At 32.1% G+C, this 72,089-nt stretch overlaps 2 protein-coding genes across 2 annotated transcripts; one reads left to right on the forward strand and one right to left on the reverse strand.

Moving 5' to 3' along the window:
• Positions 1-11,328: 11,328 nt before the first annotated feature.
• Positions 11,329-27,723, forward strand: LOC143058693 (myeloperoxidase-like). The gene is made up of 12 exons (XM_076232152.1): positions 11,329-11,480; positions 16,578-16,715; positions 17,401-17,580; positions 18,775-18,817; positions 19,514-19,617; positions 20,158-20,256; positions 20,727-20,819; positions 22,171-22,672; positions 23,427-23,627; positions 24,013-24,179; positions 25,714-25,822; positions 26,820-27,723. The coding sequence occupies exons 1-12, from the start codon at positions 11,417-11,419 to the stop codon at positions 26,884-26,886; spliced, it is 1,767 nt and encodes a 588-aa protein (XP_076088267.1). The 5' UTR covers positions 11,329-11,416; the 3' UTR covers positions 26,887-27,723.
• Positions 27,724-33,530: 5,807 nt separating this feature from the next.
• LOC143059368 (uncharacterized) lies at positions 33,531-40,961 on the reverse strand. The gene is made up of 8 exons (XM_076232854.1): positions 39,563-40,961; positions 38,881-39,044; positions 38,196-38,641; positions 37,580-37,895; positions 36,511-36,909; positions 35,770-36,276; positions 34,539-34,707; positions 33,531-33,917 (listed from the first exon to the last, which is right to left on the reverse strand). Exons 1-8 carry the CDS (start codon positions 40,820-40,822, stop codon positions 33,783-33,785), a joined length of 3,396 nt encoding a protein of 1,131 aa, XP_076088969.1. The 5' UTR covers positions 40,823-40,961; the 3' UTR covers positions 33,531-33,782.
• Between the last annotated feature and the right edge of the window lie 31,128 nt (positions 40,962-72,089).

Below are 72,089 nucleotides of genomic sequence, written 5' to 3' on the forward strand. Positions count from 1 at the left end.
GTCATTACAGCAAAGAAAGTAAGTGCGAAAAAGGTATTATTTCAAAAAAAAAAATATTGTTCGACAAACATAAGACTTATATTCTTACCATCAGCGTAGTCAATAGCATTGTTTTCATTTTCATCAGGTAATCTCTTAAAGAAAGTATTGGACGCTTCTTTTCCGTTCTTTAGGTTGTTACAGGATCCGTCAATTATTCTGTACTTAGCATCAACATCACACACTGCGAATAAAAAAAGGAAATGCATTTTTTTGTACATCTAAACTATGGTCTAGCTTGTCTTTTGCAAATTGAGATCTGTCCTTTGTAATATTTGAAATTTGAAACAGCGAATTTTTTTATTGGATTAAAATAAATCCTTACTCGTGTATGAGTAAATTAATAAGCACAATGGTATTTGATGTCAACGTCAACATTAATTTATATAAACAAATGATTAAAAATCGAGTGTAATTTATACAATAGTATATCATAATGATTCATTAAACTGTCAAGATTGCTTCCCAAAACTAATTCACGAGACATTAGTCAAAGGCAAGAGGGGCACTGGGATCAAGGAGACTTATAAGTCGAAAACGAATTGACAATTCGGTAAATTCAGTTAAGTACAAACTATTCGTTTGAAGTCAATATAGACCTGTTCAGTCTATGTTTATACTAGTGTGCCGTTTGTACTCACATGCACACTTAAGCGATAAATTGAATTGTCTGACAGTCTGCTGAACAGTTATGAGACTGTTACAAGCGATTGATACAGACAAGTTTCAAAAATTACTGCAAGACTAAACATGGCTTAACATTTATTGTTCCGTCTTTTAGGTGTTGTTGAGAAATAAAGGACCGTTTCAGACTGAATTTCAATTACTTATTAAGCTTAAACGTAAATATCTTGATGTCGATCGAACCTCTTATAAACTGGCATTATGCAAAAACATGAACAAGACTAAACTCCATTAATTTGATAGTTAACACATTTCACAAGTAAACATATTGTGTTTAACATGTTATATTAATTCTCTAAACTGATATTTTCCTATAGCATGTAAAATTAACTGGTCAAATGGTTTATAGCTACTAAGGAAATGAGGATTATCATTATGTTGGAAAAATCATGCATGAAAAAAAAGTCAAGAAAACAACGACGTTACATAAAAAACCTTAGAAATGAAGAAATTAAATTCAATGTTAGGTTTTCCAAACATTTTTACGAAAGAAATACATACATATACATTGGAAGATACTGAGGGACCTTCAAATTCTCAGGTGAAAAACAAACTGACAAGGCCATGCCTCAGAGAGGACAAGCAAACATTAGTACACAAGACACAAAATAGACAACTAAAGACTTAGCAAAATGAAGAGCATCAATATCTGGGAGTGATCTCAGATGTTCCGGAAAGGTACGCAGATTCTACTCAACATGTGGCACCCGACGTGACACTCGTGTTATCACAAACCTAGTACATTGTCTACATTGGGAGGTCACATTCGTGGAAACGGGACTGGATTGAAGTAACGACATAAGGAACATATCCGATATCATCTGTGAAACAAAAATACGGAATTACGTAACGGTCAACCAATTTGTCATGGCGTCCGTAAAATTTACGAAGTGGTGATTTCAATTTCTCCATTTGGAATTCTTAGTTTAAAACATTCTTAAAAGCAATGCAAGCCTCTGTCAAGAATATCATAATTGTAAATACAAGTACGGAACATTGTTTCAATTTTGTATGCAGGTGCTTTTGGTATGTTGCTACATACAATTGGGAAGCTGAAATCATCTTTTTTTGTCGTATAATTTTTGTTTTCAACCCTCATTAATTTTTTGTAGATGTAAATCAAGATATTAGGCATATATTAGATATAAAACATAAATTATTATCGAGGAAAATTGTATAAGGTACTTACCGATATCATCAGCACCGACACAAGCAAGGGCAACAAGTATTAGAAGTTTTAATATCGCCATTTCTAATAAAAACTGTTCCCGATATAGGCGAATTCTTGCTTTTATATCAACATCATAGGGGTACTTTTGGGAAATCTAGTTGATGTTTTCATTTATTATATTAAAAGTATGCATTTCACTTTTCAATTGTTTTTCAATTTCAACGGCTCTTTAAAGGACATCGGGAATATACTTCACTATCGGTCTAATATTTTAGTAATATATAATATTTACCTTCCGAAAACCTCTAACGCACTCCAATGCAAACGCAGCGAAAATGCCGTGAAAACAAATCTTTTGTTGCAATGTTGTATGCCATTCTAATACAGCGTGCAGCTTTCGCTTTTTAAACAATAGCGGATTAAATCAGTGATTTATCTAATTTAGCCTAGATTAATTGATGCATATTTATAGGTATGACATATTTCAAGTTGACCTTCGAAGTTAAGACTTTTTCTAGAAGTTATTGAAAACAAATCATAAAGGTGATAACAAGGGATCATAAAAAAGAACATTACACAATGCAATGGGATTGCCTAGTGTCAATGGAATCAGTGAAGCTTTTTCCAACTGCATTTCGTAGTTCATTCCTATTCTAAGCTTTTCCCGACTACCTTTCAATACATATTTTAAGGTTAACATATAATACCACCGTACACGGTATTGTGACTGGTTGAACCCTCGCACACCTGCTGAACCCGACCAGTCAATACTCATGATTTTCAAAAGGCTGTTTTTGGTTTGTTAATCTGACGTAATTGGTCCTTGTTTCTACGTAAAGGCCGTTTATTATTTTAAACTTTCTAGTAACAGTCTGTTGTGTCGTAGTTCTTTTATATTTGATACGTTTCCCTCAGGTTTAGTTTGTAACCCTGATTTGTTTTTTTTTTCTATATCTATCTATGAATTTCGAACAGCGGTATACTGCTGTTGCCTTTGTTTGTTATACTGGTGCCCTTGAAAGAGACTCCAAATCATTTTTTTTTATCATTATCGAAGACCATATATTACCAAACACATTTCTTAATTATCATCTTTGGTGGATAATGTTGTCATTGGCAATTACAAAAATGATCTTTCTTGTTCTAAAAATGTCATGATACAGATATTGTAATAGTATGCATATCTATTACTCAAAACAGGCAAATAAACATAAAGTGTCATCACACAACTAGTGATCATTTTGCGATTTTAACTTGTTACATGTTCATGGTTTATGATAAATCCTTTCAAACATGTACATACATGTTTTTTGCCGTGAAAGTAAACAATCTGAACTCCTGTGTCCATTTATTAATGAATAAAGCCATCTTGCATAACAAATTTATTTATGTTGTAGAAATATCTCCATATTCCACGTAGTCTTTACAACAAAATTATTTTTACCTGTGTACGCTATTTTTAACGGCATTCTGTCCAATGTCATAGTTGTCTTTCTGATTTTGTTGTAAATATTTCCCCCTTTGAATTGATTTATGTTTTCTTGTTTTTTGTTTATCAAGTTAAACCATTTCAATTGATATTGTATACCACAAATCTCAATGTGAAATTATATATTTTTTAATACACATTGAACAACAAAATGTCTTCCTATGTGACGTTTACATTTTCTGACGCCAAACACACGAAGCAGTGAAATTATTTTTTTTAATTTGATAGATGCTTTTTGTGCTATTTTGTAAATGTTTGTTTGTTTTGAGATTGCAACACAGTGATGACTGTTGTAACGATAATACTATGTCTGTTTTGTTCACGCACCGTTGTAAATATAACGGAATTTGATTCGACTACCATGCAAGCAATAGGTTTAGCGATATACAACCAGGTTCAATCCACCATTTTCTACATTTGAAAATGTCTGTACCAAACAGGAATATGACATTTTTTTTTTGTCAATTCGTTTGAAATGTTTTGTTATTTAATTTTGCCATTTGATTAGGAACTTTCCGTTTTGAATTTTACTCGGAGTTATGTACTTTTGTGATTTTCCTTTTTGGATGTCGTACTTTGACTTATAATGAATTAAATTAACAACTTGTGACTTGGACGGAGATTTTTCTCATTGGCACTCATATCACGTCTTCTTATACATGTTGTATCTAGATATCTTAAACCTGAATGATACATTCTTCAATAGATATTTAGTAGACAAATATCAATCAATCAATCAATCAATCAAATAATCATTAATGACTCATCGTTAAAAATAAAAAGAAGATTTGGTGTGATTGCAAATGAGACAACTCCCCACAAAAGACCAAATGATACAGAAACTAACAGCTATAAGTCACCGCACGGCCTTCAACAACGAAAAATTCCATTAGCCAACCAATACACGTAATCAAATTTAATAGATGAATGACTACATTTTCACATGAATTTCAAATTTAACAAATGAACACTTCCTTGGAGATGTAGAATAGTTCTTTTAAAAATAGCTGCAGCAGATGTGAATTTTAATCATAAGATCATAACGGAGCAATACATATTATTGCTAGTAATGTAAGTTCATATTAAATAAATCTATAATTTTCATTAAAAGCATCTAAATTTAACTTAAACTTAAAGGTTCATATCAATGTAGGATCAATTGAGAAAAAAACATTTATGCTTCAGATAAAATGTTACAAAATTTTCTCCTGTATCAGTTTCATTCGCAGAGTAATATCAGAGAATTAACAATAATGGTATTTTGAGAACAAAAGTCATCAGATATGATCCGAGACCACAATTATTTCGTAGTGCATTTCTTTTAGAACATAAATGAAAATTAAAAAAATAAAACCTGCGCTTTCTCAATGAAAGTTTACAGTATGTTGTACTACTTTTGGGACAAATTATATCAAAATTTCAGAAAACTTCATCGGCTCTAACTCAAAATATGGACAATTTTATGTTTAGGGCGTCTTGAAATCTTTTGACAGCTTCCGAAGTGCTATTTTTTCGTCTTTTTCAGCTTGACCAAATCACTACTTTCCTTTAAAATTATGTACTCAATTTTTTTACAGTGTAATTTCACCCCATTACTTGCAATTTGAGGCATTATACATGGAGAAATAAATTTGGAACAGGTATAAAAATTAATGGCACGTTACCCACTGTCAACACTAGGGACTATATTTGTGGACAACGAAAATCAAGGGACGACAATTGTGGTCTCGGACCATATGGTTAAAATTTGTATATACTGTTTACTTTCAATTTCAGTGTAAAACTATTCTAATGTCACATGAATACGTAGAATATACGGTGCTTACAGTAGCAAGTCCCTAAGCAAATAACAAAATTAAAAGCTTAATCACATCAAATGAATGAAAAACAACTATTATATTTCTTGCTTGGTACATTTATTTTCTTAAGTAAAAAATGATGGATCAAATCTGGAATTATAGCTAGATAAACATCTCTTACTTGTATGATAGTCGCATAAAATTCCATTCATTTATATTGACAACTATGTGTTATTAAACAAACAGACATAATAGGTTAAAATATCAAAAGTATGGTACAACAGTCAACACTGTATAATCTTAATCACTATAAAAACAAGCAAATATGTCAAAAAAAAAAAAAAAAAAAAAAAAAAAATGCACATGCGTAAAACATGTATGAATAAAAAGTAAATAATGCAAACATTATCATAGCACAATAACACAATGACGGGATTTACAGGTACAAGGCTACGTCCAATGAATGTTACCAAACGGGCGTAACAGTAAAAAAGGTAAGTTATAAAGATAATTAAAAGTATACTATAACACGTTATTAAGAAATTAAACAACGTCAGGGCATAAAATATATACTTCACTACAATCGTGCATTATTTGTGAAGTTGATACGGAATATTTATCAACAAGTTTATGTTATCTTCCGATGACCTGTTTTTTTTTTTTTTAGAAAAAGGATAAGACGTTCTTTGAGATACCCCTGGCTCATCCATTTTCTGCTCAGACACTGGTAATGTTTCAAAAAGTCTAAGAAGCAAAAGATGCAAGCTATTGAATACCAAATAAATTTAGAAATTTTTAATCCCATATGTATATTGTAACTACGATGGTTGAAACTGTTAATTTCAAAATTAAAATCGTCTCGTTTGTCATAGATTATTAAACTGAGATGACCGCTTATGCTAAAAAATTTCTACTCCTTTTTGTGACGATTTAACGAAATTTCGAATCGTTTACATTCCAGTCATTTGATGTGTTTGAGCTTTTGATTTTGTCATTTAAATAGGGACTTTCCGTATAGAATTTTCCTCGGAGTTCAGTATTTTGTGATTTTACTTTGTACAGTTATAAGTTGACTTACATTATAAATTCATAGCACAATATTAATTTATCTGGAGCAACTTTGAATTTGAATATAGTTAAAGACACAGTATAAATCTTTAAATAAAAGGCACATGTATTTTAATTTAGGGTTTAAACAATAAATGTTATTCGATATGTTGTGTTTTTGTTGTTAATGTTTTTTTTTATATTTCGTGATGCCGAACGCGACCTTTGATTGATTTGGTAATTATTGCTTGGTCCTTTTTTTGCCGATAAGTTCTTCATTTATGTTTGTTCGAGTACATCCTTGGCTTTCAAATTGTTAATAATGAAGTTGAAACAAGGAAAGTGCGACACATGCAATTAATTAGGTCTTTCCACTTTTCTGTGGAAAGAACTATTGTTTTTCTTCTGATTATTTTTTTTTCTTCCGCCAAATTTTGTTCTTGCGATAAACATTTGTTTCGCAATATGTCGCTTAGATATTTGGTATATGATATCGAACAGTTTATGCGCTTTTGAAATTTACCCTGCGTAACCGAATACTTTTCTTTGTAGGAGTTATCTCCCCAAACACTGTTTTCCTTGTGATCACAACTCCTTCGCAACCGTAAAAGATTACGACAAATTTATTTTATAAAATTGCTCGTTATATCCTTCGCCTGATTTATCCAATTTCGACCGAAGCAATATGAACGTTCCATATGAGAGTTATTTCCCTTTTTGTATTTGAAATTTTGAAATGTATTTTCAACTGGAACACCATAAGTGATAGAGACCTAGGATCTTTTGATTTGAGGTCCTTGGTCCCAAAAAATGAAAATTAGGTCAAGGTCAAAGGTCAAGGTCGTATTTTAGATTTTTATTTGTTTTTGATTTCCCTATAACTTTGGAATGGTTATAGATACAGAAAATTTAAGTAGTGAAAAATGCTTGGTACTTCAAAGGGCAACTTTGTTACGTTATGACTGTATTGGTTTTACCAATATGTAAGGGACATAACCCCCATTTATGGTTTATAAAAAGCCATTATTGGGCAAAACTCTTAAACAAAAGGTCCTTGACCCATAGGGTCTTTTGCAATGACATTGTGGAGCAATGACATTGTGGAGCAATGACCTTGACGAGGGTCGAAAGGTCAAAGTCATGTACTAAGAGGCAAATTATTTGATTTTGGCACTATTTAAAGAGTTTTATGTGTGTTTGAATTCCAACCAACCAACCAACCAACCAACCAACCAACCAATCAATCAATCAATCAATCAATCAGTGCATGTTTCCGTCTCATGTGTTTAATATGGAGTCCAAGATCTCATTTGCTTCTTTTTCCTTCTTGTTTAACCAACCAACCAACCAACCAACATGTTTAATCAACCAATCAACGTGTTTAACCAACCAACCAACCAACCAACCAACCAATCAATCAATCAATCAGTGCATGAATGTTTCTGTCTCATGTGTTTAATCAAGATATTTTTTGTTTCTTTTTCGCTGTTTCAATTGCCCTATCTAACGTGTTTCATCAATCAATCAATCAATCAATCAACCAATCAATCAACCAACCAATCAATCAATCAATCAATCAATCAGTGCATGCAATTTTCTGTCTCATGTGTTTAATCAAGATCTTTTTTGTTTCTTTTTCGCTGTTTAATTTGACCCTATCCAACGTGTTTAATCGACCAACCAATTACCAAATCAATCAATCAATCAATCAACCAACCAACCAACCAACCAATCAATTAATCATTGTATGTATGCTTCCGTTATGCGTGTTTAATACGGGGTCCAAGTTCTCATTTGGGTTATTTCGCTTGTTTCAAGAAAAAAAATTCCACATTTTCTCTGAAACTACAAGTTCAATCGACCTGAAAATTTGCAGGCAGCAGGGCATACATGTATTAAAGGTTCATAAAAAAAACTTGGTGCAGATATCTCTCAAGACTTTTCCTAGAGAATTAAGAAATGGCAATGCTGTAAAAATCGCTTGCTAGGTCCGTAAATCTCAGTAAAAACCTACAATAAAATGTCCGCTCCGAGATTGAAATACTAATCTGTGTTACAAACAGGTGCTGAAAAATGTACATTACCAGAAAATAATCCTTAAATGTGTATTAAAGTTACACCGGATCGATTAAAACCAAAACATGCACTGCTGGTGAACTGTGATCAAAATGTCAATTTCCTACAATGACAAAAGAAATTACATTGTGTACATTCTGTCTCTATACATGTTGTCTGTTCAACGTCCCCACCTAAAGAGAAATAAAAAGACTAAGTTTTCGTTATTATAAACCCGCGTCACGTGATGTCTCCTCAATCTGGCTCGCGCGCTGTACCTAAAATAAAATAAAAACTTTCCAAACTAAACATGAAACTTCTCCGGTAAAAATGATATAGACCCCATACAGAAACAAACAAACAAACAAACAAACCCCCCCCCCCATTCAATCAATTTCAAAGGGGGAAAGACCGCCTCCAATTGCTTTTTAAAAGCAATTGATTTATATTTCTTAAAGTATTGTTTTCATATTTTACAATATTATGGATATTCATTTGATACATTTAATATACATCATAATACATTAATGCTCACAGCAAAATAACTTTACCAATCTTTTATAAAAAACATAAAAATTATTGTAAACATCCAAATGGTAATTTTATAATGAAAATAATATCAATAAATCATTGAATAGAGTAAAGTAATGGAAATATATGAAGCGTATTGGATATTCAAACCTTGATGATACAATAAAAACAAGAAATGTGTTTCTTGATTTAAAAATGAATATATATTTATATATTTTTCATCTCGTTAAATCCATTCGTCTATAAATCAATTGCAGCACAGGCTTCAAATCTTTACTTGTGACATTACCAAATATTACTTATCAACCAGTATGTGCTTGCCGTTACAAACACGACGAGTGACGTAATTGTAATAAGAGTCATAAAACTTTCAGAGCACTTGAATATAACTTTTGTTTTTGTTTGACTGGTGCTGCTAAATTTCAAGATTTCGATTTGCTTAGTCTATGATTCTCGATTATCGAACCAGAAGAGACAAAAACATCATTGTTCAGAGCATAAGTTAATACTCTCTTTTACAGGGTTAAAAGAATTATTCTATTCAATTTCAAAGATATAACATAGAGGATAACAAAGAACTGTTATCTTCCTGATTAACAACATATGTCTCCACTATCATCGCTCACTTTCGAGTATTGGTAAAAATCCGAGATATTGCTACGTTTTATATTATTTACATTCCACATTTCTTAGTATTCATTTGTTAATTTTGTTCTTTAAATATTTTTGTCTACATAATCTTGTCTAATATTTGTGTCTTATAACTGTAAATGACCTTGCAATGTCGCCCCCTTAGTTTTGACGTAACGAAATTGAGTCTTGAACTTTGAAGAGATCATAACAGTATAATTTATCTTACCCGGATTCGAATTTAAGTGATTAGTTTTTTAAATATATTTATTACCGGACGAGGTTATTTCCCATCAAAAAATATTGTTTTTATGAATAGTATTTTTTTTTTAAATCCCATACTGTAAGGTTAACATTTAACAGTTTGGAAACATTTTTTGAATATCCGAATGTCTTTGCTAAATCAGATTTGAAATGATAAAAAATCTAACATCTGAAAGCCGATGACAAAAGATAAAAAACCATGAAGAGCAATATGACTAAAATGTGTTTTTGATAAATTACAGAATTAACAAAAAGTAACTTTACCTGAAGGAGTTTGAACCCTTCGTTTCTTTATATTTAGTTAATTTTAGAACAAAGAATTGATGAAACATACTTAAAAACAGAGACTATCAAGTTGATAATATGCACGGGGACAAACATTCAATTCGAAGTGGCATCAACAAAGTATTATTTTAGTAAATTGAACGACACACTTTCAAAAAATACTTTATGTCTGTCTGAAATTTTCAATTTGTATTCCAAAATTGTTAAGCAACAGTATTGAATCTAACTAATACGTTATTGGGATACCGTTATTATATTCTTTGATAAAGACATCTTTTTTTTCAAATTTAAGAAAGTTGACCATTTACAAATGAGTTACACTTTAATATTGTGCATATAAAGTATTTTTATATGCCAACAACATTAAAATGAATATCACAATGCATAATTATTCAGACTTCGAGGAATCATCATTTATTTATTCTACCAAATTGTCGGGCTCTATGGTTTGTTTTCGATTTCGTAACTAACAAAGACACGGGTATAATTTGAGATACATATAGATTTATTAACGAAAAAAAAAATGTATAACAAAAGATTTATAATGTATGTCAGAAGAGTTATTTTCGAGAGTAAATTTTCATCAGGAACAATCACTTATAAACAATTGCAATTCAAAGATCGTCAATTTTCGAAATCATGTAGAATCTTATAACAAAATGGGGCATTCAATGAGTAGTCTATTTAACGCTATTTAAATAATAATATACAAGAATGGTACAACTGAAAAAATGTAATGCATAATATTTTATGGTGTTTTGTTTGATATACAAACAATAAAAATGTAATTATTTTTGCAACACCGTGTAATGTTTTGTTAGAAGTAATAAAATTCCCTTTTCGATCTGCAATTATACCTTAATATCAAAATGAGATTTTAATTGGACCTACAGATCGTATATGGGTTTTCATTTATATATAACCGTATATTATTATTGTATCCGATATATATTTACTGAACAAACGTCAGAAATGTCGTTAGAAGATTTTTTGGCAACATCGTTTTTTTTTCTTTATACAAACAAAATACCCTTTTTAATCCGTAATTATATTTTGATTGATGTGGCATAGATGTTACATGAAGGTATACCCAAATATACACAAATACCCGACTATGTCGTCATTTAAAATAAATACATGTAATATTAAGGTAAATATATTGCATATGCACCAGGTAAACAAAGATTGCTGACTTGAATACTTAACAAAAAAAAAAAAAAAAAAAAAAAAAGATGTGTCTATTTGATAAGTAGTTCTTGTCGTCAGGGAAGTGTAAATAACTCCACTGATTGGTCAACACAAAGGGGTGGCTTTCATCAAAGTAGGGAAAAATATATAACCTACATGTATAACATGTATAAATAGCAAAACTCTTTCTATCAGTTTGCATTTGGAAGAAAACATTTATGCAAATATTCAGCAATGAAGTCTCCATTCAGTCTGGTCTTCGGCATAGTTTGTATTTTGCAAAGGGCAGATTCTCAAGGTATGTTATTTAAAACAGCTATAGTTAAGTTATAGGTAAGTGGTTTATTTTGTTGGACAAATTCAATTTAGATATATTATAACGGTTCTAATATTTTCTTATTTTCATTGATTGAGATTAAAGGTTTCAATTGTTTTTACTTACTGGTATATGAATTGTGAAAAAGACAACTCTGCAACAAAAAAGGGTTGTTTCTTCTTCCTTTGTTGTTTTTTACGAGTTTAGGCACACCTTTTTGTAACTTTTGGCCCTCAATGCTCTTCAACTCTGTTCTTCTTTTTGCTGTCGAACTTTTTTCATTTGAGGGTCACTGGTAAATCTTGTGGGGACGAAACGCGAGTCTGGTGTATTAAATTTTAAAACCTGGTTCCCTTTGTTAGCTATTATTCATGTGTTTCTTTGTCCTATATGTTCTCCCATCTATTTGTACTTCAGTCCTGTCATGTCGTGCTGTCTTTTTAAAGTTATATTTAACATTGCCATAAAAGCGGCAGGTTTGGCATGCTACAACACCAGGTTCATCGCATCTTTTTTTCTTGAATTGTCCTGTACCAAGTCAGTAAAATTGCCATTGTTATAGTATAGTTCGTGTCTGTGTGTGTTACATTTTAATGCTGTGTTTCTGTTGTGTAGTAGTTCTCCTCTTACATCTGATGTGTTTCCCTCAGTTGCAGTTTGTAACCCGGATTTTTTTTTTATCAATCGATTTATGAATTTTAATCAGCAGTATACTACTGTTTTCTTTATTTGTCTATAAATTAATGTTATGTTTTCTGAGGCCATTGAGATGATAGCGGTATTTTTTGTAGTACACTTTTAATATATTTATCGTATACCGGTAGAACGCATATATAGTTTGAACAGCGAAATGGTAACAATCATATACCCTAATTTCTTATCACCAACCCAGTAGCCAGTGCACTGGCATGAAAATACGGATTTTGTGTAATTGGAATTTGCTACAAAATTTTAAACTATCTTAAATTAAGAAATGCATCTGCCTCATGCAAAGCTCTGATTCCGTGTCCGAATTTGGTTATACTTTTTTCCTTTATTTGGTTTCCGTTTAATACGCTTTGAATTTTAAAATAGTTTTACCTCGAGCATCTCTGAATACACAATGATTTCATCTGGTGCAGAACAATTTGGATTGTTTACTAGTATGTTGTTACTATAATAAATTATGTTCAAGATGTATGTTTGATGTATATTAAGAAATGAACTAACAAGTCACGATACAAAAAAAATGGAATACCTACCATTTAAGAAGAAGAAAGAATGCGCCTTCTGTTAAAAAAAAATTGAAATGAATATTGTCTGCAATTGAAAGCAGACGTGTTTCACTACGTGTACTTCTATATTATCAGGTTTACCAATGATATTACTATGATATCGTTTTTTTATCTCGCGCATCTTGAATGACATACACTTATCCCAGTTAAGTTGAATGCAAAAACGCTGAAATCATTAGATTATATCGTCGGATATAACGATAGACATAACATTTATATGGTATTTCATACTCGAGTAATTGTTTTCGAATACATTTTATATCAATGATATCACAAGTGAAGGGAAATGTTTTTTTTTATAACAGTAGATACCTGTAATTCTTTATATAGTTTCACGTCTAAATGTACACAGGTTGCTTTCAAAGTACGTGTACATTTAACAAAATGATCGTTTGAATATGAAGTCAAATAGTAGTGATTCATTCATAATGCTAGGAATACAAGTTTGCTGACTTGTAATCTTAAACGATTGTGTTATCTCTCTATGTGTGCCCATTTTCATCGATGACCTACCTTCGTAATTCCAAAAGCCTATTTGCTATGATTTTAAATGCGACATGAAACTTTGAATGACGGGGATGTGAAAGTTTTAAAAACAAACATCATGCCATATATAGCATGCTAGCTAAAAAGCAGAAACATTGACGTACGTCTCTCATATTTTATACTTGACATGAAAACCACATGAACAACTAAATGAATTCAAATTTTAAAAGACAAACGTAATTGAAACACTTTGTGACCCTACAGAAACACATAATCTCTGTCTTTAAGAATAGATACTCATTAAACATTAGTTTACTAAATTTACTGGAGGTAATATTAATGACAAATGACTAAAACGACGTACATAACTTGTAAATTTTAGTGCTATGATTATACATTGCATTGGTACTTCATCGATGGTATCGTGGTAGCGCGTTCGCCCTACTAGTAGAGATTATGTAATCGATTCGCGGCTGGTTCAAACAAAAGACTTGCGAATTGGTATTTCTTGCTTCTCCGATAAGCATGCGGCATTAAGGGGTAAGATCAAAGACTGGTCGGCTAGGTGTCAAAGTAATGTGTTCGCGTAAGATGTAACACGTTTGTCTTCCTAAGGATTTTTTCTTTGAGAACTATCATGTTAAAGTACAGCCTGGCGTATCAGTCTAGTACATTACAGGGTGAATATTCATAAAACATCAACATGTTTCAGTCCTGAATTTGCTTATTAATTGCTCACCAGACACAAAGCAGCCACGCATCATCGTAATCAATGACTTGATTGATAAACCCATTTCCTCGTATTTACTGTTGGTAACAAATACTTTTCTGGTATCGACGATGAAAATATCATTACGATATACATTTTTATACTTGAAGAAATATGTCTGATTATGTAATATAACTGTGTGCTCAAAATAGTACTATAGTACAGGTTTTCCAGATTGCTTGTTTAAATTCATTAAAACCTCTTCATTTTATTTCAAAGAAATAAAAGTTAAATAGGTGTTTTATTATTCTAAAATAAAAAAATATAAGGTTTTAATATTTTTTCTCGTGCATTTAAAATCTGTTCTGATCAAACATCCCTACAAGGCTGAACGTGCGCGGATCCTTTTGGTATAGTAATAACAAATATAAACGATATAATTGAATCAATTAGTATGTATTAGCAATTTTTGGAGGACTAACCGATATACCTTTTAAATATGTTGATGACATTCTAAAACGTTGACATCTATAGTTAATAATTTCATAGAAAAAAGTCTAAAAATTAGTTATGAAATAGATATGTGCTGATTTACTGATTTTCACGTTGGGGTTAACATTGAATGACGGAGCAAATTATTCGCTGTTAAATTCATTTTTTGTCCTTGTAAGGCATGTGCAGGGTGACCCTAGAAAAGCGGAACATTTTTCTTGATAGGTTTTGCCAAAAAATGCTTTCGTGAGTATAGCTATTATCAGAAAGAAATACGTGTAAAAATAAAAAAATCGAACAAACAATACTGGTTCCTTACGATGTTTTTAAGATATCAAAGTGATATTCAAATTCATATTATTCTAATTTCATAAAATTGCAAATTATAAAAACCACGTGTTTTCATGTTTAATGGGCAATTAACTCAGTACAATTAGGATGTAGTATACTAATACAAGTTAATAAAAAGCTGTTAGACTTAGAATAACATTGTTCAAAGCCACTTAGACTTATTTCAACCAGGAATACCAGCAGTCAATAAAACAATAAAAGTGACAGTCTCAGTTCATTCGATTGTTTTTCAAGTGATATGTACTTCAAAATAAATTGTGTTTCAAGACAGTTTTATCACTTCCTTATTAAAGATATGTAACACCTGTACATCTTTCACGTGCTGCAAATACCTTAAGAAATACAGAACGTATATAACTTTGGTAGTTGTTTATTTTTAGATAAAACTGCACTTTTATGGTTTTATATTCGATTGTTCTTCTTCATGCTCTAGTAGACGTGACTTTGCAAACATTTTTTTTTGGGTTCATCCTGGTCTAGTTGTAAGACTTTTTTGAAGTTTGGCCTTGTTTTAAATATAAATTAGAATTAATGTGTAACATGTTATTAACCTAACCCTTTTCATATGGACATGCAAACTATTACTTGGTTTCAAATTGACGGTTATTAGGTTAGAGGTCTGAGTTGTAGAAAATATAAAACATAAAACAACACTATAAATATTTAAAACAAATGACAATGTCTAGGCGTATATATAAATGTTATTAGTTGTTATGCATTTACCCGATACACCATGAATATTCAAATAGTTGTTCTAGCGTGCGAGGCAACATGTGTAAGTATAGTTTAAGGTGGTACCTAACACTACAGGGAGATAACTCTGTAAAATCAGCTTAACGTTCTAATTACGTTGCATTGTTAAAGAAATATTAAGTTTCTCAATGATCAAAATTAGTGTTTGTCAAACTGCTATGTAACCAGTGTATTTTTCTGACAAAATGGTTGGTTCAAATTTTTTGAAATTTTGATATTTTAGTCAAAGAGTCAAAGTAAATACTTTGACAAAATTTTATGAAAATTAAACGAGCCAAATTATTTTTAGTCAAGGTGTTGGGTACCACCTTAAATGCACGGAAATATGATGAAAATCACATGACTTTTTTTTATGTCGAGTTATCTCCAGTTCACAATATGTTGTATGACGAAATTAATAAGCTTTGAATTCAGTGTACATTTCATAGACATTTTGAAAACTGATTAAAATAATATATAAGATTTTTTTTTATTGTATGAAAATTAAACACATATTATCAAATTTATTTCGTAGTATACAAAATATTAAACATAATAGAGATGTTTTCATGTAAAAATAAAAGTGCATTGATTACGATCGTCCCAAACGCTTTTCTGAATTTATGAAAAGGAAGCGATATGTTATAACGAAGAAAACTATGAGATACATTCGTGCGGTTAACTGTGTATTTATAGGCTATTTTCAATGCTGTCATTTGTCCTGTTTGTGATCTGTTAAGCAAAATTCGTTAATAACCGGTTTTTTTGTGGTGCCTCATAATTATATACTATTTTTTATATTGCTGCTAGACATACATTTACAATACCAAACATCATAATACACAAATAACACACATGACAAATGAGTCCACGTTATATTTTCAAAATCCAAATAAAATACTAATAAATGCCGTTCGTTCACCTTTTTTTCTGATCGGAAAAATTCAATGAACGCCTTCTCAATACGCAAATGATAAGGATGAAAGTCAGTTTCATCTTATAATTATTTTTGTTTAATTACTTGTTTAAACAAAGCTTGTGATGAGGATGCTAAATACAGAACATTTGATGGATCTTGTAACAACCTTGAACATCCAGGATTCGGGAAAGCTAATACTTTGTTTGAGAGATTTGTAAATGAAGATGGAAACTATATATTTGATTATTCAGATGGTAAGAACATTATTGTTTATCTTTTTTAAAGTATTTGTGTCACTGTTTGGCCACGGACTTATTTTCTTTCCAAATTCCTTAATTATCAGGCAAATTCTGTATATATTTCACAAAGTGATGAAGAGTCGTCACATCAGCATACATAAATGTTGAGTATCAATACTAAATTCATACGGATATGTTGTTGACATTAATTTAGTATATCAACAAAGTAATGACGTCAGTGCTTCGGAATATGTTCGATTAAATTACATTTCTCCTACACCGAAATCAATTTGACAAGATCTATTTTTTAATATAGTATTCGATATATGAACTACAAAATCATTCAACAATAAGTTGTAAAGGACACAAAACTTTTTCTGCTTCTCAGCAATTTAAATCAAACTTTATCATTCTGATGTTTTGAACATTCCATTTGTCATAAATACAGTTATGTTATCCCGTTTTCAGTTTATTGAGTTTTTTCTTATTCTAAATTCTAGCATAGAAATCATATAAAGTAGTTTTAAATTTAAGTAATTACCGATATAATTTCCAAGTTTACCTTATAAAGAATATTTGGTAAACTCTGTTAATTATATGTACAACTCTTACCATTTTTAAAAGCGTAACTCACACCTGACTAAATATAGGACTTAAGTACATTTAAACAATCATTTTGTACATTTGTACAAATTTGTAGGAAAAGGATTACCCAGAGTTGCACAAAATGGTGACGAATTACCAAACGCTCGTTTAATATCCAAAGCAATAATGGACGAAGATTTAGGACCACCTAAACAGAGTGATAAAACCAGGTCTGCCCAGGTTGTCTCACACGCTCAACTACTAGCTCACGATGTCTTTCAAACTGAGATACCATGTAAGAACTAAATAATAATTATTCCGTCTTGAAATATCGCCAATTTTACAGAACATGGATATAGGAAAATGTGGTGTGAGTGTCAGTGAAACAACTCTCCATACAAACAACAATTTATAAAATTTGTACGGCATTCAACACGGAGTCTTGGCTCACATCAAACAAAAAGCTATAAAGGGTCCCACAATTACTAGTGTAAAACCATTCAAACGGATAAACCAACGGTCTAATCTATAATAAAAACGAGAAACGAGAAACACGTATAAATTACAGAAACAAACGACAACTACTGTACATCAGATTCCTGACTTAGGACAGGTGCAAATATTTTGCAGCGGGATTAAACGTGTTAATGATACCTTCTCCCTTTTCCGAAACAATAGCATAACATCATAACATAGAAAACCACACGATAAAATATCAATTGGAAGGCTTAACTGAATCACAAAACGTAAATTAACACACTATGAACGAATACATTTGATCTGCGATACCTAAAAAACAAATGCACAGTTAATAAGATATTAGGGACACACATTCAAGGCCAAAAAGCAAACAAACAAGTCCAAACAAAGCATGGCAAGACATCACTGCAAACTATTTAACCCGTCGAAAATAATGGTTTGTTTATACATTTGAAATACATGAAATAGTTATTTTTAACTTGGCTTTTATCAGAATCATTTCACAATGGTACCGTAAGTTTTTTTTAAAGGTATTGGACAGACGAAAACATATTTGAATGCCACATTTGCAACTTAATAATTATAATACACATTTATTTTTTTTTCAAATGGCTATGTAAAAGTTACAAACTAGAGAGGTAGAATACTTGCCAATTCTTTGACTGAGAAATTATTCATCCAACCAAAAACGATGGACTTTTACACAGTATTGCTTATGTTGTCTGTTAGTAATAAACGCAATGATCAAAGTCATAAAAATGTATACCCTGTTAGTAACAGACGCATACATCAAAGTCATAAAAAATGAATAAGAAAAATGAATAAATCGTGACGACCAGTTAAAGAAAGACGGTCATGACGTATTTGACAGGCTTGGGGTGGGACAAATAAAAACCGTAGCTGGATTTGTCAATCCTCTCTCATCTTGGTATGTTACTGAATAACATGTGCAACTCTGAATGTCATATCACAGATAGTATTTAAAGTTAATGTTATTTTTATTTTGAAGCATTTTCTGAAAACAACTGCTGTGAAAACCAAAACAGAAATAAGTACGTACTTAAAGCACGTGTAGAATATATCGACAACTTTTTTTATGTCTATTAATCACATTTTGAAAATCAATTGAAAATTCTAGTTAAGCATTATTTAACCAAAAAAAATATATCGGAAAAAAAGAGTCAGAAGGTATCAAGTGGACAGTCAAAACTCGCATTTCGAAGAAAAACTAACAACGTCATGGCAAACAATAAAACGTAGACAAGACAATACCCATAAAACTATAGAAAACTAGAATGAGTAACACGAACCCAACGATGAAGAAGGGGTGAACTTATTTGCTCCAAAAGAGTTAAAAGTTTCTGCTCAACATTTGGAACTATAAGTGTTGTTCATGTGTTTGATTACGAGATGAACTTATGCTAAGGGATTTCATGTTATTTTTATGGAATGTATCATATTATTACTATTCAATGATCATAAATAATCGTTATGAGTATTCCATGCTATGGCGACATTGTCAACGTTAACTTTAACTTAACATTAAACAAAGACTTTATACTATGAAAATTACCTTGCCCTTTTTACCGTCATCACTGTTTTTCTATGATAAAATATGATGCACTCACAAAATAAAATTTGAGATACTGGTTTTACAGAAGTCGTCAGTAAGTTTTGATCTTTCATGTATGTTATAGTCAGGATTAAGAAATTAAAAAAAACGTATTTAAAATAAGTTTTCTTTACAGTCGTGACTTTTGCTTTCCACTTGAAATCCCCGAGAATGATAAGGATTTGCCACCAGGATGTATTAACTTTGTAAGATCAAAAGGACAAATAGACAAAAACGGAGGTATGTTAATTGTTAAAATTAAAACTTGTTTTATCTAAAAAAAAAAATCCCCCTTTTTAGTGATAATGGCCCAATATGAATATAAATTCCTACGATAAACTATTGTTTCTTAGCTTTACAATCTTGTTAGGCCAATTCTAATTAATTGCATAAAATAAAAAATAAACATAACTTTTTTAGAAACTGATTATCATTCCGAATGTCATTTAAAGCATACAATTTTTTTTTGCAGTAGTCAAATACAACAGTTGCATAATGTCCTTGTTAAGAATACAATTTTCTGTCAAAAGTCAGACACTTTCCAATCTGAGGTTTTCTAAATAATTTGACATGTATATTGACTTACCACACTGGGCAAACATTTTGTTGAGAACTGCAGCTCAATATCAAGACATCATTTGTTTTATTGAAGTATTTATGTTACAATTAATTGTAACTTCTACGACGATTTAGGTTCTGTCTTATTTATTATTTTATTATTAGAATATTATTTAAAGTATGTGTATTTTGTTTAATGTATGAAGTTTATTAATATTACAGTTAGACAACAAGTTAACCTCGCAACAGCCTTCGTTGATGCCAGTGTTGTTTATGGCAGTACTCCAGAATTGATCAAGATTTTGCGGGTGCCTGATAGCTGTGAGTATTTTTGCTTATTTTTTTAGAATTTTTGTTTACTATAAGTTATTAAGTTTTTAATTTAATGTTTACGTAATGTGCAAAAGATATACTAAACTGAATAAGCAGCGATATTTTGTTTAATGCCTGTTCAAGATGATACTCTGTGGGATTTTGTTTACTTTAGTCTGTTGTCTTTGTTGGCTGCAGTTAACATCAAGTGCACAATATAATTATCACACCATAAATAAAATAAAATTATCTTTTAAAGATCAAAGTATACAATGTTTTAAGAGGTCAATAACAACCATTGAAGGAAAAAAAAGCGAAAAACACCAAACATATTATATTTTTAAGACTAAGGTTCATTTGTTTTGTTTGATAACGTATGTTTACATCTCACTACAAAAAAAAATAGTTTTATTAATCCAAATACACAAATGTTGAAATTACAAAGTAAACACTAAACGTTATTTGATTGTTTTTTGCAGATTTGTTGAAAACCGATGACAATCTTTTACCCTCACCTGCTGGAGTAAACTCATGCTTTAAACCAGTTACACCTAGCAGATGTCCTGTCGCAGGTATTAATTATTTTTGATAAACAGACAAAAGATAGCAAAGAAACATTCAACCTCATAAGTAAAAAATTAACTGAAAACAACATGGCTTAAAAAAAACAGTCAAAAAACAATACCATTACTAAAAAGATAATACAGGAAAACTACAGACTGAGCTACACGAACCCGATGATAAAAATGTTTTTTTTTAGGAATCTGAAAGGGTTATTAGATATTGATCCACATTCCGTTTCCGTCGTGTTTCTAATGGTAGTACACACCCGGTAATAAGTCGAAAGTATTCTTTTGTATATTTAAGTATATATACATACAAATAAGTTACCTACGTTAAGTCAATTACAAATATCATTGTTTGCATATTCAAAACGATCTAAACATAGTATGTGATGACAAACAAAATTCCAAATAAGTAAAATGGGAGGCCTGAAATTTGAAATAACATTCAGTTCAAGCTCTCACATTTAAAATACATGTCTCCAGTAAAGAACGATGTCAGTTATTCTTCCTACCATAATGGATTTCTATTTTGCAAATATATTGATAGCAAATCTTTAACGTGTTATGTGTGACTTAATCAAAGTATACAGGTTGATAGTTTGATTAAGTCAACCGTCCAGAAAAAAATAAAAAACGTTCACTCGGACATCAACATGTCATCAGTTTTTTATCGGTGTTTATTATGCAAGCAATAATATTTTACCCCACAAGACTACATATTGTATTAATTGAAAATGTTCGTGGAACTGTTACCTCTTTTAGGCAATCGGTTAATGTATCAATACGTATAGCGCTATTCCAACATTCTATATTTCTATGTAGCTATTATAGAGTGAATAAACAAAGACTAATTAGCTGCAGGAAATGTAAATGTATCCCTTGTATAATCATGTTTCTAGTTAAACTAAAAGAAAAGATATCTAGCGCCTGGAAAATTGTATAGTTAATTCAAATGCTTCTTACTCTTATTTTATTTTGTCTGTGTGATGTCGTTTTTGCTTTCCAAGTCGTTTTATTTCTATTTCATGTAAATTTACCAATTTTTTTATTTTAACTATACTTAACACGACCTTCGATTTCCAACTGCAATATAGAGTTTTTAGTACACAATGTTTTTAAAATCCACAATATAAAGAATGTAATCACTGTGGCATCTCAACCTAGAGCTCCAATGGTAATTTATTGTCAGTGATATGTTTGCTTCTTTTCTTAAGTTACAATAATTAGTTCTCCATTATCGTGCCTGTTATACCCTTTACAGCCTGTTGACATGCTGTACACACATGATATCGACATTGGATGTTTCAATTTTGTATTTAATCTTCAACATTTACGTATCACTTGTTTCATTTTGTAGGCGACAATCGAGTATCGGATGTACCGATGCTTAGTGTTCAGCATTTAGTTTGGCATAGGGAACATAACCGCATTGCTTCAGAACTGCGCACACTGAACCCGCATTGGAACGATGACACTGTTTTTCAGGAAGCCCGGAAGATAGTTATAGCTATGTTTCAGCATATCACATACAATGACTTTTTACCTCTTATTATTGGTAAATCTACAATGGAGAAATTTGAATTATTTTCGGAAGATGTTGACGACGATGTGTTTGATGACCAATATGACGATGATGTTAATCCACAAATTCTAGATTCGGTCAACGTTGCTGCACATCGTTTTGGTCATTCCCAACTAACAAACGAACAGAACTTTGCCGACGAAAACTGCAAAACAGTGACAGTCAATAAATTGGAGGATATCTTTGAAAGTCCTCGACTTACTCAGGAGAATGGTGGAGTCAATGTTCCTTTTATTGGAAGACATTTAGCATGTTCGGCCAGTAACATGATTGATAAGTAAGTCATAATAGGGGGAAAGTCTGAAGCCTGTTGTACTGTGGTCGGCTTTTGTTGATGTGGTTAATGAGTGTTGGTTCTCGTTTCTCGTTTCTCGTTTATCTATATATATTTATATAGGGAACATTGTATTGATTAACTTCCAGTGATGTTTATTACATTGTATGCAATGAAATGATATGTGACATTTTGTCTGTTGTTCTAGACATAATGCAACTTTACTCATATCGAGTATTTCCACATCTGAGACAAAGATATATTCTGCAAAATTTTACGAAGTGCCAAAATAATCATAAAGATTAATAGGGTGAAATCCATGTTGATATTATTTCTGTTAGGGGGCGATAATTCTTTTAACTTGAAATTATTTCAAAAGTCAATAGCACATGTATCAGTAAACCATATTCAAACAATATCCGAATAGTCCATCCAGTAACTCAATTATAGTCATACCAATGTCATACTATTCTAAATACACAGTTCGACAACCAAAGTTCTGTTTGAGATGGTCGCTGTCAAATATTTGAAAGACGTGTTTTTCTTGAAAAGTCGTAATTATTCAAACAAACTTAAAGGAAAAGCGGAAAAACTAGAAGGAATCATATCATTGCAAGAGGTATTGAACGCATACCTTTGGTGAAGAAAAATAGTACCGTTTATGCTATCGATAATGTTGATATTGAAAGTAAATATCACCAAACTTTATTCAATATAATCGTATGTCTATTCTTAATTAATTAGTATTTCATTTTAGCTTCATAGTCGATGGGATGCGCAACAAATTATTTCGTTTACCTGAAGCACCAGGATCTGATATTGTCGCCAGAAACATACAGAGAGGGCGGGAACATGGAGTGTCCGGATACAACACATGGCGGGAACTATGTGACCTTAAACCTATGAAATCATTCAAGGAATTTGGAAATTTTGGAAAGGCACTTGAAGAATTATATGAGTAAGCATTAACGGTGATAACCCCCTTTACTCTTTTTTGTTGTTGTTCGATTATTTATAGCTTTTTCTTTTCTTTTGACGTTGTTCTTTTAGTGTTAACCGCAATTGCTCTTTGATTTTGTTTATTGCTGTATGAATGTGAAGCGAATGATTTATTGGTAATTATAGACAATTCATCAAAACACAAATAATATTGGAGATCGTTTTATAGAAACCTTCATTCCCATATTTGCTAAAATTATAATGAAAGAAATCATAACTTTATCATTACCAAGTTTCAAAATCAGGTGAACTTATGATACTAATTCTATTCCTATATTCGGTATACAGGTTATAATACTACACATTGTACACTTCTGTAGTACATTTACCCCCTTTGTTTTCAGGGATCCCGATGATGTAGATTTATTTGTGGGTGCTATGTTAGAAGAAGACCCAAAATTCAATGTTGGACCTACGTTCCAGTGTTTGTTGGGAATGCAATATCAACGAATCAAACGTGGCGACAGGTTTTGGTACGAACGACCAGACGAGGAATTTTCATTTACGAAAGGTAAACAGAACGAACGTTATATATTGTCTATTCTTAATAAGAACAAAGTAACAAATATCATACATAGTTATTTGTTTTCAATTCCATTTCACGCAAGTGACCTACCAAATTTGACTATTTACCATGTTTGTCATAAAATGAGCAACACGACGGGTGCCACAGGTGGAACACGATCTGCTTACCCTTCTGGAGCGTCTGAGTTCGTACTACTTAGTTTCAAGTATTCTATGTTGTGTCTGGTGTACTATTGTTTACCTGTTCATATTTTTCTTTTCTAGCCATGGCATTGTCAGTTAATTTTTTTATTTTAATTTTAAATTCCTCTGGTAAGTTGACTGTCTCTCTGTTATCTTTTGTCCCTCTGTTACGAAGAAAGTAAAAAAAAAAAACAATCCTACATATTTTCTTTCCTTCTTTTCTTTTAGAGGAAAAAGAGCTAAAATTCAAATTATATTTCAATGAAATAAAGTATTGTTATTAATATCATGGTTACATATCAAGGTTTAAGAAAATCGTCAAATATACAGATACAAACATTGCTTTATACATTTTGACTTGACAGTATATTAGTGACACGAAATACTTCAGAAAAAAAGAAAAAAGAAAATTATACAATTCAAATAAAGCATCGGTGAATTAACAATCTTAAAACAATTTAAACCATGAAAATATTTTCTGAATAATACAAAAGCATGATAACACTGTAAACATAAGAATACCAGATCGATTTCAAAATTATATATCATTATAATCATGTGTTTAATTGTGTTATTTCGTATAAAGAAAGATAACCACATGTTAAAACTTTGTTGATTCATGCTCCCTAACTCAATTGTTTATTCAGAATCTGAACTGTTATGATTTAATTGTTATAAATTGATCTTGATTAATCCACACCCATTTAGTACTTGGTATCTTAGACAATTTTTGATTAACATTAGTGCTCGGCCAGTAATTGACACAATATGTTATTCTTGATACAGATATATTACACCACACTTGTTAATACATCTTGTTAATTAACCGCTTCGGTGTATCAAAGAAAGTTTCCCGATCGCACGTCAATACAACATCCATGTTTAAGACTAAACAGTGTTAGGTCAATATACACTCGAACCCTGATTTATTTTTAACTTTTAAAATATTTCAGTTTCATAAGAACTCACTTTTTCCTAATTACAGGTAGCACAGTATTTGTGCCATCAAAGCAATTTTAATGTATTGTTTCACGTTAAAAAACAACTTCAGAAAAGGCGATCATTTCTTGTCAAGAAAAAATCGTTATCAAATTATCCAGTTTCGAGGGCAGAACCTGTCCTCATGTGATTGTAAATGGTATAACTAGTAATTGATTGTTGGTTGAAAAAAAGACATCATTAATAAAACTGTCATTATCAAATTCATACTGAAGAACGATGATCAAGAACCATTTTCTTAGAAATAGTTTAAAAAAAGAGGTCAAAACCAGATTTATTTCCCTTAAAAAGATCAAACAAATATACCTTTTTATTTTACAGTGTAAATTATTTTTCAGAGCAACTAAGATCTATAAAAGAAAATACACGTGTATCCAAAATATTTTGCCGTAACCTTGGTATTAATACTATGCAGGAAAATATGTTCCTCCTCCCACAAAGAAAAAGGTAAGTAAATATTGCAATTTTGTTACAAACTGCGAACTTTTGTTACCAAAACAAAATCTCGTCGAAAAAACAAATATAGACGAATTCGAACGCTCAAACTAGCATAAATCATGTTTAGTTTCTTCCTTAAAAAAATACTTGAGTCTATGTCTGTGTTATATAGTCAGTTTATAACTGTATCATACAAATATGTCATACAACAAAAACATATAATGCATGGTATCTTTGCCAATGAAAGATCAGTCAACCAACAGCTGGATGACATAGATAAAGATAACTATTCACCAATCGGCCTTTAACAATAAGCAACATTAATATCATATGGAAAGCTATTTGGGGCATTGGCATGACAGAATGTTTAACTATTCACACGACACAAAGGGACTCATTAATATATATTACAATTAATTACAGCAGATATGACAGTGATGAACAAAGGACAATTGTCGAATTACAAGCTTTAGTTAAGATAAGACACATGAACAAATATGTATTTATATTGACATAGCGTGTTGAGCGAATTTAACATTACTTATATGAAAATAAGGGGACCTGGTACAATTACCAGTGAAACAATTATCGTACCGAGTAAACTCAATTATATGTCACCATACGGCTTTAATTATTTTTGAATTTACTTTGCTTAGGTTTTAAAAGTTTAAATAATACTCTAAGGCACACATTGTGTTCAACAAAAACAACATAATATAGTATACAAAATTATTAATTGGTCAATAAATATTAAAAAAGCCAATGTTACCTGTTTGCAGAAATTAGTAAGATATGCAATTCATTGCCTTGTCACATCTATATAAACCTTACGAACAGTAGCAGGTTTGCATTCTTTTTCAAATATTTTCTATTTTGTAAAAGAATAACAATATAGTATATGCCAATACATATAATTAACAGAGCTATATATATTTCCTTTTTCTGTTTTGTACTTTGTTAAAATGTAGTCTCAGTTGTTATAAAAGGATGTTTTTGTTTTTGCTAGGAACAAGAGAATACCTTGTGACGATATACCTGACGTAGATTTATCTCTATGGAAACAAGCGCCATAGCTATTCTGATTATTCATCATGTTCACGACAGTTTTCTTTCATTTTCATTTTGATATGTTCTATGAGCAATACTGTGTTTATTTTAATATGAGGCAGGAATTACCTGTGAATGGGGACGAAGTCTATGATTTTTTTTTTAAATCAACAATGTTAAAAAGAGAAACGGAAATACCGTAACGTTTCCGATTTTGGTTCTGTTGTTAGGGATTTTAGTTGTGACGTTATTTAAGTTATGATGTCATATTCAATGTAAACAAAGAAACGCTGTCATCAGGTAACGTTTTTTTAATAACAAACATATTTTTTTAAATGAATTAGTATTAGTTCCTTTCTTAGACTGATAAATATACATTTTATTCAAAGTCTCATGTAAACAAGACCGGAAACGGAAGTAGATTTCTGCGCCGATCCGGAAATTCAAAAACGCGACAAAAAAAATTGAACGATTTTGAGTTCATTAGTACAATGAAAAATTCGGGAAATTTTCCCGTTTTTTTTTTTTTTTTTTTATTGAATTTTCTACTGTAATAGGGGACTTCGTCCCCATATTATTAACATTGATTTTATGATTCCTTGATAAACATTGATTCTATGAATTCTAGTTTTATATATATTTTTGTTATCTGACAGATAAAAGTTTAAATATGAAGACTTTATTGGTGTTCTGTACATGTTGTAAAAACGCAGAAGATGCCATTCAACAAATATGATTATTCCAATGTAGATAACAATGATAACGTCATGTTAACGCCATAGCTTTGAAAACAAGTCATGCATTAAAAAACTAGCGTGGTATCGAAAAGATGAATATAATACACAATGTTTATTTCTATAAAATTTCACCCATTGCTTTCAACTATCACAGTCATGAATATTTGAATTTAGCACTTAAGAATCAAGTACGTTTGACGTTTTGTGTCATTTTTGCTTCTTTTTTCATGTACGTGTTAAATGTTTATTACACACTTCCATCAGTAGTTTACCCGTTCAGCTTTTCATGAAAATATCAAGCCCTTTAACACATTTCGAATAAAAAAATAAGGTAAAGATAGAGTAAACACCAACATTCACAAGAACTTCAGATTGAGTAAACCCTAGTAAACGTAAAACGTAAGTAAAAGACAATATCAGGTAAATTACAGATCAGACTTGTGTATTGATATTTGGAGAAGGAAACAAAAGTCCGCTAATATGCTGAGACATTGACAAATCATATCATTCAACCAAATATTGATCGAAGTGGAACATGCATGCTCCTCACTAACATACTGTATTTGGCCTTTTAACTCTCTTGATTTGGCGTCAATGACGCGTTTCCTGTAAATTAAAACTGCACATAATGATAATTTGAGATATTTTTGGGTGTTGTCGACCGCATCACAATCCTCCTCATATTTTGTTGATTTTATAACTCCTTGGTAACAGTCTGAAAAACGTCATCTAACTTTCCAGGAAAAGTTTTTTTTTTTGATATTTTATCTCGATCATTAGCCGGTTGTTTGCTACTAAATTATGTTAATTTAGAAACAACATAATTTGAACAGTACTCAGATGGTAGCATGAAATCCAGCATAAGAATAATTTATTGTGTTGACATTTTTAATGACTCCTACTATGCATTCTTAATCTCCTAATACGCAATGTACATACAATTTTTCCACATTTTCAATTGTCTTAACAGATACATGTTTGACATTTTGCTTCAGTAGCTCGATGTACATATTCTTTTGATTTGAGTTCTCCGATGTTTCCAAAACAACAACACACTTCCACAAGTCTGACGTTATCTGACAGATGACGTTTTCTTTTCAAGGTTGATTCGTAAAATGCAGGACTTATTAGTATAATATTTTTGAATTCATATCAGATTATCAAAGGAAAAATTGCTTATCGTCCTAAATGATCTCCTTTGTGTTGTTTGACTAGCAAGTGTTCTAATTATTTTGTTCGTTAATAAAATATGTACAATAAACATGACTTTTCATTTTGATATGTTCTATGAGCAATATTGTGTTTATTTTATTATTAACATTGATTCTATGATTCCTTGATAAACATTGATTCTGTGAATTCTAGTTTTATATATTTTTTTGTTATCTGATAGATAAAAGTTTAAATTTGTACGCGTTCAATGCTTATTACAGACTTCCATCAGTAGTTTACTCGTTCAGCTTTTCATGAAAATACCAAGCCCTTTAACGCATTTCGAATAAAGAATAAAGGTAAAGATAGAGTAAACACCAACATTCACAAGCACTTCAAATTGAGTAAACCATAGTAAACGTCTCTTTTTTGCATGCTGATCAGGCTTTGAGAATCCGTCTATGTGTGACAATCAAGTAAAAGACAATATCAGTAAAATTACAGATCAGACTTATGTATTGATATTTGAAGAAGGAAACAAAAGTCCGCTAATCTGCCGAGACATTGACACATCATATCATTCAACCAAATATTGATCGAAGTGGAACACTCATGCTCTTCACTTACATACTGTATTTGGCCTTTTAACTCTCTTGATTTGGCGTCAATAACGCGTCTCTCGTAAATTAAAACTGCACATAATGATAATTTGAGATATTTTTTGTCGTCGTTGACCGCAGCATAATCCTCCTCATATTTTGTTGATTTTATATCTCCTTGGTAACAGTCTGAAAAACGTCATTTAACTTTCCAAGTTTTTTGATATTTTATCTCCGTCATTAGGCAGTTGTCTGCTAATGACTCCTGCTATGCATTCATTATCTGCTAATATGCAATGTACATACAAGTTCTCCATTTGAGATCTCCGATGTTTTCAAAACAAAAACACACTTCCACAAGTCTGACGTTATCTGACAGATGACACACGTTTTCTGTTCAAGGTTGATTCGTAAAATGAAGGACTTATTTGTATAATATTTTTGAATTCATATCAGATAATCAAACGAGAAATTGCTTATCGTCATAAATGTACTCATTTGTGTTGTTTGACTAGCAAGTGTTCTAATTATTTTGTTCGTTAATAAAATATGTACAATAAACATGACTTTCCATTTTATTGCAGAAAACTTATATTGCGTAAGTTTTTTTCATATTATTGAAGAAGTCAACGGATAAAACCTATCAAAATGCTCATTCGTTTGACCACCAAATTTAGAAAAAATCGTGAAGCATAATTCAGACCAACAGTTTTTTTTCTCATAATGTTAGTTCACCCTTAACGTATTTTGAATTTCATTAGCCTCTAAAAGGATAGTGTCCCTCTAATATTGGTCAGTTTGAATGATATCCTGTCTACCCACAACAAACATGTATCCTAACGGTTCTTTTCTTTCAAAATCATGTATAGAAATTTATTATTTCCCGTAGGAAAAATCATATAAAACAGATATATAGCAAGATCTTTCAATTAGTTCCGGAGATAAACAAGACACATCTTCACTCAACAATAGCATCAGTAAAGTCATAGTTTAATTAATGCTTAACGATGGTTAGTTTTTTTTTTTTTTGAAGTTTCAAGACAAAATAATTCCATCTATTGTCGTTAATGCTACTCACCAACTCATTATTTGGAGCATTTAGTACCACCAAAACAAACTTCAAATGAGCACATTAACGTTATCATTTCTATTTCACCCATGTCAAATGACACATCTGAATTTGATTGAGTGTATTTTGCTTGTATGCTACAAATTTATTCTGCAAAGGTTTTATTTGTTGACTCAGTTATTCAAACTTCTGCAGTATTCTAGAAGTTTAATTTCTATCGTTTTTTGGGATCTTTAATCCTACAGTGTTCTAGATGTTTCCATGACAACCATATATACAGACACTGACATTAGAATTATCAGATATTAAGATAGTTGTTTCCCAGAAAATGTCTGGAGCTGTTAGAGTGACACTTTTATTTATTAACAACATTATACTAGATGGTAAACTGATTGGATACTTATATTTTTCATTGAATTCCGTACAGGTAAAAGAAAAGACAAAGGATAGGACATATATCTTATCAATTAAGTTGACATTTCAATAACATAAAAACTCATGTAAAGTTGTATAATAAATCTTCTATAAATGTTATTACCGACTTTTGTTTTTTGCTGTGTACAATATAAGATGAATTCTGGCCATCATAATGATCATTGACTGTCTTTTTATATTTAACCATAACGGCCATTGTTACATTATAATTCGCTTCTGTGTGTGTTATATTTCGGTGTTTTGTATCTGTTGTGTCGTAGTTCTCTTATATTTGATACATATCCCTCAGTTTTTATTTTTTCTCTATCGATTTATGAATTTTGAACAGCGGTATACTACTGTTGCCTTCATTTATGTTGGTTACCTATACACCCGGTTTTCTACAAATGCTATGTTAATTATGTCTTTAATTACCACTATACCGTCATTGACACTCTTTATTCTTTGTTGAGGATAACTTACAAAATGAAAATTGCTGACTTTTTGGTTTGTATAATGAATTGACATCCACAAATGCTGCTTTCTCATAATAGTCATCATGTGTATACTTATGTGTTATGTGTTCTCTAAAATATAACATATTTCTTGTCATCTCTAATTCATGATGCTTCATGAGAGTCAACACTCAACAATTGTGGACGTGATATGGTATGTGGTAATGTTATAGAAGATGTTGTTTATAAAAGTGGCATTGTCATGAGAGTTAAGGCATATGTCATTCAACATTGTCTTGCTTTAAACAAAGCTTCTTCAGTCGGGGTTCGAAATGAGTATTTGTAGGTAACATCCTATAAAAGCAACCGTTTCAATATCCGGTTGCTAGCGAAGCGAAGTTTTTATTGTAGCAAAGATGTTTATCAAAAAATGTATAACACTCGATTCAGATATTGGACTCATAATTATATTTCTGTCTATATACGACTGATATAAGGGGCGTAATTCTTGGCCAATAAGACATAAATTAATTACGAAATTACACTTTATGCTAAGACAAATAATAATTAGTGACATCAATGTGTGTTTAAATTCAAAGGAGTATCAATGGAGCTCTCGGGAGTATGATTTTAGTAAATATTTGAAACGTCAAAACATGGTCTTCTGTTAATTTATTCAGTAAAAACTACAAATTTAAGATTTCCATGAACTCACAATATCAAATCGTCACTTTGTGTTGTAATATAATAATGAAGTATACATGAGTAATTTACCGAATTACAAACATCTTATGAAAATACGTAGCTGTACGGTTGATAAATATTAACACATTTTAAAAGAAAAAAAGATAATTAATGTTGATTGAAGTTGATCCTTTGATTTGCCGTTCATCAACCATTAAATTGATATAAGTTAAAATGTTTTTCGATTCAAAATAAAATATAACTACAATTTGAAAGTTGTGTCCAATTTGAATTCAATATTTTACGTGAATTAACCTTTTTTCAGTTGATGTATGTAAAATGGTTGTATGTAACGATGTTCCAAAAATTAATTTTGATATTATTGTGTTTCGATTTATCTTACATTTTTTGAACTTGTAGTACTAGTACATAGCTAAATCGTTTGATTGTCGAATAGAAAAAATAACGATCGTTTTAATGTTATATGAGTTAACATCAAAGTCAAACATAATATCACGCCATTATGTTCTAATAATATGCATTTAAGCTTTAAGATATTTTTCATCTGTGAAAATGGGTTATTCATCTGAAAATATATTTATTTTATGTGAAAATGCAGATATATGGGCATGAATTTAGTGTGACATTGTAAGAAAAAAATAAAAAACATCATAAGCTTCCAAATTTTTCACAAAGTATTGTTGTAAATGGCGTCTTTCTATTTCTAACAAAAACAATCATTTTTAAACTTGCTTTAGTTTGGAACAAAGGCAAATTATAAATTTAGAGCATGTAACATGGACACTTTTTCCAAAGTGAGATTAATGGTTCCTTACCTCAATCAACATTCAATATCATATATATTGATCACAAAACATTGTCTATCATCTCAACTCTAAAATGTGTATTTTTATTTCTTTCAGAATTTTTGTGAAAAAAAGTTTCGTCTACTTTTCTGTCAATGTTACATGCAACATTTAAGAGATAAATACAATAAGAATCATTTTCTTTATGAACATGAAAAGGCTCTTTTTCATTGTGTTACATTCACATTAAAAAATTCTATCAATATTTTGGCAATTATCTCTTTTCTGTCATGAAAAATTGACATATATGTTGCATGTAACGTGGACACAAAAAAGTATAAATAATGAACCACGCCAAAAATGACCTTAAAAAATATAAAAAGCTTCCAAACCACCATCTGAATGTAAATTATACAATTATACTCCCATTTTTCTTATATATATGATATTATTTAAATAGTGGTTACCGAAACCATTCACCTACATTTCATACAGCAGACATATTTTTTAAACTATACCAGTAGTTATTCTTGTTCATGTTGGTACAACATGGAATACCAAATTAAAAGATATTCAAATGTCAAATTAACCAGAAAAATAAAACTAAGACAGAAGACAGAATAATTGAGGAAGGAGTCATCCAAAATTTCCACAACATGAAACATTTTTATATCAGTAAGCAAGCAACCCTGTTTTTTATGCCAAGGGATGAGATTGATAAAAGACAAACACACAACCACCAGCATCTACAGTTTCCTCACTCACAAGACAAATACTGACAAAGCAAGGGTACAAAACAAATATCCCTCAATGCGACACAGTTACACTAAAAACTAAAAAGTATGCAAATCCAAGGCAACATATGGGCAAATCTAGTGCTCCACATCTACCAGAGGTTCATTTATGAAGAATCTTATTCTCAACTCTTTACATAATTTCTAAACAGCACTTTTTGAAGTTCCTTTTTGGGGTTGTTGTCTCATAGACATTTAACCCAAATCTGGTTTTATTTCTGCTGGAAAATCTCACATTCATAACAATATATTTTAAGGTTTACACAATAAATTTTATTGCAAACATTCAAAAAATTCAAAACTTTCTCGTCTCCAACATCGTCTCCAACATCGTCAATTATCCATCTCTGAAAAAAGAAAAAAAAAACAACAATTAGTCTACCCTCAATCAAAACCAAAATCCATGCATAGGTTATAAAGTTACAATAATGAAGACATGTACAAACTCTGAAATTTCTTGTTTTAATGAACATTTCTTGATTAACCTTTTTCAGGAACACTCGTTACCAAAGCCAAAATGCACTAAAACAATGCGAGAAATAAAACCAAACATTCTATATGTGCCTGTCACAAGTCAGGAGCCTGTAGTTCATTTGTTGTCGTTGGTTCTTGTCTGTCATATTTGTTTTTTGTAAATTGTTTTTTTATAAATTAGGCTGTTAGTTTTCTCAATTGAATTGTTTCATATTTTTCATGTCGGAGCCTTTTATAGCCGACTATACAGTATGGGTTATTCTCATTGTTGAAGGCCGTATGGTTGCCTATAATTGCTTAAATTTATTTCTATTGAACTTTGGTGGATAGTTGTTTCATGGCAATCATCATCTCCTTATTTTATACTAAACAGGAAAACCAAATTGCAGGAATGTTTTATTTGTTGAATGAATTAGAAATTTGTTTAGGACAGCTTAAACTCAAATAGCCCCAACCTAAATCTAAGGGGTATGATAGCAAAACACAAGACTTACCTTCAAATACATAAACAAAAGATCTTCTGCCTTCTGGCACAACAACAGGTGGATTAATCTTTTTATGGACGTCATCTTCAGGGATGCTGTGCAATACCTCTTTTGGTATCCACCCCTTCTTTCATGTCTTGTGATGTTTATAATAACGTATGTAAGGCCAATGGTCAACCTATAAATATATAACGATCTACATATTAAATAAATCTAAATTTAGTGATATAGTTCAAGATTGAAAAATACAGATTAAATATATAATTAACAGGTAACTTCGTTTTAATACTTTTTGTTCGCACTGGACAAACTTTTATGTTAAATTGTTTTATGTCGAAATAGTATAATGTTACATTGAAAACTATAAACAGATGAACAATACAAACTAATTTCAAAGAGAGGGCAAGATTTTTTGATCACTGATAAGGTGCTTTGAAAAAGCCCAGAAAATGACTGTTCGCTTAGAAAATATAACAATCAAATAATTAATTAACAAACAAAAACAACAAAAGTCAACATGTTCTCACCACAGCTGGTAACGTAGAATTGCCATAAAATACGGACAAATATTCTCCTGGATTAAAACTGAAAGCACATAGGTGTGTTATAAAATTTAATGAATAGACAACTCTTCATCCAAGACCAACATGTTGTTGATGTAAGCAATCATAGGTTGTGGTAGCCTTGGCTCAAACCGCACAGCAAGCTATAAAGGGCCCCAAAATGACCATTGAAAAACAATTCAGATGAGAAAAAACCAAGGCCCAATAAATCAGAGGCCTGTTTTATTATCATTTTGAAATCAGAAGGAGCCTGAACCACATATAATGCAAAAAAAAAAAAGAAAATCTGGAAAGTTGTTACAAAATTTTGGAAATTATTTTAAATTAAGGAATATTTCTCTCATGCAAAGCTTTTATTCCTTGCCTGTCTTTGGTTATGCTTTTTGTCCTTTTTGGTTTTATCAGCTCTTCAATTTTTGAATCAGATATGGATTTTCAAATATTTTGGCCTCGAGCATCACTGAAGACATTAATAATCGAAATGCGCATCTGGTGCAGTAAAATTGGTAATGTTAATGTTATTTGATTATTGGCACAAAATAAATTAAAACTGTATCAAATTGAACTCTTCATGATTTGTATAATGGCCATGAGCAGATACAGGTGTAAACCGGTGATTGAATAGGGATAAATAAACTAGATTTTAAAATAACTATCATATACACTGTTGTCCTTACCTGTTTACATCAGGGACATCACCATCTCTCTGGCTGACAAGGACATCACCATCTGTCTGACTGACAAGGACATCGTCTGTCTGACTGACAAGGACATCGTCTGTCTGGCTGACAGGGACATCACCATCTGACTGGCTGACAAGGACATCATCTGCCTGGCTGACAGGGACATCACCATCTGACTGGCCGACAGGAACATCACCATCCGACTGATTGATAGGGACATCACCAGCTGTCTGGCTGACAGGAACATCACCATCTGCCTGGCTGACAGGGACATCACCATCTGCCCTGCTGACAGGGACACCACCATCAGACTGGCCGACATGGAAATCACTATCCGACTGACTGATAGGCCCATCACCATCTGTCTGGCTGACAAGGACATCACCATCTGACTGGCTGACAAGGACATCATCTGCCTGGCTGACAGTGACATCACCATCTGACTGGCTGACAGGGACATCACCATCCAACTGACTGATAGGGACAGCACCATCTGTCTGGCTGACAGGGACATCACCATCTGTCTGTCTGACAGGGACATCACCATCTGTCTGTCTGACAGGGACATCACCATCTGTCTGGCTGACAGGGACATCACCATCTGTCTGGCTGACAAAGACATCACCATCTGCCTGGCTAACAAGGACATCACCATCTGACTGGCTGACAAGGACATAATCTGACTGGCTTATGGGGAAATCACCATATGTCTGGCTGACAAGGACATAATCTGACTGGCTTATGGGGAAATCACCATATGTCTGGCTGACAGTGACATCATCTGTCTGGTTGACAGGGACATCACCATCTGACTGGCTGACAGGGACATCCCCATCTGACTGGCCGAAAGGGACATTACCATCCAACTGACTGATAGGGACATCACCATCTGGCTGGATGGCAGGGACATCACCATCTGACTGGTTGACAAGGACATCATCTGACTGGCTTACAGGGAAATCACCATATGTCTGGCTGACATGAACATCATCTGATTGGCTGACAGGGACATCACCATCTGCCTGGCTGACAGGGACATCATCATCTGACTGGCCCACAGGGAAATTACCATCCGACTGACTGACAGGGACATCACATTTTGACTGGCTGTCCTGGACATCATCATCTGACCGGCTGAAAAAGAATATACTAATTTTAATTACATAGTGAATGAATTTTGAATTTGTACGACAAATTTATTTCTAGGTTACAACTTCCAAACATATGCATAGTAGGACTTTTTTGTAAGCAGAAAAGAATAATATAGTACACAAACTGTTTTAAGTTTATCCGATACATATGTATACTTTATTGCAATTCAAATTTGAAAAACAAACATATAACAGGGAAAGTGTAAATACCCTGCCACGTCTGGTCTGTATTTTTGTTAAATGTTTTCTTCTTTGTATCGATCTGAGGAGTTAAGCCCTTTTCAACTGATTTTTATAGCTTGTTCTTATGTTGCATTGTAACACCATTGTCCCAGGTTAGAGGAGGTTTGGTTTGTCCCAAATCAGGAGCCTGTAATTCAGTGGTTGTTGCTTGTTGCTGTGTATCATATTTTTTTTCCATTTATTGTTTTGTACATAAATCAGGTCATTAGTTTTCTCATTTGAATTGTTTTACATTTGTCAATTCGGGGCCTTTTATAGCTGACTATACGGTATGGGTTTTGCTCATTGTTGAATGCCGTACGGTGACCTATAGCTGTTAACTTCCATGTCATTTGGTCTCTGGTGGAGAGTTGTCTCATTGGCAATCATACCACATCTTCTTTTTTTCATATCTATACAACTGTTCTTACCTATTTACATCAGAGTGATCATCACCATAATCTGGCTGGCTAACAGACACATCTGACTTGCTGGCAGGGACATTATCATCTGATTTGCTGATAAGGATATTATCATCTGACTGACTTACAGGGACATCATCATCTGACTTGCTGACAGGGACATCACCATCTGTCTGGCTGACATGGACATCATCTGATTGACTGACAGGTACATCACCATCTGCCTGGCTGACAGGGACATCACCATCTGACTGGCTGACATGGACATCATCTGATTGGCTGATATGTACATCACCATCTGACTGACTGACAGGGACATCGCCATCTGATTGGATGAAAAGAACAGAAAGAACAAAATAAATTAATTACATAGTGAATAATTTTCTTTGTATGACTCTTAGTTTATTTCTATTTTACAACTATCATACATCTGAAAAGTAGGACTTTTTTGTAAGCAACAAAAAAATTGGTACACAAAATGTTTAAAGTTATTCAGATACAGGGGACCACTATATAATATTACAATTTAAATTTGAAATCACATATCTATACCACTGTTCTTACCTATTTACATCAGAGTGATCATCACCATAATCTGGCTGGCTAACAGACAAATCTGACTTGCTGACAGGGACATCATCATCTGACTTGCTGACAAGGATATTATCATCTGACTGACTTACAGGGACATCATCATCTGACTCGCTGACAGGGACATCACCATCTGTCTGGGTGACATGGACATCATCTGATTGGCTGATAAGTACATCGCCATCTGACTGACTGACAGGGACATCACCATCTGTCTGGCTGACATGGACATCATCTGATTGGCTGATAAGTACATCACCATCTGACTGACTGACAGGGACATCGCCATCTGATTGGATGACAGGTACATCACCAACTGACTGACTGACAGGGACATCATCATCTGACTTGCTTACAGGGACATCACCATCTGTCTGGCTGACATGGACATCATCTGATTGGCTGCTAAGTACATCACCATCTGTCTGGCTGACATGAAGATCATCTGATTGGCTGACAGGGACATCACCATTTATCTTGCTGAAAGGAACAAAAAGAACAAAATAATTTTAATTACATAGTGAATAAATTTAGATTTTGTATCACTCTTAAATTTATTTCTACTTCACCACTACCATACATCTGCAAAGTAGGACTTTTTTGCAAGCAACAAAAAAAAAAATGGTACACAAAATGATTCAAGTTATTCAGATACAGGGGAACACTTAATAATATTGCAATTTAAATTTGAAATCACATATCTATACCATTGTTCTTACCTATTTACATAGGAGTGATCATCACCATAATTTGGCTGGCTAACAGACAAATCTGACTTGCTGACAGGGACATCATCATCTGACTTGCTGACAGGGACATCATCATCTGACTGGCTGACAGGGACATCATCATCTGACTTGCTGACATGGACATCATCATCTGACTGGCTGACAGGGACATTATCATCTGGCTGGCTGCTAGGCACATTTAATTGATTGGCAGGGACATCAATTTCAACCAAAGGTACACAGTGGTTTGGGACCCAGTTTTGAGGCCTCATGTCTCTTCTGTTGCTGGTCCACAAGATGAATGCAGGTTCTGAATTCTCTGAATCTACTGATGGAATAATTATTCTATGAAGACTTCGCCGTACAGACTTAACAAACTCTGGATAACAGGACATAATAGGGCATCTAAGAATGTTGGACAAAGCAAAGATTTGCCATATACCCATATAAGTGCCACGTTTTGGACGGTTTAGAACTTCAGCCTCAAATATTGATCGAACAATATTGTCTGTGAGGTGAACACCTGGTACGTAGAAATCACTGTATGTTGCAAACAATGGTGAGAGACGTTCTTGAGAATTGGTTCCTTTTCTTAGATAGTCATTATCCAGATACAGATCTTCATTTAAAGCAAGTTCTATGACTATACGTGTTCTAATTTCAATATACTTACTCTCGCTTCTAAATGCAAACAGACTCCCACTGGGAGACAATTCTCATCTGCATTTGTTTTTAGAGGAATTTTTACTGGTCCAGGTAGATCACCCGGGGCAATGTCAAATGAAATCTGATCGACATCAAAACCCTGCATAATGTAAATGTCTGATAGTTTGCCTTCTATTTTGTGTCTTGCAATTTCCTCTTTGGCCTGTACACACAGTGCAGATAGTTGGTCGAAATTACTGCATGCACAGAGCCCTTTTAACAGTATTTCAAAGTGTTTCTCTCTGTTCAAGCAATCGACATCCACTGATTTATGATTGGTGATAGCTTGACCTTCATGGCCATCAATAATAACTATTTCTTCCTCTTGGAAAGTGCCATTTATTGTTTTTGTATTTTTGTCATTATGTCTAGCTGTTTTTTTCCTCCTGATATTTCTTCTTGCAGTTTTTGTGACAGGCTTTGTGGTGATTTCATGGTCATCAATAGTCACTGTTTCTCCATCATCCAAAGGGCTATTTGTTATTTTTGTAACTTTGTCTTTTGGTCCAACTGTGTTTTTCCTAGCATTTCTCCTAACATTTGTTTTCTTGAATGGTGTATTATGCTTAATACTTGATTTGTGTGTCGAACCTTGTCTGTTTTTAGACTCTTTCCTCTGCTCTAGGACATGTTTCTTGAATGACTGAGTGATGATTTTATGGTTCTCACACTTTCCGGAGCCTCTAATGCAGTTTAAGCAAAAACATGAGAGATTTCTCACAGCAACTTGTCCATACTGGACACCTTTAACGCAATGGACCTTTCTCGTACCAGGTAATGCTTTACTAGGATTTCTTGATCTATTTCTCTTGATGTTTGATACAATAAAGAAAGTTCTGAGTTTATGACAGCACTCCTCGTCTTTGCCTTTCTTCAGTGTCAGTGATTGGCTACAGTGGTCATACATGTCTTTGGCGTTTGTTATTGTTACTTCCCTTCTTTCCACTGCCCTTCTTGCAGCTTGCTTAATGACAGCCCCTAAACCGTCACATGGACCCTTGCCATGACGAGATCCAAAGAAATTGCGTTCAACTGAAAAATCGTAATCTTCCAAACCACAAGACAAATCCATGAACGGTTCACGGGACTTATATTGTGCACTGCAACCATCAGTAAATTGAACTTGATGATTAATTGGTATTTTCTGTGATAAATACTTGTTTACAGTTGACATGTAAGCATGCACACTACTGGCATCATATTTGAGATCATCCGAAATGCAAACCATGCTTTCTGTGATTATTTCATTGCAATCTTTCTCTGGGCATCGGTAATAGGCAATTGTTGGGTGCAATGTTATTTGCTGATACTGCCAATTAGCAGACTGTATTTCGTCCTGAAAAAAATGTTCTATAATTTTCAGCAAAATCGGCTATAACTACAACCCATCTTTCTGGCATTTCTTGCTTTATGTGATTGAACTGTTGGTACTGCCAGCCAGCAACAAAGAGGTGCAAAGAAATAGAAGACATTTCATTCAATAGCTCATCGACCAGTTGTCCTTGTGTGCCATTCTTTGTCACTAGTAGTTTTTTAACCTTGATATCATTGTCTTTTAAAGAGGATACTTTTGTATTTTCCCATCGCTGCCATGTAACTTGGATCTCAGTTTTGAAATTCCACATTCTTGGCATTCCCTTTCAATGCAATTAATGTTGTGATACTTTCCAACCTTTTTGCAAAGAGAATCATTTTGAAGGTCGTACACATCTTTATACTGTTTTGGAATGTCCATGCTTTTAAAAGCATTTAATTTCAACTCAAGGTTTGTGCAATACTCGCAAAGGCATTGTCTCAATTGGGTTTTGTTTGCAGTAAGAACAGTTTTTAGTCTAAGCTTGTGGAATGTACTTCGACTAATTTTCTTACTGTTTTTCTGATCAGAGTACAACTCATGTGCTTTCTTTGTGGTCCTGGTCATAACTGACTTTGAAGTCAATGTTTTCTTTGAAACAGATTTTCTAGATGACACTTCTACTGATACTATTGCGTTTTTATAAAAGTCCTGTATCATTTCACATTCAGTTGCTGTCAAGGCATCAGATCTTTTTCTGTCATCTTTTTCCTCATATATGTAGGATTTGCTAACCAAATTTTTCCATTGCAGTCTTAACTTCTTTTTAACATCTAATTTGTCCTCAGTCTGTTTTGCATGTTTGATAATTGTTTCAACCAAACTATATCTAATGTGTTTTTTCTTTCTCCCTCGATTTTTCTGCAAGAATTCTTTTACACCTCGTGCAATGCCTTTGTTAGCTTCAATCTGAACTTTCTTTTTTGGACTTACTACAAGCATGGTTTCATTGAGAAGTTTCTTTTTCTTTGGTGTTGCTTTCTTCAGTATACCCCCAACTACTCTCAGCCATTTCTTGGGTGTTTTGGGAATATTTTTTGAACATCTTTCAATTGCTTTTCTTCCTGCAGCAGGTGAATTATAATCTTCATCGTCCTCATCTTCATTTTCTTTAAACAGTTTTTCCTTTGCCTTTGATTCATGATATTCTTGTCTTCTTTTCAAATTATTGACTTCCTTTTTTTCCAAAGGTTCTCTTGAACGTTATTCTCTTTTTTTGATTTTCCAATAGCCCCTTTTTTTCTCTATTTTCATCTTCTTCTTTTTTTTCTCTCCGTGTTAGGACTTTCGGTTTTTCTGTTTTCTTTTTTTCTTTCAATCTTGCACGATACATCTGCATTCTATACTTTGCCAGTTCATTGGATTTTTTCCTTTTTTCTTCTGACAATGCATATCTGTACAACTTAGCTCTCATACTTTCTCTTGTTCTGTGATCATCAAGTTTCGCTATTTTTGCAGCATATTGTTGGGAACCACTCGCTTCCTGAGAGTTATCTTCACCATGTTCATTGGTGTCCTGATAGTGATAGCTGATCCTCTTTCTTTTTCTTAGGTTTATATTGCCTGTAATAAAACAGCTTATTAGTAACAGTCACAAACTGAATCATTATTCTTTTAAGTTAACTAAATCATGAACAGTGTGGTTTTGTACTCGAAGTTTGATCCTTTTCGGTCTTTAGTAGTTTTCACACAAAAACTAGAGGCTCTAAAGAGCCTGTGTCGCTCACCTTGGTCTATGTGAATATTAAACAAAGGAAGCAGATGGATTCATGACAAAATTGTGTTTTGGTGATGGTGATGTGTTTGTACGTCTTACTTTACTGAACATTCTTGCTGCTTACAGTTATCTCTATCTATAATGAACTTGGCCCAGTAGTTTCAGTGGAAAATGTTAGTAAAAATTTACAAATTTTATAAAAATTGACTATAAAGGACAATAACTCCTTAGGGGGTCAATTAACCTTTTCAGTCATGTTGACTTATTTGTAAATCTTACTTTGCTGTACATTATTGCTGTTTAAAATTTATCTCTATCTATAATAATATTCAAGATAATAACCCAAAACAGTAAAATTTCCTTAAAATTACCAATTTAGGGGCAGCAACCCAACAACGGGTTGTCCGATTCATCTGAAAATTTCAGGGCAGATAGATATTGACCTGATAAACAATTTTACTCATGTCAGATTTGCTCTAAATGCTTTTGTTTTTGAGTAATAAGCCAAAAACTGCATTTTACCCCTATGTTCTATTTTTAGCCATGGCGGCCATCTTGGTTGGATGGCCGGGTCACCGGACACATTTTTTAAACTAGATACCCCAAAGATGATTGTGGTCAAGTTTGGAATAATTTGGCCCAGTAGTTTCAGAAGAGAAGATTTTTGTCAAAGATTACTAAGATTTACGAAAAATGGTTAAAAATTGACTATAAAGGGCAATAACTCCTAAAGGGGTCAACTGACCATTTTGGTCATGTAGACTTATTTGTAAATCTTACTTTGCTGAATATTATTGCTGCTTACAGTTTATCTCTATCTATAATAATATTTAAGATAATAACCCAAAACAGTAAAATTTCCTTAAAATTACCAATTTAGGGGCAGCAACCCAACAACGCGTTGTTCGATTCATCTAATAGATCTTGACCTGATAAACAATTTTACCCAATGTCAGATATGCTCTAAATGCTTTGGTTTTTGAGTTATAAGCCAAAAACTGCATTTTACCCCTATGTTCTATTTTTAGCCATGGTGGCCATCTTGGTTGGTTGGCCGGGTCACCGGACACATTTTTTAAACTAGATACCCCAATGATGATTGTGGCTAAGTTTGGTTTAATTTGGCCCAGTAGTTTCAGAGGAGAAGATTTTTGTAAAAGTTAACGACGACGGACGACGGACGCCGGACGCAAAGTGATGGGAAAAGCTCACTTGGCCCTTTGGGCCAGGTGAGCTAAAAAGCAGATCAGTGAACACTTACCCAGTGACCCTACATATCCCTAGTTATACCCCACACAACAAATTTGCCGAGGGTATAATGTTTTTGACCCTTCCGTCTGTTTGTCCGTCCGTCCTGTTCTTGTCATCGCTACTCCTCTGAAACCACACAACAGATTTCATGAAACTTTGTAGTTAATGAGGACATAATATGTAAATGTGCATATCCACAAGAAAATTTTTATCAGTTGACATTTGTAGAGTTTCTTTGAACTTAGGAATCTTGTAAGATTTTGTACGTTTGTCCAGTGACAATGTGGGGGCAGTATGTGCAGTATGTGAGCGTGCTCACAAAGGTTCTTTAATTTTAACAGGGATCTAAATTGTTCAATCGTTTTTTGTTTTCTATTTGTGTAACTAGGGTTGGTATGTTTTATTTTTAGCCATGTAAGCCATTTTGGTTAACAGGCAGGGTCATTGGACACATTTTTTAAACTATGTACCCCAATAATGATTGTGGCCACGTTTGGTTTAATTTGGCCCAATTGTTTCAGAGGAGAAGATTTTTGTAAAAGTTAACAGACGACGACGGACGCCTATTAATGTGAAAAGCTACCTTGGCCTTTCTTCCAGGTGAGCTAAAAACAAATATCTATATTTAGACATGAAATTGCATTGGGGTAAAACAAGTTAAGGGTTTGGCGCAAGCAAACTAGTTTAAACCCGCCTTATTCTGTATGTGCCTGTCCCAAGTCAGGAGCCTGTAATTCAGTGGTTTGTTGCTGCATATCATATTTGTTTTTCGTTCATTGTCTTGTACAATAAATCAGGCAGTTAGTTTTCTCATTTGAATTGTTTTACATTTATTATTTCTTGGCCTTTTATAGCTGACTATATGGTATTGGTTTTGTTGCTCATTGTTGAAGGTCGTACAGTGACCTATAGTTGTTAACTTCTATGTCATTTGGTCTCTGGTGGAGAGTTGTCTCATTGACAATCATACCACATCTTCTTATTTTTTAATTATCGATAAACTCTTTAAGGAGCTAAACAAACACTAGTTTTTTTGTGAACAATATCAGTTCTGTTCATGCATGTAACATGGACAGAAATGTAAATAGGATGTATGTCAATGTTACATACAAAAACCGTAAGATGAAACTGGTGTGCTTAATAGTAAACTTTGGGGTAAATAAGATTATTTTGTATTCAATAATATCGAATAAATCGCTTTGATTATCAAATGTTATACAAAATTCTGACTTGAACAAAGTAATACCTTTGCATGTAACATATAAAATCTTGACACGAAATATTGTCGTCAATGTTACTAACAAGTGTTAATAGACAATTTTAACAGGAAAACGTTCAAAATATTTTAATTGTGTGAAATCAAACAAAAAACTAAATAACTGTTCATGGCAGGCTGAGCCTTTAACAGTTTTTCTAACACCATCATATTGGTTTATGCATGTAACACTGACCAGAACATGTAAAAGTCTAAGTTAATAGACTAAGTCAATGTTACATATACAATTTCTTTATTAAAAAAAGTCTTATAGTTTAATATGGGTTTACTTTATACATTATTTTTTACATAAGTATCAAAATAATAACTTTGAATCTTAAAAGTTGTATTAACTGTTGAATTTAACAAGTAATACTAATTTGCATGTAACAAAATAAATCTTGACACGAAATATTGTCGTCAATGTTACTAACAGTTAAAGGACATCAAACTTTTTCACCCATTCGCTCAATGTCTGTTGGAAGTGACGATGCCTAAATTTTTGTCACATGGGATGGAAGTCACATGACAGATATAACTAAATACGTATCTCCGAACCAGGGGCGGATCCAGAAATTTTCATAAGAGGGGGCCCACTGACCGACCTAAAGGGGGGGGCGATTCAGTCACGCTTCAGTGATTCCCTATATAAGCAACCAATTTTTTTCCGAATAAGGGGGGCCCGGGGCCCTTAAATCCGCCTCTGCGAACTGGCGTATTGTATGCACATTCATTAGAGTGCAGCATGTAACCTGGACTCGCATGTAAAAAGAGATGATGTGTCAATGTTATGTGCCTTTGAGCGATATGAATTACAAGTAAATATTGTAAGTCTAAAACCCAAGAAAATTCAACAAATTCTCTGTAAAGAAAAATATGCATTGATATTTGATTTAATTTTATGCACTGGCAGATATTGCAAACACTGCAATTAAGTTATATTGCTTTTATTCTCGCGTCAATGTTACTTTTCATGTTTTCAAATTAAGTGGCCAGCTATCTTTGTAATACTGAGAAAGAATACAAGTGCTAGTCAAATAAATTGGCAATGAATCTGGTATTTTACGTGAAAAATTAAATTGATAAGGCAAACAATACAGAAAAATGCAATTGCACGTATATATTATAGACACATTTCTTTTGTAAATATTTTCGTGTCAGGATACGTACAGAAATCTCCCCAGCAATAAAAGCGATATCGAAAGGGTCAAACCGGTTTAAATACGAGATCTACAAATATTTATTAGAAAAATTGCAAAGCAAATCACACATAATGATCAAATATCCCATTTTACTCATAAAGTGTTCGTAACACTTCGTTGTGAGGTCATTTTTACCTGATCGTGCTCTCTCATCGTCTGCTTCTTTACTGGCAGACGCCATGCTGGAAAGATTACAAAGGCACGTGTTGACGTAATTGGGAGCGGGTTGAAATGTCGTAAAAATCTTTATCGTAACGTTAACTATTAAAAAAATACGACAGTTTTAAAAAGAGGAGTATTTTTTGGAAGTTTTGACACGAAAACTAAATATATTTTCTTACCTGATATATTTTTCAAACTCCAGTTGATTGATGAGAATTACGATAACCAAATTGAACCTATTGTTGACACCTTTGAAAACATGCAATTCCGGACCGATAACGTGTTTCCAAAACTAATTAACTGATGAAAACGTGCATGTAACGGTTGTTGACCTGAAAAATTACGCACATTTGTCCATTTTCAATCTTATTTTCTTTTGCAACAATAATCGGATTATGTACAAAACGGTCGTTTTAATCGATAGACCGACCATTTTGCAGTTTATTAACAACTATTACAATATAACAATTCTTCAGTCATAGTTAAAATACGACTTGGGGTTTTACTACTGTAGAAATGTCACACTTTTTTACTATAATTTTCAACTGGGGGCACACTACTGGTGCTGATTCCTTGTTCAATGTTTTTAATTATATCAAATTTTTATTTTCATATGGCGATAAAGATATACCCACTTTATGATTTAAACAGTGTTTATTCTCTATACTTGCATGATTTTAAGATATTTTTATTGGATAAACACCATTGACCCTAAAATTTCACTAGCGAAATCTTGCCCATATATCTATGAAAGTTAATGCTCTTCAACTTTGATCATTCTTTTATTCGAGCGTCACTGATGAGTCCTTTGAAGATGAAAGGCGTGTCTGGCGCAAATCTAAAATTTCAATACTGGTATCTATCATGAGTTTATTTATAAATTGACATCACCTGCTTTGGTTATGGCCATATAATGGAATTGGCTAACAATTCATGTTTTCAGACTGGCAATTAATTGCTGAAACACTAAATTATTCAACTTTTAAGTTCATTATAGTTTTCATTTTCCATGAAAAAAGTCTTTTATATTCACCTTTATTTGTTAAAAATTAAAGTATCAAACTATCTAATAATCCATTGATTGACAAAGATCCTATAAAAGATGCATGCATAGATTATTGAATGTGTCAAATAAAAGTTATATGAAGACTTTATTAGTTTACAAACCACACTAGCTAAATTTCATATACCGAAAGCCTCGGTGGCCGAGTGGTCTTAGTAACCCATATTTCAGCCAATACTTACATCTCATATATCCCAGTGAACTTGAAATTAATTAAGGATACTACTGATACTAGAAGGACTGCTTCATGACTTGATATTTTCCTCAATATTGACGCAGATGGACGACTTTTCACAAAAATCTACGGGGCGATTTCAACTTCCCAATAATCAATTTTCCATTTATCAGCAGTAACATATCCTCTGCCCCTTCGTATGGTGTTTACATATCTCAATTGATACGTTATTCTCGTGCTTGTTTACATTATACTGACTTCATATTCAGGAGTGTGCTCCTTATGCACACTAGTAGCACGATTTCAGTCTGAAACGGTCATTTTGGTCTGATCGTATCTTAATTGACTGGATTTACCGCTAGAGGAAAACGTCAAGACTTGTCAGATCGTTAAGTCTCCGTTCGGATCGATAGTCTCATTAGGTAAATTAGTCCGTTAAGGCATGTTAAGATATTTAAGACTGTATCTTCTAGCGAGCTGTTTAGATCCGTTAAGACAGTGTAAGACCAAAACAGACCATGGATACAAACTGACGTCAAGATGTTGTCAGACCGTGTCCAGTCGTGTTCAGATTTTAATAATTTGGACACAAAACGAGTGAAACTTTCCCATTATTTATCAGGGGTTGCTTCCCTTTCAAGAATAAAATAAAACTGTGAAAGAAGACGATTTTTTTAACTGAAAGTCTACCACGTCCCCTTAATCATGTTATTTAAATAAAACAAATATTCAATTTGAAATCTAACTTCTTCCTATTTAATTATTTAACATTGTTTTATAATTATATAAATAAAAAAAAGTAGCTCAAAGTCATACTGCTGCACAAATCGCCGCGAATTGACTAAAAAAAAATCAACAGATTGCCGAAATAATATTCATTTATTGAATATAAGCACCTGAACCTGTATATTTAATGGTTTACAAGTGATTGCAATACGTTTTATATGCAATTACAGACTGCCGTACGTGGTGAAGAATTTGTCATTCATTTTCACACCCTTATTTAATAATAACGGATGTCGGCCGTGACCACTTGCAAACGTGATCTTCATATGTTAAATTAAATTTAAGATGTAACTATTTTTACATCAGAGGCCCTTGAGGGCCTCGGGTGTATTGCCATCGCCTAATTTTCTATTTATAGATATGCTGCTTTTGCATATATGATTAGTTTTGGTTTGATAACCGACATATAAAAATTATAGACCCGCGGACTATATAGTGCAGAATAAAATTCCTTATCGCTTCTTTTAAATTCATGTTTTCAATGGATACTCAGATTATTTTTTTAATGCAAATTAATAATATGAAAACGTTTTGTCGTTAGAAATATTAGTATATTTATCAAACGATCTTTTGTTGTTGCGGATGAATACCACGAATGCGCATTCATCAAGAGCAAGCTTGAAGAAACCCGAGAGGCGATCAATACAGGAATTTATACACAGTATGGTAATTTATATATTTCAATTATTTGATTTTAAGTAACTTGTTTAAAACCATAATTGTCTATCATATTATCGTAGCAAAACCAGGAATATTTAATCTGGCACAATAGGAAAATAATTTCTCTGTTTACGTTCCCTGTCGCCATTTTGGGGATCCCAACCTTGGACAAAAGGGGGGGTCCAACTATATATGTCCCCATTCAAATATTACATTGATCAGCCAAAAAAGTGGGGTGCCAATCCCGGACCCCCCCCCCCCCCCCCCCTGGATCCGCCAATGGCAATGAGACACACACACGTGGAACTATTTTCCTTTTTTTTTAAGATACTGTTTCGGATTTTCGTTCCTTCTCCGACTAAGTTTGTTGCATTAGTATATGTAAATTATGTCCCTTGTAAAAACTGGAGGGAAAACGGTACTATTTATTCTGCCATAGGCGACAATATTAACGTTTTCTAAATTTACCACTTTTTAAGATAAAAACCTGGATAAAACAGTTATATGTGGTGTTAGTACTTTATTATTGTGTTTTAAAAATTAAAGCCAAATAGTATCATGACCAACTTCCAACGGAGCTTGTTTATGTTATCCATGCCCACCGTCATTTTGCACCAAATTTATGAAATTTTGCAAGTCTTTTCGAATAATTCTCTAGAAAATATTTCAATAGGTTTCAAAATTTATATTGTAAATATACACACTGCAGTTATTCATAGATAAATAAAAAATATATTGTACCCTTACATCCAATCACAGCGCTCCTAATTTGACTTCCTTCACCTGCCTTGGGTACACAAAAGGCCAACCTAATGCTGGGGAAATTAAATACTACCGTTTTCCCTATACTGTGACATAAAGATATACAGAATTCTTATGACATTAGTAATGCAATACTGGGCTATTGTGAAAACCTTGGCTATAATAAATACTTGTATGTCCCCAGTACTTAAAGAAACATAGATCATTTTATGTCCCCACCCCTACAAGTTGGTTTACCTCATTCTCTACTTCTTTCAGAAAAGCCTTAATAAACAACCTGTATCCAATCATATCTTATCTTATTTAAAAAGAATGATAAATAGTTCCATTTAAACAGATAAAATGGACAGTTCCATTCAATTTGTATTCATTTTATCAAAAATTTTCAACAAATGCACAAATTCAAGATTTTTCATACTAATCTCCATTCCATGCTTTAGTATATGCCATATTGTGGTTAATAATTTCAGAGCTTGTTATAAAATCTATTATTCTGTCTTGAGATGATGAAAACAAAGATATTAGACACTTTAAACATTAAATATGCAAAATACTCAGCTGTAAAGTTGCCTTTGTTGCCTGTATTAATCAATGAAAAAGCTGAATTATGTCCCTTGGGAGTATTAATTTCCACCAAAAGTCCTTTCAAACAGTAGGAAATGAAAAATTATTTATGTCTGATATAATAAAAGAAAGAAACTACAAAATGAAGCACTTTTGAAATATTTGCTGCATGAATTATCAAGAATGTGAACAATTCTTTACACAGGAGAGTATAAATTCTATGTAAATTTAGCCTCAAGTGGGCCTCTTTTTTTCTTAGATGAACAATTCTAACACTGAAAATGCTTCCAATGTGATCAAATATTGCCTAATTCCATAAACAGTACAAACTAAACCATACAATTTCCCATTTTAATAGATTATGTTTACAGAAATACCCAAGTGATACATTTAGGGAATTACGCAGCAAAAAAGGCAAACATTTCAGTAAAAAATATTTGTCGCTACTTGAATTCTGGTGTTTCCAATTGAAAAAATCATTGCGAAAGGTGAAATCAAATACAAAAGAACTATAATATGGTGCATTTTACACAATATAGTTAGTATTGAGATTCTAGAATAAAGTTTTATATCATTACCAATCAATTTGACCTATCATGATGACTCAGCACTTTTCTCAACACAGTATTGTTCTCAGTGAAAAATTTCTATTCTTTGTGATAAAAATCAAATGTACTAATCAAAAGCTTCAAAACAGTCTAAAAGAATTGAAGTCTGAGTGACTTTGATTTCCCTTGCTATCTTCAGTATAGGGAAAACGGTACTATTTATTCTGCCATAGGCGACAATATTAACGTTTTCTAAATTTACCACTTTTTAAGATAAAAACCTGGATAAAACAGTTATATGTGGTGTTAGTACTTTATTATTGTGTTTTAAAAATTAAAGCCAAATAGTATCATGACCAACTTCCAACGGAGCTTGTTTATGTTATCCATGCCCACCGTCATTTTGCACCAAATTTATGAAATTTTGCAAGTCTTTTCGAATAATTCTCTAGAAAATATTTCAATAGGTTTCAAAATTTATATTGTAAATATACACACTGCAGTTATTCATAGATAAATAAAAAATATATTGTACCCTTACATCCAATCACAGCGCTCCTAATTTGACTTCCTTCACCTGCCTTGGGTACACAAAAGGCCAACCTAATGCTGGGGAAATTAAATACTACCGTTTTCCCTGGAATGAAAAACAGTCCGTACCTAATTTACTAGCCGGGCGAGAGATTATATATTGGGAGAATACTTACAGTCTTGGAGATATAAACATGATAAAAATAGAGTAACTGCTCTGTTTTTTTTTTATAAGTCTTCCTAAAAGTATTGTATAATTTTGACACTACATGACATGTACGCGCGTGTATTGTCAAAATTATATGATAATTTGATGAATTGTGCTAATCATACACTACAGCAGTATTTAATTGTATAACCTTATCCATATAAAATTTTAGTAATTAGACATTTGTTTACACATATACATGAGTACTTTAAACTGTATGCTATGAACTACTAAATATGCATGATTATGCTGTTCTCAGTCCCAATGTATCTATACTAGTCATTACAATCTTAATGCCCCTTTCGCTAAGCCATTGGTGGCATTCAATGTATCAGGTACCCTTGTCTGTCTGTATGTCAGTTTCTGTTCATTACGAAATTGATTTCAGTTCTATAACATTAATGTCACAGGGTATTATGGCCACTTGGTCTTTATAAATAGGGCGTTGAATATTGTGACGAAATAACATGTAGTAAACCATTTATTTCACACTGAAAGTACATAATAATAATAAACATTTATTTCAAATGTTAACTTGAAGTTTCCTTATAAATTGAACTATGAATTGGATATAAGTACATGCATGATAAGGCCTAAAAGAAAATGTGCTTACCTGAAAGTAGGGGAAAAGTTAGGTGTCCCTTATGTAGCGTGCGTGCTAAAGTGTGTGAAACTCGCATTAGTACGAGTTAACCGTATATATAGTGCTAGAAAAAGTGGGGGTTGCATGCATAATAACTTCGTGCAGAGTAGTATATAAAGTAATTAAAAGTCTTTTTCTAACTGTACGTCAATGAATGAATGAATGAATGAATGAATGAATGTATGAATGAAAGCAGTAAATATATAGTACATACAACATATAGTGTAGTACTAGTATATAACTGTACTCTAATAAATAGCTACGGTGACATTAAGATGGCTCGACTGAATGTTATTATATACACATGATATATGGGCAGGAATTCGCTAATGCTACTTTAGTGTGACATTGTAAGAAAAAAATAAAAATCATTAAAAGCTTCTAAATTTTTTACAAATTATTGCTACAAATGGTGTCCTTCTATTTGTAACCAAAAAAATCATTTTTAAACTTGCGTCAGTTTGGAACCAAAGCAAATAATGAATTTGGAGCATGTAACATGGACACTTTTTCCAAATTAAAATTAATGATTCCTTAACTTATTCAACATTCAATATCATATATATTGATCACAAAACATTGTCTATCATCAAAACTCTAAAATGTATATTTTCATTTCTTTCAGAAATTTTGTGAAAACAAGTTTCCTCTACTTTTCTGTCAATGTTACATGCAATGTTTAAGAGATAGATACAGTAAGAATCATTTTCTTTCTGAACATGTAAAGGCTCTTTTTCATTGTGTTACCCTCACATTAAAAAATTGTATTAATATTTTTGCAATTATCTCATTTCTGTCATAAAATAGTGACTTAAATGTTGCATGTAACGTGGACACAAAAAATATGAATAATGAACCATGCCAGAATTGACCTTAAAAGATATAAAAAGCCTCCAAACAACCATCTGAATGTAAATTATACAATTATACTGCCACATTTCTCATTTATGATATTATTTAAATAGTGGTTAATACCAAAACCATTCACCTAAATTTCAGACAGCAGACATATTTTTTAACTATACCAGTAGTTATGCTTGTTCATGGTGGTACACTATGGAAGGCTAAATTAAAAGATATTCAAATGTCAAAATAACCAGAAAAATAAAATTAAGATCAAAGATAGATCAATTGATGAAGGAGTCATCCAAAATTTCCACAACATGAAACATTTTTATATCAGTAAGTAAGCAACCCGTTTTTTTATGCACAGGGATGAGATTGATAAGACAACCACACAACCATCAGCATCCACAAGTTTCTCACTCAATAACTAATACTGACAAAGTAAGGGTACAAAATGATTACATGTATCCCTCATTCATGTGACACAGTTACACTTAAAACTAATAGTATGAAAAACCAAGACAAAATATGGACAAATCTATGATAGGTTGATACAGCTGCATTTATTGAGAATCTTATTTTCAATCGTTTACATAACTTCTATAAAGAACAATTTGGGTTTCATCTTTGAGGTTGTTGTCTGATAGACATATTACCCCACATCTCGTTTTATTTCTGCTGGTTAATCTTACAGTTATGATAACTTTTTAAGGTTTAAACAATAAATTTTATTTCAAACATTCAAAACAAGTTTCTTGTTTCTTGTTTTTGTCTCCAACATCTTCAACTATCTATCTAAAAAAAGAAAAAAACAAAACAACAATTAATCTACCCTCAATCAGAACCAAAATCCATGCATAGATTATAAAATTTACAATAATATAGAAACTCTCAAATATCTTGTTTCGATTTTTCAATGCCATTTCATCTTGAAAACTTGTTACCTAAACTACAGGAAGCCACAATTTAAAGGGCCCCATAATGACCAGTGTAAAACAATTCAGAAGAGAAAACCAACACCCACTAGACCATAGTCCTGTTTTCAACTTTATTTGGCCTTCTTTTACTTTTTTGTTTCATTAGCTTCACTGAAGAGTCTTTTGTAAACGAAAAGCGTTTCTGGCCTACAAAATTTCAATTCTGGTATCCATGATGAGTTTATTATTATTATTTTAAAATCAGAAGGAGCCTGAACCTCTTATAATGCAAAAGATATCTGGAATGTCAATTATTGGCATAAAAATTTTTAAAAAAATGTTACAAATTGAATTCCTCATGATTTCTATAATGAGCATCAGTAAATACACATGATACATGTGTTGACTGGTGATTGAAAAGGGATAAATAAACAAGATTTTGAAATAACTATCTTCTACACTGCTGTAGAATGGTCAAATTGGAGATCACTAGTATGTCTGCATACACAGTCACCATCATCTGGTTTTCTGACACAGACACACACTACTATCTGACTGGCTGAAAGGACCGTCACCACCTGACTCACTAATAGGGACCTTATCAGACTGGCTAACACAGACATCATAATCTGCCAGGCTGACAGGGTTATCACCATCTGACAGGCTGAAAGGGATATCACCATCTGACTGGCTGACAGGGACATCACCATCTGACTGGCTGACAGGAACATCACCATATGACTGACTGACAGGAACATCACCAACTGACTGACTAATATGAACATCACCATCTGCCTGGCTGACTAAGACATCACCATCTGTTGGCTGACAGGGACATTACCCTCTGACTGGCTTACAAGAACATCACAGACTGACTGACTGACAGGAACATCACCAACTAACTGATTGACTGATATGTACATCACCATCTTCCAGGCTGACAGGGACATCACCATCTGTCTGGCTGCCAGGGACATCACCATCTGACTGGTTGACAGGGACATTATCTTTTTGCAGCATCTTCCTGAGAGTTTTCTTCATCACATTTATTGCTGATTATCTTTTTCTTTCTTAGGTTTATATTGCCTGTAGATTTTTTTTATTAAAAATTACATGTAAATTTTCAAGACCGACACCAATTTTGTTGTCAATGAAGAAAATACACTTCTAAAAAGAATATCTATATTTAGAAATAAAGATGAAGTTTGATGGTGGTAAAACAAGTTAAATTATCAATAATCTCTTTATAGAGCAAAGGAGTTAGTAAATGTTATCAGTTCTGTTCATGCGTGTAACATTGACAGAAAAGTAAAAGGTTGTATGTCAATGTTACATACATGAAGACCAGAAGATGAAAGTGGTGTGCTTAATAGTCAACTTTGGAGAAATAATATAATTGCTGCCCAGTTATATCTAATTAATCATTTAGGTTATAAAATGTTATATAAATGTCTGACTTAAAGGAAGTAATACCTTTGCATGTAACATAAAAAAATCTTGACACAAAATATTGTTGTCAATGTTACTAACTAGTTTTAAAAGACAAATTAAACAGGAAAACAGGAAAACGCTTTAATTTTGTAAAATAAAAATAAGATAATAGCTCCATATGGCAGTAAGTTTTGTTTACGCATGTAACACTGGCCTGAACATGTAAAAGTCTAAATAATCGACTCTGTCAATGTTACATACACAATTTCTTACAGTAATGAAAAAAAAGTTTAATTTGGGTTTCTTTATACATTATTTTTTAAAATAAGTATCATTATAATAACTTTGAATATTAAAAATTAGATTAACTGTTGATTTCAACACAGTAAAATCTTCTCATGTAACGCAAAAAAGACCTGATACAAAAATCGTAGTCCATGTTACTTAGAAAGTTATCATAGGAGCATCAAAGAAATTGTGTGATGACAATATTTCAGATGTTAGTCATTTATAAACTCAGATAAACTCATTTTAAAGCTCATAACAGAGGTTTGGAAATCAATGCTTTTAAAACATTATAATTCTGGGTTATGTATGTAACATTGACAGGAACACCAACAAATGATGAGGAAAAATTGCTAGTCAATCAGGAAAAAAATAAACACAAATAATTAAAACTCATTTATTTCTTTAATATCATTTTTAATGAAGCAAATTTAAATTTCAACAAGATTTTATTGATTGAATAATTGTATGCACATTTATTAGGTTGTAGCATGTAACCTGGACACAGAAGATGTGTCAATGTTACATGCCTTCAAACGATAAGAATTACAAGTAAATATTGTAAAGTCTAGAAATCAAGAAAGATCAACAACTTCTCTGTTAAAAATTCAGCATAAATTTACATTTGATTTAATATTATGCACTGGCCAATTATGCTTTAAGTGTAATAAAGTAATATTGTTTTTATTCTGGTGTCAATCAGGGATGGGGTAATTGAAAATGTAATGGTAATTAAGTGTAATGCATTACAATTTTCCATGTAATTGAATGTAATGTGTAATTGAGCATTTTTTTAATTACATGTAATGGTAATTTAATTAATTACATTGAAAAAAGCATGTAATGCTCAATTACTTTTGAATTACATTTCAATTACATATACTTTTATGGTGTTAAAGATAAGGATTTGTGTTTTATAATATAAATTGTAAAATAATACTTATTTTTCAAATATTGACATTACATACTTTTTTTAATATATGAAGTCTATAATTTATACTGAAGTTACAATTTATATTTATATTTATTTGACCTACAGATGTTTTTTTTAATAATTATTATTTAATTATAAATTTAAAAAATGTGAGAATCATATATTAGTGTTCAGTTTTTAAGAAAGATCTTTAAACTAAATAGATTGATAAGTAATTAATCACCTTGTTAAACAAAAACCGAAAAAAAGTGTCACTGTAAAAAATCTTTCTTAGACAGTTCATTTAGAATTTAAAATCACTGCACACAATCATTTTGTCAAATTAGTATACACAAAAGGAGTATAGAAATAATAATTAACAGCTGTAAAAACAAACAGCAATTAATCAGATTAAAATGTCCAGGGGCAATGCCACTGTTACATGTATTTTTATCTAATTAGCAAAATATTGCTAATATTTAGACATTATACATACATTATTTGTACTAAAAATTATTTTCAATATTGTGACAAGCACACTTTTTGATATTTTTAATGTAAAAACAAATGTTTATGATTTATGTATAATATTTTTATTTATGTTTAATTTAAATGACTTCATTTCTGAGATGTCAAAATACCCCTTGATGTATTGGCAAGTTAATAGGAACCAATTCCTCCTCCTTTCAATATGATGATCTTTGGATCAAAGAACTTCCATGTTCTGATCAAGCAATATCAGCCACATTAGCTCCTGTCGAAAAGCTATTTAGAATTGATGTCAAAGTGTTCAGACCAGAGAGATTCAGACTAAATGACAAAACATTAAAATAGCTAATGATTATCAAATGCAACGCTTAAACTATGCTTACATGAATATTTTACACATGCATTATTTATACATGTATAATATTGTTGAAAAAATACCATGACGAAATGTAATGTGTAATTTAATTAATTACTTTAGTAAAGTAATTGTAATTTAATTAATTACATTTCAAAAACAGTGTAATGTGTAATTGATGTAATTGATCATTTCTGCAATGTAATGTGTAATTTAATTAATTACATTCCATTGTAATTGACCCCAAGTCTGGTGTCAATGTTACATTTTATGTTTTCAAATTAAGTGGCCAGTTATCTTTATAATGCTGAGAATGAATACAAGTACTAGTTAATCAAATTGGCAATTAATCTGTGGTATTTCATGTAATAAATTAGATTGATAAGGCAAACCGTACAAAAAAAAGCTTTTGCATGTATCATAGACACCTTTCCTTGGTAAATATTTTCGTGTCAATGTTATGTACAGAAATCTCTCCAGCAATAAAATGAATATCGTAAGGGTCAAACCTGTTTAAATACAAGATAAACTTATATTTTTTGACAAAATTGCAAAGCAAGTCCCACATCATTATCAAAGAACCTAATTTACACAGAAAGTGCATGTAACACTTCATTGTGAGGTCAAATTAACCTGGTCCCACTCTCTTATCATCTGCTTGATCACTGGTAGATGTCAAGTGTGAAAGATGGCAAAGCCACATTTTAATGTAATTGTCAGTGGGTTGAAATGTGAAAAAAATAATTATGGTAATGCTTACTATAAAAAGTATACAACTGTTATAAAAGATGAGTATTATTGGGCAGTATTGACACGAAAATGAAATAAATTTTCTTACCTTCTATATTTTTCAAACTTCAGTTGATTGATAAAAATCATGAAATCCAAATTGTACCCATTGTTGACACCTTTCAAAATTTGCCATGCTGGACCAATAACTTGTTTCCAAAGCTAATCAGCTAATGAAAAGGTGCATGTAACATTTGTTGACGGGAAAAGTTACATGCACTTGTCCATTTTCAAACATATTTTATTTGCAGCAATAATTGGATTCTGTACAAAATGGGGTTTCTAAATGATAGACCGATCATTTTGCAGTTGATTTTCAACTATTATAGTAGAACAATTCTTCAGGCATATTCTAAATATGGCTAGGGGTTTTGCCACTGCAGAAATGTCACACTTTTTGTCTACAGTTTTCAACTGCCAGCACATAACAAGTGCTTATTTTTTGTTGATTTTTTTAATTGGATCCATTTTTTTTGCATTTGGCAATAAAGACTAACCCACTTTGATATTTAAACAATGTTTATTCTCCATATTTGCATGATTTCTTTATTTTTTAATTGGATAAACACTATTGACCCTAAAATTTCACTATAGCGAATTCCTGCCCATATATAATGTAATATATACATGTACAGTGCTTATTATCACAAAAAAAACAGATAATTTGAAAATTTGGAATGGATTGTGTCACTCTTATCATTATAGTGAAAAATGTATGTCCATTTAAATGTGCAAATATTTTTATCTTTTTAATAATATTTCTAACTCTTATTTGCCACAGACAAATGTAATACTTAAAACTATTCAACAGTGCTCATACTCACAAAAAAAAAAAAAACAAGCTCAAAATTTGGTGGTTAGACAAGATTTTTCCACAGGGATGGATGCGCATATACATTGATGAAGGATTACGTTAGAGAGAAAAGAAATTGGATGTTCTGCTGCAGTGCATATGACTGCAAGAGATATTTAAAAAGTTTTTAGGAACCCCAGATTAAAAGTTGAACTGCAACATTGCAAAGGGTTAGTGTATTATCTTATTTTATCATAATGATAACATGCTAAATGTTCAAAATGTTTAAATGTTTATTGTTAATTTATTATTCTGTGGAAATTCAAATCTCAAGAATCTTTCCCGACACTATATCATCAGTATGTTGATGGATTATAAAGAAGAAGAAGAAGAATCTTATAAATACTATTTGCTTTGTCACCATGTCACGTTGGTAGTAATATTCAACAAATTCTATTTCAAAATAAAAAAGTATTATAAATTGATCACAACAAGTATGGTGCTATAGCCTCTATTAGACAGTAACCCTTCAATGAAGTATACACCTAAGAAAACATTGATGTAGAAAGAGAGAACATTTTGTTTTAGAAATATAACCTCAAAAAAGGGTTTTATTCTTCTTCTCATAAGGGACTTATCAATTAAATTGTATAAGTCATAAATTCATTTCTTTACATCATTAAACTTTGTTGTCAAGCAAATTATGATTGCTAGTTTTTCTTGTAGATAAATACAAGTTTATATATAATAAATACTTTATTCTTAATGTATATTTTTTTTTGTAGATAAGATATCACATTGGGTTGAGCATGATTCCCAGCCAGATTATGAAGCGGCATATATCATGTATATCAATGTATATATAGGAAATATATAGTGTCACTAAGTTACTCTCATATGGTACCTCATTTGTACCTGTAGCTATAAATTGTGAAATGGTGGATTCATTCATAATTTTGTGTTACTTATTGGTTTGATAATAACGTTGATAGAGCTAACAGCATTATGTCATGATGTACAGTTGATGGGATGATCTGATTGGACAAAAAGAAAATTGTGAATTGAACAAATAGAAAACTTACAATTCATAGAAAAAAAGTAGGAAATACAATGTACTACATTACTTGGTGACAGAGCATACCTTTGATATATATATATATATATATTTGAAATAAGTAATATTAACAATTTGAAATAAAGAGAATTTAAAGTTTTCTAGGAATATTAGTAGTGCATCATATCTTAATTCCATGATTATCTTGGATAGTTATATCATTAAGAATAGAAAATTGGAATAATGGAAATTTCTAATTTCAGTGAATATCAATCATTGTCAATACTAAAAGTGCATCATCATGATCATACATCATCTGATTCACCTTGGATAATTATTCATTTGAAATAAGAATTTGGATATAATAAGAGTTTCTATGCTGCCATTGCTATTGTTGGCTACATGTACCACTAGGGAGTGTTAAACCTCCTTTACTTTCCATGAGGGTCTGTCACGGTCCATCACTATTGGTTAGTGCCATATGCATGATGATGGAAGTTTTTACCAACCTAGACAAGCTTTACAGCCCTGGCATGGTTGTTGGTTAGAGTCAAATGACAGCTTGCTGTATAGTTATAATAGTCTGAATGTATCTACATGTATTTTAATAATCTTCTAAATTACTGTTCATTCTGAAACTGGCATTTTATAATAGTAGTCAAACATATTAAACAATACATGTACTTCAAAGTATCATTTTATTTTGTCTCGCCTTACACAAAAGTCATGAAAGTTGGTTGTATACAAGGAATTTGTATTACAGTCTTGGGGTGATGATGTAAGCTATTTTATAGAGCTTTACATTTTAAAAGCTAAAAGAGCTGGATGTTTCTTGTCTTGTATTCAGATGCTAGTAGCTAATATGTTATGATGTTTCAGTTTGCCATTATATGTACATTGCACCTGACCCCATTTTCATGGTTCAATGACTGCATGTAAAATATACTGTTACTTAATCAGTGAAATGCTCTCTTATACTGTATATTTTATATATGTAATTGGATACATTTTATTGTATATGAGTATCTTGAAAGATCTACCTGTCTATCAGGTTGGGTTGACCTGACCTTGACTTTATTTCATGGATAATTTAAGTGATTAAGGTTATTTCAGTTTAATACAATGTTAACATGGTTAGGCTTGTTTCTCAGTTTATACTTCCTAATAAAATTGACACTGGAAATAGGGGAATGTGCCAAAAAGACAACAACCCGACTACAGAGCAGACAATAGCCGAAGGTCATCAATGTTTTTCATAAGCTATAAGCTACATTGTACATGTATAGGATCACTTCTTTTGGCATAATTATGGAATAAATGTAAGGTGTACATGTTTGACATTTTGGAATGGCTGATTTCAACAATGACACCATTTTCATGGTTTTTATGTTTAGTCTTTTTCTCTGTTTCTATGGTTACTATAGACGTTTAACCATAAATTTGGGGTATGGAAGAACTGTGTAAATTCAGAAATTCATGAAATTATCTGTCATATATCTGTCTGGCATGGTTATTTTGACTCGACTTTATTTTAATGGATTATTGATAATGTAAGTTTATGTGATACTTATAGACTAGTAAAATCTTCTTATTACAGAATTTCAATAAAAAGATCATGAATAAGGCCGCATTTAAAAGAATGTCTGTTTCCCATCCCAGGGGGCTTATTTTTGACCTGGGTGTGGGGAGGGGAAACAAACAATTTTTATTTTGGCCTAAGGAGATATGGTGAGACGACTATCAACCATTTAAACCATGTAGACCAAGTGATTTACTTGTTAGTCACTATATAATAGGTCACTGCACACCCTTCAACAATGACCAAAAACTAAAACTTTATAATGAGCACCCTATAAAAGGTTCAGCCTGTAATGAGGCAACTGACACAGTTAATGTAAAATATTCAGACGAGAAACCCAACAGTGATGACAATTTGATTTATTATACCATACCCTCTCCCCCCCCCCCCCCCCCCCCCTTGAAGTTAAATGTCTAATCCCTTAGTGTACTGCTATGAATAGTATTTTACTGGAAATGTTTCGGAAAATAGATATTGATGCTAACGTAAATATTTTATCCAATAAAAAGACCGGAAATAAGTCGGTGAACCAAAAAGTTCAAATCTAATTGAAAATTAAAGTGCCCATGAACTCACTGATCATGCACGAGTGATTCTATTCATAAAAAGTGTCCGTGTAACAACTAAGAAGAGTATGTGTATCATCAAAAAAGAGTCCGTGTAACACCCGTTAATGTACTGTTTTTCTATAGCTCTGCAGGGGGGGGGGGGGGCAAAGTCGTTCAAAGGTCACTGTACAGCCTTTAACAATGAGCAAAATCCATACAGCATAGTTAGATATTTTAAAAAGACTCTGAAATGACAAATGTAAAATACACTCAACACTGTTCAACCATAACAGCACGTCAAACTTTGAACAACAGAAAAATCTGATTGGACATTCGTTACAATTTGACACGACCTCATGAATTGGGTCATGAATTATTATTATTAGTTATTAGTTTCCTGTCTATTCTGTCATTTATTGCATTTGATTTTTGATTTGATGATGTCCACTGCGCGGTTATAAAATGGGCTATATTTCGACATTTTGAGAAACAATAGTATTTTTTTTTCTATGATAGAAATTTGGGGGGCAAAACGACTTTTTTAATCAGTTGGATTTTCAATTTTGATTAAAAAAAAATTTGTTTGATTTTCTTCTTTTCTTTAAAATCATATCAAGATTCTTTAGTTTGAACATATTTTATTGTTAAAAAATGACAAATGGATTAGACAGTCATGTTAGACAGAAGTTTTTAACTTAGTAACGTTTTCTCCAATACATATATCAATATAAATATGAATGAATATTACATATGTCTGACTTTTATTAACCAATTATTTTTTTTTAAGCATAAAGATCTAAAATTAAATTTTCCCAAAAAAATAAAACATTTCCCGAAAAAAAACAATCCATACATGTATTGACGTTTTGACCTTTTCGGCGTTTTTGTGACTTTCCAACCTATATCTTCTAATTCTCATGTTATGTTTTTGGCGTGCGTCTTCTGTGGAGAAAAAAAGGTGGTCAATAGCTTACCTCAAGATGTTGGTCATATTCAACTTTATTCTAGTATGGCATACGTTTTACCTCTGTCTTGGTGATGTATCAATCATTTGCTTCAGGTCGATCCATTTCGCATCTCGTCATGAATATGCGTGATATATTTGCCACAGGACATTAAGGGAGCAATCAATTTATCAGTTTCATTTAGTGATGCATGCTAATTATATATAGTTCTCAAATGATAATTGTCTAAAACTGTTTCCATTTTTGTGTATTTTATTTTTTAGCGTAAATTTTAGAATTTCTTTCCGAATCTTTCTCTTTGCATTTATTTGTTTGTAAACATTTAATAAAGTAGTCCATGTCAGGGGTTAGATTGTATACAGCCAATCTAGGACAAGGGCAGTAGAACAGAAAACAGTCTCCATTGTATACATACATATGCATTTATGTTGAAGCGTAAAACAACGACATGTAGTTGGGCTCGTTTTGGTGAAACAATTACTGTCAAATCTTTATATATATATATATCTGGTAAAGTTGTCATAAAAGCAAAAACGGACGAAAAAGTTGGCAACAATTTATAATAAGACTAAACTTATTTTGGCCGTTTCGTTTCTTCTAAAGTGTTAAATTCAACCATGCGACTGGCTTACTTGGAGATTCAGGTGACCTTTTTCGTTTTTAGACATTTCAATCGAAGTTCGTATATCCCTTCAACGATTTATTCAATTTTTTTTAACGTATAGATAGCGCGAAACTCTCACTACACCATGCATAGACTATTTTTTTTTCGACCAAATGCGGCTGCTTATTTATACAACCGAACAACCAAACGTCCGTACCCAATTTTAGCAAAGATATACTGTCGAACGGGGTAAGTCAAGAGATGTGAATATTTCTATACCCAATCAATCCTTTGGTTTTGAAAACAATTTTAAAGGTATACATTAATACGACATCAACCCAACGACACATATAAATCAAAACATTAAGAGTCAACACACAGATTTTTGTAATAGAAATAAAACCTATACAGAATAAAAAGCCTAAACCGCAACAAGACTAAATAATACGGGAGCAGTGATTTTTTTAGACAAAAATGCAAGTGTTCCGTAGAAATATTTCACGTACCATTTTTTTTATTTCGATCGTTGAAAATTATAGCAGGTGTGATATAAATCAGTAGATTTAGGACAAAACTATGATATGGAAATATAATATGAAAATTAAGCCTGCTTTTTACTAGACCGACACACTGAGATGGATTTTTAACGTGTAAGTTCACAAGCTAACAGTTCGAAAGAAAGAAAAAAACTCTTTGTTAGACCCGTTTGGGATTCGAACTAAAGTCCTCTCGCTGTCGAGGTGAACTTATTCTCACGAGACCAACCAAAAACTCGAGCATAATAAACAATACAGTTTAACAGAATTATCACCGTTACTAATGCGATTTTAAAGTCATGATCTTATCTAAATTAGATGCCGTTATGTGATGTTGGTATCTACACGTATGAATAGAGATGGCCGACATCAGAGTAGATTGAGAGGACCATCGCTCTCTGTAAATTGAAAACTCTTCCTCAATTATGTTAGTGGTCCCACTGTAGCGAGCTGTTGCAAGGCTAAATTTCTATCCTTATTAAATCTTTTCTCATTATCCAGTGGTATTTCAATTTTACTTTTAATCTTATTGTCGAACGACTATTTGAAGTTCTTCCTATTATATTTAAAACTTGTGTTCTCGTTATGAACACGAATGAAATATTTGCCACTGGAGGTGAGGCAAACAACAATGAATCACCATCACTAAAATATAAGTATTTGTTCTCACAAAATACTTTGTAATTAATTAGAAGAATGATGACAATTTCTCATCTATTCAAGTTTTGATCGAGCCGCTTCAACCTCAAATCTTGCTGCAATTGTTTTACATTTAGGCTACTAGTATTAAATACTATTGTATTCATTGAAGTTTACATGCGTAGTTTTTTTTATTCAAAAGAATAAATTAATATTTATAAATAAATTGGACTGAACAAACAACACTAATTATTTCGCATTTGCATGTAACGCAGTTTAGAAAAATAAAAGATTGGATTTTTTTTTAGATTAGCACACATGCAACGCACCCCCACTTAGGAGTCCTCCAAAAAGGTAAAATTTACCTGTATTGGAACATGTATGTCTGGTGTATGTATATCTACAATATACGGAAATGACACGACCGGGTATTGTAAAGCTTTGAGGGACTTTTAATGTCAAATTAATATCCCTGGGCGAAGAAATTACAAAGTTTGGAAAACACCGTGTGTACACTGACTTATAAAAGTGTTTATGTCTTTCATGCTGTCTAGTCTGAGAATAAAAGTTTGAGCAATTTTTGAAGGTAATAAATAAAAAAAAGGAGACCGTCAAAAACTTTAAGTGAACGGAAAATGAGAATTGCAAACGTACAAATGTATCTCATTAATTTCGATTTAAAAAAGTTACTATAAAGAGAAAGCAATAGATATTTTAAAGAGTCTTAATAAATTCCAATTAATGATCACAAATCTAATCTAAATCCAATTTCAATTACTTCGTTATTCTAAAATACGGGATTTTTTTTTCAGACTATATTCCCCTTATATTTATTGTGTTGACTGGGAAGTCTGATGAAATTACAATCCTGCCGGACCTAACCCTGGAAAAGAGGAGGGAATTCATAACAAACAAATATTGCAAAAGCTTAAATGTCATATGTAAAAAGCGCAAATGTCCTTTTAAAACAAGCGCAAATGTCCTATGTTTTGAAGCGCAAGTGTCTAAAAAAAAAGCGCAAATGTCCTATGAAAAAAAGTTAGTTACATAATCACTACTCGTTTTCTCTTTTCAGGCGAATTTCAATAACTGTTTTTACACTTTCTTATTCAACAGAAAGGTATTTAAATATGAACGTACCACATGTAACGGAATTTAACAAGCATTTTATAATGCGACTTGTGTTTTCCAGAACGTCCTATTTTCAATAGTTCATAGATCTCTGACAAAAGTAAGATCATACAAGTTTCATGTACCATGTGCATGAAAAAACTCACTACCAAATCATATTTGTAAATTGTAAAAGATGAAGACAATTTTTATATTTGTACTAAATAATCCTATGAAATAAAATAAAAACATATTTCTCTCTGCCTGAATGAAATCGTAAGCACATTTTCAGACTATTCTTTATATATTCTTTGCAAAAGACGAATAATTCTCCTTAAACTGTAAATTATCAAACAGACAGATTAACTTTAAAGGACAAGCGTGTACTACCATCCCAATGGCGTAGCCAGGGTTGAAACGATGTGGATGCAAAAATAACGCTGAGCGAAGCGAGACGAAAAAAAAGAGACCATTTTAAGCAGACATTTTCATATTTAGGATAAACATAATATCAAATTTTATTTTTTTGCGAATTTTCCCTTTAATCCATTTATTTTTTGAACTTTGACAATCATATCAAATCTCCTTAATTTTATATTGAAGATATATAAATGTGGTTTGATAAACTGCTGTTCTCACTAAAAAAATCAAACTGGTTCGTTCGTTCGTCGGATGCTATAGGAATATTGAAAAGTTCCTGAATCATGACATTGATATATAAAAAATCATATTGAAGGATTTTGTGTTTTCTCTGTCTTTCAGATAACAAGTTCTCTCCCATCCTTGATATAATTTAATTTTACTGGAGCTTTTTCTACCAGTAGCTATAACTTGTAATAAACAGACATCTCATTTGAAATTATACACCACATGTTCTTATTTTAATAGCATGTTTATTGACCTATACGTGTCTTTTCTTGGATCCGTTGTAAACAACCACCATTCCATATTCGAATTCCTTTATCAAGTTATAATATCCTGATCCTGTGTTGAAAAATTCTTTGTTGTATTGTTCAAATATGTATTTATTATTTTTTAAATTGCTGGTAAATAAAGTCACCTTTTCGAAATATATAAATATTTATTTTGTACGAGCATTATTCTCATTTTTATTTTAGATTAGATTCTTAACATAGTTTGTACTGTCGTTTTCTTTTTGTGTTGAAAACTTATTCAGTAGTTGTTTGTTTATGCGTTACATATTTGTTTTTCGTTCATTTTTGTACATAAATAAGCAGTTAGTTTTCTCGTTTTACATGGTTATTTCGGGGCCTTTTATAGCTGACTAGGCGGTATGGGCTTTTGCTCATTGTTGACGGCCGTACGGTGACCTATATGGTAATTTCTGTGTCATTTTGGTCTCTTGTGGAGAGTTGTCTCTTTGGCAATCATACCAAATCTTCTTTCTTATATCTATTGTACACATTTTGTTTTGTCTCTGATATAGTCACATTAAAAGGGTTTCTTCATAGAATCTTAATTGCCAAAATGACTGGTTTTGTGGTTATTTTCATTTCAAATACCATAGATGAATGTAATAGGACAGACTAGGAACAACCAATGCAATGCATATGCAATGTATTTAATAAATTTGACCAAGCAATTCTACAGGAAAGCTCCAAGTGATTGTACAGGAAGCCCCCGAGTAATTGTACAGTTAACTTGCAAGCGATTGTACAGGTAATACAAATATCCGACATAGAGAAAATGAATATATTTGGATTTCTACTGGGACAATGGCTTTGAAACTTTCAGAATATATATATCAGAAAAGGTACATGTGAAAATTCAGGTAGCAAGCATTGATTTGGATGTTTATTTGACATTTTTGATCGCTGTTGTGCGACTATTTTGATCGTTTTACACGGAGCTCCACCATTCTAAGGAAAACGTTTGAAAGCAGATATCTTTCTTATTATTGTATTGGTTCATATTTACATAAAGAATGTTTTAGCTACCAATCATGGAAGCAGAAATGTTATATAGTAATATAAGAGTTCATCAAAGTTTCCATCAAGCAACTTGTTATCTTTCCAATGTAGGAGCCATGCTTGACAGTCTCTCGAATGACCAAATTATTTTACAACCGTACAGTTCTGTTCCCACATTGTGTAATATAACTGACAAAATTTATAGACTCTCTTAACTAAACAATGGTTTGCCATGCAGCGCTCAAATATTCAGCATTATCTTTTGGTATCGGGTTTAGAAATATTTGATATTGTATAAAGATCTTTAAACTAAACTAAGCTATAATAGATTCAGATTCATTATTTTATTGAATATAAAACATTTATATAGCATAAATTAAACCTGACGGTCAAACATCAACAGCTTCAATACTAATAGTTTACGTATACACAAATTCATCAATTCTTTTACTTTTAGCCCTACGGCACCTTTTTATTGTATATTGTAAAATAGTCATTTACTTCTTGCGTTATGAATCATTGATTTTGTTACCTGTTGACCCGGTTGATTACTAGCACGTGCCGTTGAACTCAAGCATTTTAACTAAAACAGAATTTTTTAATTTACGCCATATATATCAGGGGCGGATCCAGATTTTTTTAGATGAATGTATGCAAGTACGAGTGAGTTTTTTTTTAGCGGAGGTGAGCTCAGATATAATTTCTATATTTCTATATCTAAATCGTTTATTTTTTTTTACCATTTATCTTTATACTGAATATTTGCCTGCCTTAAATGCATCAAATATGTGCCTTTGGATGTTAAACAACGAAACAATCAATCAATATGTTCTTTATATTTCATCATCTATATATTCTTTCTATCTTTATAAATGGTGACCTATTCTTATCCTCATACATGTACTATATAGATATACATATACATGGTAATTGAGACAAGAAAATACACAAATTTTAGAACTGTATGCTGTAAGAAAGTCCGAGATTCTGCTCCAAAGTAGATCTTTTGAACAAAAATAGCATTTGATTAATGTCAAATTGAATTAATTTTCCTTGGATCGGAGGGAATAAGAGGGGAAGGAAATATGACATTCCGTTTAAAAAACAAATATTGTACATGCATGGTATTAAAAAAAAAATAGCCAGTTTAATTTGTTGCTCAATAAATTCACAAATAGACGTTTTCGAAATAAATAAGAAAAAAACATCCACAAATTTGTACCAATTCTTTAAAACACAGACCAGAAGTTTCACCCGTAAATCGATTTTAATCTGTATTTTATTATAAACCAATATAAATTCGTACTATTCAAATCAACATGCATGTAAATGTATTTTACATCAAAACTTTTGCAGAGACATTACACACAGGTGTGAATATTAACACACCCACCGATAAGTTGTCATTAATCACGTATATATAAACTACACATACATCTGGACGTTTGTATTAAATAACGGTAAATTAAGAAGTCAAATCAAGCTCTGCTGTGATGAATATCCGCTCTAGACAGTTAATCTGCCACTGCTGCTATATACATATGCATGGGTTAGAAAATAAACATAAGGATACATTAATTGTTTGGATGAAAATCTTTATACGGTGGTACTTTATTTATAGTTTTAACACTATCTCTACACAGACTGAATGCAGTATCATGATCAGCTTCATGTACGTTGGCGACCTTGGTGGTGTTTAGACGCACCTTTGTGTAAAATAAATAATTGTTTAATGATATGTTGTACACTCTGAGGTTGTACAGTACAAAGCTATGGTAATAGAAGCGTTTCCGATTTTAACAGAATAACTAGGACGAAAATAATAATAAAAAAAACCCAGCTCCAACGATAATAGTAAAGTAGGACATATCAACAGAATACGAATTAAAACAAAAATACGCATGTGTTAATTTTTGCTTTGGCTTCATTTCAATTGATTGTCTCGTTGGCAAATATACAACATCGCCTTTTTTAGGTTAATATGTTTAAGATATTTCCGTTTCTAATTTTCAAATACGAAAAATATGTTTACAAAGGGTTCATGTGTATATAATTACCATACGTCCTTGCACTTTATAGCTAATATAAATACATAAACTAATATTTATTAGAAAATAAGCAACATATATAGACGAATAATTTATTAGTTACCCAACAAACAACAACAGAAATAAAGAATCAACAGAGAATTTAATCTTTAATTACTTTTTTTTATTATTATTTATTCGAGAGATATACATGATATAATACTTTAACTTCAAATAAATATATAATTAATCTAAAATGCACTAATCAAGCAGAAGGGGCGTAACTCGTGGTATCATACCGGCATACTGAACGGATCTAAACATGGTCTGACACTTTTGAATGTTGATTTTGAGTTTTGATCTGTTTCGGTCTGACACGGTCTTAACGGATCTAAACAGCTCGCTAGAAGATAGTCTTAAATATCTTGACATGCCTTAACGGACTAATTTACCTAATGAGACTATCGATCCGAACGGAGATTTAACGATCTGACAAGTCTTGACGTTTTCCTCTAGCGGTAAATCCAGTCAATTAAGATACGATCAGACCAAAATGACCGTTTCAGACTGAAATCGTGCTACTAGTGGCAGAAACTGCAACAACAAAGTTATGAAGAGGGCAGATTTAAATTGACACTCCGTAAATTTACGGACACCATCACGAATTGGTTGATCCATACGATGTGTCTTTGACCAATCTAGTTAAGGACATTTTTACCACCTGTTAGATTGTGTTTTGTCATTACGTCGTCTTATCTTTTAATTACCAAACGCGACTTGTTCCCGATTGTGACTGTTTTGCTGAGTGTGAATTCGCATTGCTATAAGACGTGTTACGTTGTTTGTCTATCCAAAATTCATGTATTTAGTTTTGATGTTATATTTGTAATTCTCATCGGATTTTGTCAAATGTCTTGAAGTCTTTTCGGTTATATTCATGTGTTATGTTGAAGAAAAAATAATCACCGCCTTCATTTATTAGATTTGCTTTGGTTCAACGTAGTTTGTACGATGTATTAATGTTGCAGTTTGATTCTGAATTAACCGGACATAGAATATAGGTAAGTGTCTAATTGCTACCTCAGTATTGCAATTTTCATTGTTATTAAATGTAATATCAGTATTTAGTACAAATATAATATTAAATCAATCCTTATTCTATCTTATTTTTGACAGATAGTTTTATAAATTCAAATGTGACGTCACTTTTCATTTTTGATGTGCTGTTTTACAAATTCAAATGTGACGTCATTTTATACAATTTCAAATGTGACGTCACTATTTTGTGTGTTGGATTGTGTTTGATTTTGTCAGGCTATGTAATGTATCCGGTTGCTTTCTGTAATTAGTTGATACTTCAGTTTTATCATATATATTTTTTCTATAGTCATTTTATAAAATTTACTGTTTGCAAAAGTATAAATTATTCTAAATAATATGAATGTTCTGGTACTTAACAGAAAACCCTAGCCGGTTTTGGCACAACTTTTTTGAACTTTTGGTCCTCGATGCTATCAACTTTGTACTTGTTTTGGCTTTCAAACTTTAGTATCTGGGCGTCATTAATAAGTCTAGTGTGGACAAAACGCACTTCTGGCGTATTAAATTTTAGACCTTTTGCCTTTTGCTAGCTATTTTTCGTGTGTTTCTTTATCAATTGTGTTCCCCTATTTATTTGTATTGTAGTCCTGTAATATTATGTTGTCATTTTAATGTTATATTTAACATGGCCAGAAAAAAGGGAGGTTTGGCATGCCACAAAACCAGGTTCAACCCACCATTTTTTGTATTTTAAAAATGTCC

This window comes from Mytilus galloprovincialis, chromosome 14, assembly GCF_965363235.1.
Source record: "Mytilus galloprovincialis chromosome 14, xbMytGall1.hap1.1, whole genome shotgun sequence".
Classification (NCBI taxonomy): Eukaryota; Metazoa; Mollusca; class Bivalvia; order Mytilida; family Mytilidae; genus Mytilus; species Mytilus galloprovincialis.

Excerpts from the sequence above, each read along its gene's own strand:
- LOC143058693 (XM_076232152.1), top strand. The coding sequence starts at position 11,417 with ATGAAGTCTCCATTCAGTCTGGTCTTCGGCATAGTTTGTATTTTGCAA. Across the intron at positions 22,673-23,426 it reads GCCAGTAACATGATTGATAA|CTTCATAGTCGATGGGATGC; the intron begins GTAAGTCATAAT and ends ATTTCATTTTAG. Across the intron at positions 24,180-25,713 it reads GGAATTTTCATTTACGAAAG|AGCAACTAAGATCTATAAAA; the intron begins GTAAACAGAACG and ends ATTATTTTTCAG.
- LOC143059368 (XM_076232854.1), bottom strand. The coding sequence starts at position 40,822 with ATGGTTTGCATTTCGGATGATCTCAAATATGATGCCAGTAGTGTGCAT. Across the intron at positions 38,642-38,880 it reads GATCACTCCTATGTAAATAG|CAAGATAAATGGTGATGTCC; the intron begins GTAAGAACAATG and ends TGTTCCTTTCAG. Across the intron at positions 36,910-37,579 it reads GATCACTCTGATGTAAATAG|CCGGTCAGATGATGATGTCC; the intron begins GTAAGAACAGTT and ends ATTCTTTTTCAG.